The sequence below is a fragment of the Pituophis catenifer genome, unplaced genomic scaffold (genome assembly GCF_029215685.1).
Source record: "Pituophis catenifer annectens isolate HBS135680 unplaced genomic scaffold, rPitCat1.0.hap2 SCAF_7, whole genome shotgun sequence".
NCBI classification, from domain to species: Eukaryota; Metazoa; Chordata; class Lepidosauria; order Squamata; family Colubridae; genus Pituophis; species Pituophis catenifer.
The window spans coordinates 24,352,378-24,424,466 of record NW_027256887.1 but is presented as its reverse complement, the minus strand read 5'-3'; positions in this window follow the sequence as shown (position 1 = coordinate 24,424,466).

Below are 72,089 nucleotides of genomic sequence, written 5' to 3'. Positions count from 1 at the left end.
ACTATAGAACAAAGAGACTTTGAATGATAGTTGCGCAGAAGACTTATTTTATAGCATCTTTTGCACTTATTGCAGTACTATGTTTATTTGAAGCATCAGCTCTTGGCAGTACTTGGCCCACTTGGTTTGATCTTGAAAATAAAAAATGTTTTCATCTGATTAGTACTTTGTTGATAGACCACCTTGGGCTATCAATTTCTATGAGAAGATGAAAAAACATCCTCAAAGAAAATATCACTTTTGTTGCCAAGAAAACAGTGTAGATGTGACATGATCATGCATTCATCAGGAGTCAAACCTAACTCAGTGGAAATTTTATCTTATTTACCTAAAAGGTAGACTAGGTTTTTCACCCAATAATTTATTTTAAAATGGGAAGCTCATCTTGTTCTAAATATGGTAATGGAAGCAGTTTTAGGCTTTCCATAAAGAAAATAGCACATTGGGAAAGTTCATGCTGAATATATGCATTTGTAAAGTTAAATTTAAGAGTGCTTGACTAATCTTTAGAACAGGGCTCTCCAAATGTGGCAACTTTAAAACTTGTGGACTTCAACTCCCAGAATGGATATCTTGCCTTAGAAAATCTAATTCATGAATGTGACTGGCTGGATTTGGGCTCCTGCCTTTGTTTTGACAGGTTGTAAAGGGTTGCTGATAGGGACATGGTGGCTCAGTGACTAAGATGCTGAGCTTGTCGATCGAAAGGTTGGCAGTTCAGTTTTTTGAATCCCTAATGCCGCGTAATGGGGTGAGCTCCCGTTACTTGTCCCAGCTTCTGCCAACCTAGCACGTACGAAAGCACATAAAAAATGCAAGTAGAAAAATATGGACCACCTTTGGTGGGAAGGTAACAGTGTTCTGTGCACCTTTGGCATTTAGTCATGCCGGTCACATGACCACGGAGATATCTTCGGACAGTGCTGGCTCTTCAGCTTTGAAACAGAGATGAGCACCACCCCCTAGAGTCAGGAACGATTAACACATATGTGCGAGGGGAACCTTTACCTTTATCTTTAAAGGGTTGCTGGGACTATGATGGAGGATATCACCAACTTGGATTTTTACAATATTTGATGCTATTGCTTGCAGATGGGAAACAAAACTTTTTAAGTTAAGTGAATTTTTACTCTTTTTTTTCCTCCAGCTTTTCCACAGTTCTAAACACTAGCACACAATGCCTGTAGGAAAAGATAGAAATAGACTCTCTGTTACCACCTTTTTAAAACATCTAATCTAAAACCAAATAGCAAATTATTCAGTGACTGGTTCTACAAAGGTATTGTTATCACATTTTGAAAGGCTATGTTTCTTCCTATAAGGCTATAACATCCTTGCAAGGACATACATCCTCACAAGACACAATGAAGATTTATGTCCCTCTCTCTCTCCATAGTACACATACATACAAAAATACTTAATCTTAGCAATTTTTGTAGGGGAGAGGAGGAACACAATGTGCCCCCAACCCTCTTTATTTTCAAGCTCCAAAGATTGAGAGAAAACCATGCAGGAAAACAGATGAAGTTTATATGGGGGGGGGGTGTAGAATTGCTCAGAAGGGCAGGGAAAGATGTAATCCTTCACAACCTTTATTAGCACCCATTCAATGCTGTCACAACAGTTTGTAGAGCACCGCAGAGATCCCCCTGGCTACAATGGATATGGGAGCTTTAATGCACCACAAGACAATCCAACGTCTGGAGATGCCACCGTCACAGACAGTTTCAGCACTTCATGATAGGGAATTGACTAGAAGACTTTTGTATGGAGCACAGTGTTGCAATGAGACCAGTTCAGAGAGTGAGAAAGGCTATGAATGAGTTATTTGTACATGCCTGGGGGAGGGGAGGGGTGTTTAAAGGCAACACCAATGTGAAAAAGGTGTCCACTTCAGATTATCTCAACCAACAGCTTCTCTCCCTTTATGGGTTAAGACAGAGTTGCCCAACCTTTCTGGCTTGCTGGTCCACAAAGGCCCAACCTTTGTGGACGAGCAAGGGGGGAGGGAAGGAACGGGACAGGGGATGGTTCTGCACGAGAGGTTGTGGAAATGGAGCATGTGTACATATGCTTGCCCACTGCTCACACAAGAGGGAAGCTTTGGGCAGCCCAGTTTTAAACAGCTCATGGCTATTCATCAGTGGTAAGGGGAAAGGAAATGCATTATCTAGAAGACCGAGTGCCATCAGAGAAAAGAGAAATAGGGATCTGTGATGCTCAGGAATGGAAAGGTCAAATAGCAACATATCAGCACTATGGAGACAAATAAACCTCTTTGCTTATGTATAAATGCAGGCACACCTGTTCCCACATATAAATCTGTTTTGCAAGTGATTACTCTGCAATTGGTTGCAAAATGAAACAAACTGGTCCCCATAGAGGGAAATACTTTTCAGACACAACAATCTAAAATTAAATTAGCCCTTTTGTATGACAGCTCTTTATATGCAGAATTATTTTTATACTATGTGACAAAGTTACCAGCCCATCAAGCAGGCAGACTTAGTTGTTTTTCTTATTTTTAACTGTTACAAAGAGTTTCCATTGCCATTTTAGATGCAAGAATTGTGTTTACTGATTATCCCTAGCTTGGATTTCTGTACTCACAAAGAAATATGCATATAAATAGCCCTGCTGGGATACCAGATACTTTTCATTGTTGACAAGGTTTGCTCACTAAAATTAGAAGCTTTTCTGTATTTCAGTGCAATCCTTTTAGTAGTATCTCCAAAACATTCAATATAATTTCTGTTTATAACTGAAATTCTATGACTACATTAGTGTGTGCATTTCTGTGTGCATATGTGTATGTTCCTATGTGTGTGTGTGTCAGCCAAGAACAACTGATGGACTTTTGATCACATGTGATCTCAGCTTAATTTCATGCATATCCTGACTTTATTTGAAAAGCTAAATCGTTTGAGATCACTAGTAAGAATGTTCACCTTTTCCTGCCATCTTGCAACCTGAAGACCAACATGGATGTAGGAAAGAGAAGGAGGAGGATAAGAAAGGAGGCTGGGAATAAAAACAGTGGGAGATGGAGACACTTTTGACTCTAGCCATAGCCACTACTTGCTTTAGCAAGTTTACCACTTCCATGGAACAAAAGAGCAATTCCTGATCTTTGTGGCTCTAGGCTGGAGATGAGTTTGGTTCTGGCATCATTTCTTGCCCCAGCATTACATATTGTCCTTTGCCCCTCGTAAGGACTCAAGGACTTAATAGCATCTTCCGAGGAAATATGATCATTGCCTCTGTTTTCAGCATGGATGTTGTGAATAGCGTTGCTTATGTACCCAAAATGGTTCTACTCAAGCACAAGGTAATAAGCTGATAGATTCAACAGAGACTGTGAGAAATGTGTGTGCATGGTTCAGCATGGAATGTTGACTGTGTCCCTGAAAGAAGTGTGATAATGGATTAGGGGATAGAATTCTTTATTACAGTACTATGTACTGCACATTTCATTGTTAACCAAACTTTGAATGTTATTATGCAGGATGGAAAGATATCCAGCATTACATAGGTCTTCCATTGCATATAATAGAGAAAATTGTAGGCACAGGCAGTTTAAAGGGATTTTTCAAATGCCATCACACCATATTATCCAAGAAAATCTTTGTAATACCAGTGGGGTTTTACAACAGGATTTATTTGATTGAATGTATTCAGCATTTGGTTTTGCAATTTTTACACCAGGTTATGAATATGCAGTCCCATCAGGAGACTCTTTTAAAATGGTAAATGCTGATGATTTAATGGCTTGCAAATTCATTATTTGATATTGCCTGAAATCTATTTGTATATACGAAGAAATTTGGATCCCAAGAAAATGATATATCCCAAGAAAATTCCATTAAGGTCTCATAGTAAGCTCAATGTATTACAAGGGAAATAATTATTATCAAGCATGTAGACTGTACTGAAGCATGACAAATACACTTGGTGCAAGCTGAATGAATAAATAAAGTTTATTTTAATTAGAAATAGCATTTTAAGCAAGATATGTGGGGGGGAGGATAGTAAGATTTGCTTTCGTTTATACCTGTCATTAAAAAAATCAATTACATTTTTGCTTAGAGAAAGAAGAAGCCCAGCACTTTATGATATTTTTCACTGTTGACTCAAGCTACAAACATCAATTCTCTCTAACAAAGTTTTGACAGTTCATTACCAGCCTGACATTTAATATATTAGCACCCTTTACTTTCTACTAACTGATGTATGCTCGTTGCAATCTATTGCAGCTTGCTATGATGTTTAATTGTGTCATTCTCAAGATCAACGAAAGATCAGATCTTGGCAAACAACAATATTGTCCTGAGATGGATAAACCTGGTGACATAATTTTATTTGCTACAGTTTCCCTTATTTCTTTTAGCAAGTATCCAAAGACATATGATAATAACTGAAAATAGGAACGGCAAAAGAACCATAGATTATTTTCTTCTCAGATGCTAAAACATGTATAATTGATAGAGTCACTCCAAGTACAGATCCAACTCTTTTTCCAGCTGCCTTTGGACTTCTTACATCTCTCCTTCTAGTTGCTTCTTCTGGCCCTTCTTCCTTTTCTTCTGCAGTAGCTACTGCCAGCTAAATCAGGAAAAGGAATGAATTTCAAAGATAAAGTTGCAAGGAGGAGGAAGAGGAGGGGAGGAGGAGGAGATGATGATGGATGAGGAGGAAGAGGAGAAGTTGAGACCACCACATTTTGCCCAATCAGTATTCCATAAATCAGGGCTATAATCACAAGCAGCACACTAATCGCTTGAGTTACAACACTACAGATCCCACTGAAAATAGTATGCTGTCTGTGATAGAAAAGAATCACAGATATATCCCAGATGAGAAAAATACTCAAATCACAGTCGGGGTTATCACAATAATATACACATGGCTTCCTTTGAACTGTTCCTTTTTAGGCATCATTAATTCAGAGAATGCAAAATAGAAATCAAATCCTTAAAGGTAACATCCAGGCACTTATTTACATAACAAGCAATAAAAGCCAATTATTTAGAGGTTCTAAAGTGGAGCTATTCACCATTTCATAGGCTGCTTTATTGCTGCTTTTCAGATTTGTTCCTCATCAGCTGGGCCAGAATTTCAGCATTGCTTATGACAACACAGGCTCAGCCTAGAGAAACAATTTTCTTCATAAAAACTCTGACAATAGATTTTATTGTAGCTTGTCGGCAATGGCTGTTCTTTCAATAGAAAGCATGTTGTGGTAAGCGATGAGAAACACAGCCTCAAATGCTTCAGGAGCTGGAGGGTATCTTCAATGATATAAAAACAGTTTGTAAAATCTTTTAAGCTCTTCTTTGGTATCTGAAGTCATCATCTCCAAAATCTTTTCAAAATACACAAGGAAAAATCAAATCAAATCAAATAAAAAAAATCAAATATGACCTCTGTGAAACTGTGCCAGAATACATAATGAAGATATATATATTTGCACACATCTGCAATATTTGTAAGTAGGTGTCTCTGCTCGCTTGTAAACCTGTAGGCAAACCTTTTGCACAGAGAAATTTAAAGCTGTTATTTTCTTTCTGAAAGATTGAAAATAAGACTTGCTTACTCTGTTAGGCTGTAGGCTCTCTGGGGGAGTAAAATCCATCTATTGTACATGTGATGGCCGATCCCCGGAATCTCTGTTCCACATTACATTCGTATGTCCCCACTACCGAGACGTAAGATCAAGATTCATTTCTTCTATTTCCCAGAGATTCCCTGGTTCACCCGATCTGTTCAGCCTTTATTTCCTCCAGGACACAGACCCCAATATAACCCCAAAGGTGGCAAATTTTTTTGCTGCAGTCGTGGCTGAAAAAAAACGGGGGAAGAGACGGGTAACCCCTACGGCAGAGGATCACTAGTACTGACAGTACAGATTGTATCTGAGGCAGTAGATGGTGTACTGTCACATGATCTATTCATATTTGTAAAATATACTCCCCTTCTATGTGTATTTTAATTTGGTCTCTGACCGCAATAAAAGCTTACTACTACACTCTGTTAGGCTGGGTTTTTTTTGCACTGCTTAGAGCAGGAATCCACAACCCCTGATCCTTGGATCAGCACTGGTCTGCAGCATACCATAAGTGGTTCGCACAAACAAGCAAAGCCCCATCAGCAGGATGCAGGCAGCATATAAAACCATGCCCCCTCCAGTCCATGGAACCATTCCCTGCTGCACAAAAGATTGGTGGCCACTGGTTTAGAGGGTTGTGCAGGGGGGCAGGGAGTGGATAGGTTTTTCAGCTAAACTTTGCAAAAAATTAACTTTCAAAAAAGCCACGAGGAAAGAAAGAAAGAAAGAAAGAAAGAAAGAAAGAAAGAAAGAAAGAAAGAAAGAAAGAAAGAAAGAAAGAAAGAAAGAAGCTGGTAGTGTTAAAAAATTTCTTCTTCCTTGCATTAAAGTTAGGATACATGTGCATGATTACAGTTCAATTTTGCAAAATATATTTCTTTAATAATCAGAAAAAAACCAATTTGTAGTTTAAAATTAGTATTATTATTATTTAAAAAATATTAAGTTTTTTTTCTGCATTAAAGAAAGTGCATGTTTCCAGTTAAAGTTTGCAAAAATACTGGTAGTCCTAGGTCCATGATGGCGAACCTCTGACACGTCTGCCAGAGGTGGCACGTAGTACCTTCTCTGATGGCATGCGAGTAGTCACCTCAGTTCAGCTTGTCATGCATGTGTGCACACCTCCCGCCGATCAGCTGGTCTTTGGGTCTCTACTGCGCATGCACATGCATGGGGGAGAGGTGCGTGCCTGGTGAATGCGCACATGCGTGGGGGTGAGGTGTGTGCAAGGGGACCACACGCGTATGCATGGGGCAGGTTCATGTGTAGGGACTATACACGCATTGCATTTTGGTGGTTCGGGCATGTGCGCACGCACTCACACACGCACGCTTTGGGCACTCGGTCTGGAAAAGATTAGTCATCACTGTCCTAGGTACATAATGACAGCTGGGCCCAGAATTGCCCACTGCTAAGCACATTCATAAAGCACAATGTCACAGGACCATGCTGCTTGGCAATGGCAACTCTGGCAGTCCCAGTTGCTGTTGTTAAGTGAGGACCTCCCATGATTGCTACTTCCAACTTCCTGCTGGTTTCCTCATTGATTTTGCTTCTGGGAAGCCAGCAAGGAACAGTGGAATTTCGAAATCACATGTCTATGGCTCACTGCGATATCATAATTGCAAGGCAGCTTTTGAGCACCCAGATAGTGATCGCATGACTATGAGGACACTACAACAGTCAGAACTCCAATTACTGGTCATAATTACCACTCATTCAGTGCTGCTATAAATTGGAACAGTTGCTGAATGAGTGGTCATTAAACATAGACCATCTGTATGTATTTTGAACTGTTAGAAAAGCGGATTTTAACTTAAAAAGTTCTCTCTTTTTTGCACTTAAAGTAATGGTTTTAAAAACTCAGCAAAAATAAAACCTTAGTAGTTTTTATTTATTTTGAAAGTGAACAAAATAGACTTACTCCAAACAGAGCTTTTCAGTACAAAAAACTGCCCCTAAATATCCAGAGGTCATAATCATTAACTTTAGGTCTGGCAAGTGTATTTCCTGATGGAACTAGGTAACATATCATATTAGTAAGGTTTGTGATTTGGCATCATCTGCACTCAATGTGTACTTAGATTGCTCACTTTATTTATTTATTTATTTATTAAATTTATATACCGCCCTATTCCTAAGGGACTCAGGGCGGTGAACAGCGAACGATAAAAATACATGTAATACAAACGTTAATAATAAAAAACCAATTAAAATATACTAAACACTCTGGTCCTAGATAATTCAAGACATCCCAGTTTAAAATAAAATCAAAAAGCAATATAAAGGGAAAGTTAGGCCAGGCCGGCCTGCTGAAACAGGAATGTTTTGAGGGCATGGCGGAAAGTGCGCAGATCCGGAATCTTCTGTATCTCTGGGGGGAGCTTGTTCCAGATGGTGGGTGCCCTTACAGAAAAGGCTCTCCCCCTGGGGGCCGCCAGTCGACATTGTTTGGCTGACGGCACCCTGAGAAGCCCCTCTCTATGGGAGCGTACTGGGCGGTGAGAGGCTATTGGTGGCAGAAGGCGGTCTCGTAAGTACCCCGGTCCTAAGCCATGGAGCGCTCTAAAGGTGGTAACTAAGACCTTGAAGCGCACCCGGAAGACCACTTTGATTACATCACTAAAACTTTTGATTGGGAGCAGTCCAGATTTGGTTATCAAATGGGTGTCTATATAAATGTTTTAAATAAATAATTAAAAATACTAATAAGGTCCTATTATAAATTAATGCACACTATATTTTTTCTTTTGGTGCTTTCAAGTCAGTGTTGACTTATTATGACTGCCTGGACTAGTCTCTGAAGTTTTCTTGGCAAGATTATGGAAGTGGTTTGCCATTGGGTCTTCCCTAGGGCTAAGAGTGAGTGACTGGTGCAAAGTCACCCAGCTGGCTTTATGCCTAAGTGACACTAGTACTCACAGTCAACTCACAGAGTTCAATCCTAGGCAGCAATAGATATTTTTCTATCAGGGCAAAGAGAAATATTTGCTATGAACTCAGCAAGGGCATCCGGCCAGTAAACAGTCAGCTCCATTCAGTCTCCTGACTCCACCCTGAGATAAGGGATTACAGCAGGGGTGAAATTTAGCAGGTTCTGACAGGTTCTGGAGAACTGGTAGGAGAACTGGCAAATACCACCTCTGGCTGGCCCCAGAGTGGGGTGGGAATGGAGATTTTGCACTATCCTTCCCCTGTCATGCCCATCAAGCCAACCCATCAAGCCACACCATGTCTACCAAGTAACGCCCACAGGACCAGTAGTAAAAAAAAATGGATTTCACCACTGGATTACAGGGTTGTAAAAAGAAAAAAAAGTAATAAAATTGTTGATCCCTCAGTGTTAATAAAATCTATGAATGGAGTACATTGACCATTCCTATTACCAGAGAGAAAACTGTACAGCACTAATCCAGATCATTATCTTAGCACTGGATGCTTTTCTCTTTTGACTTATTATAATTCCCTGGTGTGTTTCCATGAATGAATGTAAATGCACTTGATTAGAATTGATATAAATTATATATTATGAAGCATAATTACCTGCATAATTTTTTTTCTAACTACAGAAATTAAATCACATCACTGCACTGAAGACCCTGTTGTTCCGCCAGGCCAGGCTATCAACATAATAATTTTAAATTGGGGTATTTTAAATTTTTGGGGTTTTAAACTGGCCAAATCTATTTAATTATTATTTTAAATTTTAATCATTGTTGTGTCTTGTGTTTTTAAATTGGCTGTACACCACCCTGAGTCCTTCGGGAGAAGGGCGGTATAGAAATAAAATAATAATAATAATAATAATAATAATAATAATAATAATAATAATAATAATAATTATTATTATTATTATTATTACTTGTCATAAAGGTTGCCCACAATATTCATATTCATTTGAAGTCAAGAAACAATTCTCTCCCTCCCTCCCTCCCTCCCCCTCCCTCTCTCTCTCTCTCTCTCTCTCTCTCTCTCACACACACACACACACACACACACACACACGGGTGCCCCTTTCTAGAAGTTGAAATCCCAAGATGGATTCTTATTAGTTCAGCTTCTAATTTAGTAATTGTGTAAATCACCTAATTGGGGGCAGCACATCTACTGCAGATAACCATCATGACTTTTGTCTCACAGAATCTATTCCTCTAGGTAGTTTTCATATGACTGATATAGAACATGGACAACTTTGGAAAGTGATGAATCTTCTTATTGTAAAATAACCTTTCTTATTCAAAAGAGCAGCACTTGGCCAAATCATGTATTTTGATCTTTGGCTGGAATTAAGAATCTTTGAACACTAACAAAACATATTGAACTAACATCCCCACCTTGGTTAATTCAAAATTATTATTATATTTTCCTCTTACCACTTTATAAGTATTCAGGCTATTAAGGGGAAAATGGCTGGAACTTGTAGAGCATAACAACTCCATTTTAAGTGACCTCACTAAAAGAAAAAGTCCATATAGAACAGTCTTTGTTCACTGTTCTTTGGAAACTGGACATTTATTTTTGTATTGTTTTGTGAAAGGTTCTGGAAATAAAAAGGAAACAAGGAAACAGCAGCAAATGTCTCCTATTAATCCTTTCCCTGTACTTTTTCCTATTATGTAATGTGTGAAATGCTGTGTTAAATTTCTCCAAAATCCTGAATTCTTGTTTTTCCCCCCCTTTAAGCCTGAAGATACATTCTATTTACATGAAAACCAGCCAGCTATAGGTATTACATTAGGGCACACTTAAACTTTTTATATATTAAAGCTGATTTACACTTTTGCAAAGATTGAAAAATTATTCCACTATTTCCCAAACTTTCTTTATTATTTTGTTTCAAAGTAAGCATTTGTGCTTATTTTCAGAGAAATTATAAAACTGGATGGAAAGCAAAATGGAAAGAAGGAAAGACATAGGAATGGCCCAGCATGACCTCCAAACAACTTAGATAGAATGAACATATGGTTTTAGCTTTTAAGTGCTAAATTCTATCTTCTATATTTTAAAGCATAAACATTCCAAAACACCTTGCAGTAAAAACATAATGGTGCAAATGGTCAAAGATGATAGTAATTAGGAATAGGGTATCCTTTATGGATTTGCTGAGAATGGATAAAACTGAACTGATAATTTCTGAATGTATTAATTAAAAAAGAATATATATGGGGAAAGGGAAGTATGTTACATAACTTGGGATGGTGTAAATAGAATTAACTATGTAACTGCTACAAAGATTGGAACTTCTTTAAAGATTTTCTTTTCTTTTTTTTCTTTGTTAACTTTCTCTTCTACTTTTCTATCTTTTCAATTTTTTTCTCTTATTTTCCTCTTTTTATTCTTTTTTTGTTTTATGTTTTGTAGCTTTTCACTTGTAAAAAAAAAATTTCTTCTTACACACACAAAGAGGTATTGAGACACCCAGAGATATATAGGAATAAGGTGTTGGTATCACTTTTGTCTTACGGTCAGTGCTTCTGCTGCCTCATTTCCAGTGCCTCAGAACAATATTGTCACATCTCAACCTTTGGTTTTTCACAAACAAAAAACAGATTCTCCCACTGCTCATTTTCACATTTGAGTCAGTTTAAATAGACCCTGGCTGTGTTCATTTATTAGCAGGATGGGAATATTTCACACTATGCATTTAGAATAAAATATAAAAATCAGTGAAGAATGTTCTTGTCCTTGAGCACTTAATCTACTGCCTTTCATTCTTACCTTTTTGACCTTCTGCTTTCAAAGCTAATTCCCAGTACTGCTGCATCTGGAAGGTGATGGCTTAAGGAAACTTAGTTCAGAGTAGTGCAAATCAAGATATTGATAGTATAACAACAACAAAAAATGGTTTTGGATATATATGATAATGTAACATTCATATAGACAACATACCTTTCTGAGAAGGAAGTGCAAAACCTGGACATTAGATTACAAATTCAGAATTCAGGGCTTACTTAATCTATATTTCATATTGCATACTGTCATGGCTAATAGTCTAGGAAACTAATATATGATTGATGTTGTGATTTATTTACTGGAATACTATACTTTGTGTTAATAATGGATGGAAAAATACACAAATTTCAACTGGATGAAAATGAATCAATAGTATTAATTTTAAGCATATGATTACCACTTAACTACAGCTAAGACATTAATTAATATATTGGTTATATAAAAACATACAGAAGTCTTTCCCTCCATCCATAGGAACATACAGTCTTTAAAATTGGAGATTTGCACTTGAAAAACACCACCATTACCATGGAGCAGTGGCCACTGAAGATTTAAAGAACTATAACTTTGGAATGAATGTGAATTCTTAGTTGCGAACATTGTCTCTGGGTGTACGTGTGTGCATATGTGCATACATGTTTGTGTGCCTGTGCTTGTATGTAGGTATAATTTTTGTAGACTAAATAGTATTCTACTTCATGTAATCTAAATAATATTCCCATCTTTTACTAAGGTAGTTCTCTGGATATTCAAAGCATTCTGGTGCAGAGAACAGCCAGTTTTTGGTGATTGAAATCTGAACCAAAACACACAGCTGACTGGGGGAATTTGGGAGAGAATTTTACAGTTGTTAAATTTAAAAATCATTTTTGTTTATTGATCATTTATTATTTCCTTTTTCCTACCTGCCTCCTTTTGTTTCAGCTTTCCTTTAGTTCTTTAACCTTGACATACATAATATGAATCAAATTCTTCCTAAATCAAGAATTCTTATCTACAAAAAGGAACTACAAAAAGGAAGGAAAAGAAGGCACTATTTCACTTACACTTGAGTAATTCAATTCCAGAGAAAATTTCCTGGGGAAGGGGGGGTAGTTAATGGCAAGATCTGAATAAAATAATCCAAGCAGTATAGGATGCACACTTTGTGGTAATCTTAGAAGTTAATCCATCATATCCCATGATGTATGTAGTTGTCCCATTAGGCAAGCATCTAAAGTACCCTTTGTTTAGAGTTGTCCTTTCAACATGAGAAAGTCAGAGAAAAAGCCAACAGTCAGAAGATATTAGGACTGGAGTATCACTGATGTCTTTCATATATTCTTATGTGTGAGAATAATATCTAGTCCCGTCAAATTTAATATAATAGGTTCATTCAAGTATCTCATAGTACAGGGCCTTTGAATCTGCCCATTTTAGCCCTTTGTTAAAGGAAATTAGCAAACACTTTCTTTTTTTCTTTCCCTTTCTTTCTTTCTTTCTTTCTTTCTTTCTTTCTTTCTTTCTTTCTTTCTTTCTTTCTTTCTTTCTTTCTCAGAAAGAATTTGATAACCTGTGGCTATTAGTTGTCTCAAAGCTAGAAAATAAAGTGGTTCAATAAATTTATAAGCATGGCTTATACAAAATGTTTAGAGGCTAAGAATAATATAAAATGTAATTTCAGCCCTTTCTTCAAGATGAATAAGTAGCTTTGCAAATGTAAGTTTTATTAGCTTTTCATAAGCATCTAATCTGTCATTGCAAATCTAATTTTCATACATCACTTTTGAAAAATTGCTCTGTTAAAAAATTTGCACTGAGGATCTACTATGACATTATAAATGTAAGTTAGAAATTTTATTCAATTTATAACCTTTTGTTATTTTAAAAAGGCATTTCAGCTGTTTATAAGAGATTTGAACCAGAGAATATAATAAAGGCTCATTCTCCTGTTTTAACAGAATTTGTAGTGGGTTTTCAGTAGACTGTATGCATAGAAGTATTTGTTTCATTAGGAAGCATAGTCCTGAGCAAGGTTTGTTGCCATTTAATGATAACATTCTATGATCTCTGACCAGTTCTTCCCCTCAAGTTTCTATTTAATGAGTATTCCTAATCTATATAAAAATGTAAATGTCTGCTTGTACATAACCGCACATCTCCGAAAGTTCTTCACCGATTGCTTTCAAATTTTAACACAACGTTGCATTCGACTACGGGTGTGTTTTTATACATCTATATTATATACATGTCACACCTGTGACAGGTAAAAACATGAAAAACATTGAAAAACATTGAAAGAGCCTTGTAGTACAGTGGTCTAAAGCACCCTGTTATTAAGACCAGCTGCCTGCAATTACTGCAGATTCGAATCTCGCCAAGGCTCAAGGTTGACTCAGCCTTCCATCCTTTCTAAGGTAGGTAAATTGAGGACTCAGTTGTGGGGGCAATAAGCTGACTTTGTATAAATATACAAAAGAATGAAGGCTATTGCTTAGCACATTGTAAACCGCCCTGAGTCTCCGGAGAAGGGCGACATATAAATCAAATTAAAAAAAAAAAGACATTGACAAACATTGAAAAACATTGAAAAACAGTGCCATCTGCTGGACGTAAAACCAACATGGCAGCCTCCCAGCCCTGACTATGCTCAACAGATTTCTGCTTCTTATATTTAGAGTCTCCATATCGCTTCCAAGAAACTGCGCATTTGGAAGGCAGAGACGCCCGAGGGCCATATCCTGCCACCAGGCTCGCAGGTAGGCAGCTGGCTCCCTGCCAGGAAGCCCTCGCAGCTGGTGCTTCTAGGGCTGGCCGGTGCCCACCCAAGCCTGGCTCTGACCTCCCCCTCCCCTGGCCGCCCCGTGAACTAGCCTCGCCCACTGCTGCTGCCCATCCCCCTCACCAGGCACTCTTGGGGCTCCTGCCAAAGGCTGCCTGGGTCCGCCGAGCGGGAACCCTCCATCCCTCGCCTGGCCCGAATCGCGCTTGGCCCAGCGCTACCATGGACCCCAAGGTCAGAAAGACCAGCTGCTAACCAGTGCTATGTGAATCCGGTTGGTGAGCGGGAGATGGAGGCAAGTAGAGCCTCGGGGTTGCCTTTGACCAGCGCCGCCTTTGATTCCCAGGTGGGTGCTCTGGCAGTTCACGGAGCCTACCCAAAAATTTCGGCCTCTAGCAGAAAAGGGGCTCTGGGGAGGGAGGAGCCAGGAGGGAGGATGGCCGGCCCTCCTTCGTTTCGCCTGGAAGAGCGGGGGATTTAATCATTCCCCTGCCCTTGGCAGGCGGGGGAGGAGAACTGTGCAGCAGGGGTCCAGTGGGGTGTGCGTGGCTCCTGGCTTTGCCACTTTCTTCCTTCAGACAGGAAGCCCCAAACCAGCCTCGAACCCCCACCACACCCTCCCTCCCTCCCTTCCCTTCCCTTCCCTGCTATGTGTCTCCCCATCAAGCCCCCAGAGAACATCTGTGTAGGGAGGACGGAGGGGGCCCCCGAGTTTCTGCTGTGGTATGGAGAGCTGTGAAGGCCTGGCCTCAAAAGGTAAGGGCAATGGAGGAGGATGCAGAAGAGGCCGGGCCAGAGACAGAGATAAACAGAGAGAGAGGGCGAGAGAGAGACATAGAGAAATACAGAGAGATGGGGGGGAGGGAGAGAGAGACACATACAGATATACAGAGAGAGGGAGGGAGAGAGAGAGACATAGAGATACAGAGAGAGGGGGAGAGAGAGACACAGAGATACAGACGGGGGGAGAGAGAGAGACATAGAGAGATACAGAGGGTGGGAGACAGAGAGGGAGGATTTTGTGGTTCCCATTGTTTTTTAGCAACCGGGTCTCTGCCCTAATCACCAGCTAGGTAAGCATGGCTCGGGGACTGTCATGTGACTGATGAAAGTGAATGACGTCGAGTTGGCCACGCCCACCAAATGTTCATGGAGAGTTTGGAACTTCAGCCTCGTTCTTTTAGCCCAGTGGAAGCACCAGACTGGGCCACAGCAACGCATGGCCGGGTACAGCTAGTTTATTAATAATATTATTTAGTTAAATTGATTGACTGTTAATATCTTAATACTATTATGTTAATCAACTGATCACTAACTGGTTGAAATCAATGTAGTATAAATTAATGTGGAATCAGAAGTTCTATTTCTGTCCAAATTTTCTTAAGACTATTTGATAATATGTTCTCTTTCTGTTCCCTATTTTTAAAACTGGTTCATAGACCTTTGTGCCATCACTGGATTTCCAGATAATGTTTCTTCTTTCTATGTCAAGGCTCCATCAAAGATATGATATGATATGATATGATACAGAATTGCTTCTCTGGTGTGAATGTGAAAACAGTGTAAGATTTGGAAGGGTGTAGAGACTCAACTGAATATAGTAATGGGTGAAATCATTTTAAAAACACATATAGAAATTGTGGTTATGTATCATTTTGGATTTGTTGATCTAGAAATTCAATAAAAAAGCAAATAATCAATTGCTACATTTCTAAATTAAGGTAAGAAACTACTGTATATTGACATATCCACTTTTGCCAATCTCTCCCAAATCATTAGAGATGCTTCCTTCTCAATCTTTATACTATTATGTCTGGCAGCAACAGGTGAAAATATTAGCACAGTTCCAAATATAGTTGAGATTCCAACTACAAGAGCTCAGTGTGAATCCAAGTTTGACTTTGTAACCCTTTTCTGTCTATCATTCTTTTTTTTTTTTGTGAGATTGCTAATCCGAGGTCACTTCTTTTTGCCTTTATTTCCAAGCACACATAAATGAAGCTTTTGCTTGCTTATACTTCTTATGGTAAGAAGCTGTTAACTAGTTTTTGCCTGTCTCTGTAAAGTATATTAATAAATAAATCTCTTTCCACTTTAATGATAGAACCTGTTTCACTAATTGCTTGGGTTGCATTCACTACCTCATATACAATCTCTCTCCCCATCCCTTCCCTTCCCCTTCCTCTTTCTCGCTCTCTTACACTCAGAGAAAGAATGCTTCCATCCCAACAGTGTTAAAGTTGGTTAAATGCTATGTCCTTACTTCTGAGTAAACTTGCTTATGATTGCAGCATCAGATCTATTTTGCACTCTAGCTTTACTAAAATAAGAATGCATAGCAAACATTATTGCTTACATAAATCATCTGCAAATTCTTGATCTGAAATCAGTGACTTGTACTTTATTTTCTTTCTGACTAAGAAGTCAACATTTACTGATGGAATCCAGACAGAATGTTCCAATTAAAACTAGCAGAGCTAAGAAAATATATCTATAAAGACCTTGGCTTAAAAGTAGGGAAGTTAGTGGAACCCATGTGATTTATTATCCTTATTGAGAATTACCCTCAGCTGCCATTTTTTGTTTTCATAATGTGCTGAATTGTTTTGTGGTTTGTTATTTATGTTTATATTGTTTGCCATTTAGAGTCTATGATGAGATGGGCTGCTATATAAACAAATATAATATACAGATGCCTGGGAAATGCAGTTCTTATATAGGTAGAAGGTTCCTAGTTAGGAATACTATAGCAAACAGTGACAATATCAGTGAAAAGATTTGTTTAACACAATTTCATTTCCCCATAAAGTAGACTAAAGAGGGAAATATTGCACATACTGTATGTGGGGAGATCACACTGGATGATTATAATAAAACATGTTGTGTTAGTTTTGGGCTATAGCTGAAGTTAGAAAATATTAGGATAGTGTTCTAGCATGTGGTACTGGTGAACTTTGATAATTTAGAATAGCTTTGTGCTCACTAGTAGCAAAGCACGTAACTTCAACTTGCTATGTTCAGTTACTGATTTATTGGCCTAGATGTCAGCATGATGCCATCATTATGTCAGGGATGAATATAAAAAAAGCAGATAACAAATTTGTTTGGTAAGTTGTACAAGCAGACTTTTGAGGAGGGAGTCGGAGAAAGAATGACCAGCAGTCTTATCCTCCATTTCAATGTCAAGTGTGATTCTTTAGTGAGACTATCACTGACTGCCCAATGACAGCATCTTGGAATTGGGTTGACTTCATGAAAAGTAATCTTTCATTACTTTAAAGAGTGTAAGACTGTTGGAGAAACTGAGAATGAGTGGGACTGCATAATATAACAGCAAGATAATTACTGCTGGGTTGCAGTTTTTCTGTAGGTAAAAGAATAGAAAAAATAAAGGAAGGAGATACATTGGGTTCTTTTCATTCTATAGAGAGAATTTTCCTATATAAAGTGTTTGTTTTTTCTAAATCTTGTTCCAGAATTAGGAACAAGTCAGAACCTAGATTAAACTATGAAAGAACAGACAATGATTAGAAGATTGCTAAATTAGAATTTAAATCCATCCAATACAGATTCACATGGAAGAAAAAGATAGTTGCTACTTATTTTTGCTTTTTGTGGTAAGGTCTGTAAGACAGGAGCAAAATTTGTGTATATAAAACCCTAATTCAATCTCTGGCAGCATAGCTGGCAGCATAACAATGTTCAATATTCCATAGCTAATGAGGGAGATCTATTATTTGAAACCCTAGAGAGACGCTGTCAGTCAAAATGGACAGGACTGAGCTAGATGGGCAAATGGACTGACCTGAAAGAAGACAGACTTCTCTGTTATATGGGTGATGATCCCTGAATGAATAATGTTGCTTACTTAAACTATTCCAGCTATCATTTTTATTGTTCCATTGTTCTCATCTATGGATTTCCATTCATAAAGATTTTATAGCAGTGGATGATTAACTTTAGCTAATTTTTATAAGCAGGAGGAGTCTATGTTAACAATGTTTATTTTTATTTTTTGTAATGCAGGAATTAATAATATATTTTTTATTGGTACTATAGCTGTGTTTGCATGTGCTTTATAAACTCATTCATCCTTTCATAATAAATGTGATGAGTACGCATATGTAATTCATTTTTCACATGTTGCTTCAAACCAGATGTAACAACTTCCATAACAAAATGATGCCTGTTAACATATTCACACCTTTGTAAACATAAATCTCAGTTTTTTGGCCACCTAAGCAATGCTGTTCAGACTTTGCCAATATTTGGAAGCTGTGGAGATTTGGTTGAAGGAAAACAGGTTCAGACTCAAGCCAATAAAGAATAGTGGCTATAGATTTTGTGATTCAGAGAATCTCATTTTTTTTTTCCAGCATGGGTCATGGTATCCTAGACTTATGGCTCCTCCTTAAAAAGCATATAGAAAGTATGACTTGGAGGATTTTTGCATAAATCCATAATGAGAAACCAGGATAGAGTGGAGTTTATTAGATGGATGTATGATGGTTAACTGGTGCAACCTCTGTATATTTTGTCACCATTTTGTCTTTTATTTTTATCTTGTTTTTATAACTAATCTAAATTGTCTTTATGTACTTTGTTTTTAGTATTAAGCCACCCAAAGTCACTCTAAAGTGAGATTGATGGTTTTTCAAATATGATAAAAGAAATAAAAGTTTTCATTTTTACTGTGGAATAATGGTCCTTGTGGTCAAAAGTCTGTGATAATATTGTAGGATTGTTTTTTTTTTAGAATAGAATAGAATAGAATAGAATAGAATAGAATAGAATAGAATAGAATAGAATAGAATAGAATAGAATAGAATAGAATATATTTTTTATTGGCCAAGTGTGATTGGACACACAAGAAATTTGTCTTGGTGCATATGCTCTCAGTGTACATAACAAAAAAGATACGTTCATCAAGAATCCTAAAATACAACACTTAATGATAGTCATAGGGAACAAAATAAGCAATCAGGAAACAATATCAATATAAATTGTAAGGATGCAAGAAACAAAATTACAGTCATACAGTCGTAAGTGGAAGGAGATGGGTGATAGAAACGATGAGAAGATTAATAGTAGTGCAGACTTAGTAAATAGTTTGACAGTGTTGAGGGAATTATTTGTTTAGCAGAGTGATGGTGTTTGGGAAAAAACTGTTCTTGTGTCTAGTTGTTCTGGTGTGTAGTGCTCTATAGCATCATTTTGAGGGTAGGAGTTGAAACAGTTTATGTCCAGGATGTGATGGGTCTGTAAATATTTCACAGCCCTCTTTTTGACTCGTGCAGTATACAGGTCCTCAATGGAAGGCAGGTTGGTAGCAATTGTTTTTTCTGCAGTTCTAATTATCCTCTGAATCTGTGTTTGTATTGTTGGGTTGCAGAGCCAAACCAGACAGTTATAGAGGTGCAGATGACAGACTCAATAATTCCTCTGTAGAACTGTATCAGCAGCTCCTTGGGCAGTTTGAGCTTTCTGAGTTGGCGCAGAAAGAACATTCTTTGTTGTGCTTTTTCGATGACGTTTAGGGGAGCAATTATGAAAAAAATACACACTGAAGAGTAGTGAGTCAATCCACTATTTTATGTCAATCCACAAGGTTAAGAAGTGTGATAACATACATGAAGGTGCAATGGGTGTTGATTTTTATTAGATTGGATCTAAAATTCCAAAGTCTACTGAAATTATACATGGAAAATGATAGGAGTTTGGCATTATAGACCCCATCTGTATAATATTCATCCAGCTCCATACTGATCTTGAATAGTTAAAATAGCATGTCTAAAACAAATTAAATATACATTATCTATACTATCCTTCCCCAATATGATATCCACATAATCTGGTTAAGAATTCTTAAAGCTGTCTTCTTTCTGCTGATACTGCTTAAATGAAGAACTTGTGTCTGCAAAGCTCTTATTTGCATTTTTACGAACCTTTAGGGCTTGGTTACCTCAGGATTTGCTGTGCAGTGGGGGGAGGGGACTGCTTGCTTGCATGGATAATTTAAAATCCGGTGTCCCCACAATCCCAGAAAATCAAGATAAAGAATATTGGAAAAAGAAAATTATAGTCCACAATTACTTTAAGTGGATAATTAGGATTAAATTTGTATCATGAGGTGGAAAAAAACAAGAAAAGCAATCTTTTCTAGCTTTTAGATTTAAAATATTCTAGTCCTTGCATTGCAGTGGGGTTGAAAATAAGCAGTATTTTTTAGTAGCAGCTGTTGTAGTTCCTAACATCTGTGGATATTGACAGTCAGTTTACACAGGAGAGTTCCTTCGATAGTGCTTCACATTAAGAATATTTTAAGCATTTTACAGACATGTAATGCTGAAAAACTCAGTTCAATAAAATGGCTGGAATGTTATATTGGGCTACATGTAAACTTGAACTTGCATTCAGATCTTCACTCAGTTTACGAAAGACTACTTGGAGAATCTCTATTCTGGAGCCTCATGAACTTAAAAAAATTGGAAAGTTAAATGTAATAAGAACTGTAAGATACTTTCTACATTGAAAAAATGTAATAGATATCACTGATATAACAGTAGGCACTTATAATCAGTCACAAGTTGGTGGGAAATGGTATACTTAGATAAGCTTTGTCTGCCTGTCTCTCTCTTTCTGCTATAAATATCATCAAACTTTAGTTCAGCTGCAGGAACCTATATCAAAACACTTTTTTTTTTGATAAAGTGCATGATCTTTATGGTGGATTCAGGCTGAACATCTGCATGGCAGGGATTTTCAGGTGTTACCTTTCCACTGAAAGCTAGCCAGAGTTATCAGTCACTTGGATTCTTTCCATAACACATTTACCTAAATTTATCTGTAGGCATTCTTGCAGATAAGATTTATTTATCCTCATGTAGTATCACTGGAGTAAATATTTAGCAGGAAGGAAGGAGAATATGGGCCAATGATTTTTAAATGTTAAAGAATAGGTCTCAGGGGATAATATTAGAGAAAATATTTATTCTATTTATGACAGCTGATCTCATCAATTTATTCACATTAAACATTTTGATTTTATTCCCAGTAATTAATGGATATATAAGGGAGAAGCCTCCCAATTACCACATTTAATTTTTTTCTGTGACAGATTCTGCCCTACTGGGCTTCTTAAAACATTATCTTAATAACATAAAATAATTAGGAAATTGGCATGGTACAGAGCAAAACACAAGCCACTGGTATTTTAATTGCTTGTAGCAGTGCCTCTGAGCCCAACAAATGTCTTATGGAAGTAGTTGAGAGCACCCAGAGGGCCAGTTTGCTTTTCTATCAATTGATGTTTTTCTGAATGGCAGTCCCCACATGGTAGCTATTTTGTGAACTGGCAAGACTCTGATGGCAGCCATTTTATGAGGGTACCCCCCACATGCTCTAAATATTCTAAATATGCATATGATCCAAAACAGTTCTCACCATGGGTTACAGCTCAGAGAGATGGCATAAAAATGGTTTTAAGAGCTCCTTAGCAACGTGGAAGATGAAGTACTTGCAGGAGGAACATTAAAGTGATGCATGTCCTATCTAATCCTATTATAAATTTACCTTAATACTTATCATCCTCAGTCATCATTGCAAGTCTTAATTTAATCCAAAATATACTAATTAAAGAGGTCTCAAATAACAATAAAAATGAAGTACAGTTGAGATACATGTCGATTCACAGCTATACCAATATACATTAATCCACTCCTTGAGAGTGAAAACTCAGCTTTTATAAACCCTATTTTCTAATTTATTGCCTTCTGGGGGGAGTGGTATATCTTTATTTAGGTATGCAGGGTGTTTTATTATTTCAATTAAATGTATGTTTTCTGTAATTTTTGAGGAAACAATGAAGCACTTAAAATGGGAGAAAAAAATAGGTTCATCAATATGTTTTCAATTAGTGTGTTTCCTAACAGCAAGAGGCAGCATGATACCAGCAGGAGAGTCATTTAGGAAACAGAAGAAGAAGAAATTACATTAAAACTGGGATAGTTCCTGGTCCAAATGCTCATCACCAAGTCTCTAAATTTTCCCTATTCAACATTCCTCACTATGGTCTTGGTTATCTGCCCACATTTATCAAACTTTCTCTCAGTGCTTATATTGTGGCTACATTGGGCTTCCTATAAGTTAGGGTTTAGTAACCCACAATTAACAGCTTTCTTGTGGGTCCTGATCTTATTTATTGTTACCAAAATCTCTTTGAGAGTTAAGAATTGAGGCCTTTGAACTAAGGTATTGGAGAAGACTCCTGCGAGTTCCTTGGACTGCAAGGCGATCAAACCGATCAGTCCTAGAGGCAATCAATCCTGACTGCACTTTAGAAGGCCAGATTCTGAAGATGAAACTCAAATAGTTTGGCCACCTAATGAGAAGGAAGGACTCACTGAAGAAGTGCCTTATGCTGGGAACAATTGAGGGCAAAAGAAGGTGATGACAGAGAATGAGGTGGCTGGATGGAGTCACTGAAACAGTCGGTGTGAGCTTAAATGGACTCTGGGGGATGCAGGGGTGGGTTCTACTTACCTTTACTACCGGTTTGCATCATGCCCCTGCGCGAGCTCTTCAGATCACTTCTGATGACGTCCGGGCCAGTAGGCAGAGCCTGCTGCCGGTTTTACTACCGGTTCTTGTGAACCGGTCCAAACCGTGGGCAACCCACCACTGGGGGGATGGTAGACGACAGGAAGGCCTGGAGGAACATTGTCCATGGGGTCACGATGGATCGGACACAAATTCACAACTAACAACAACAAAATCAAAATTCATGGTCATACTTTATTGTCAAAATTTGATAAGATTTTTTTTAATTGTTTAATATGTTTTAACTGATGTTTTGTGTGAGACTTGGAGACGAATCCCTCCTTGCCAACCATACAAAGATAATATTTATCCATTAAGAATAAAAAGGTTGCACTCTGCAGCCATTCAGTATTTCATAACTTTGGTATTATTCATTCCTTTCTTTAGATTTCTCATTGTTTTCTATAACTTTTTTTGAAGTCCTTTTAAATTTCAGAAATGCTGATGCAGCTTCATACTTTTTGATATACTCAGCAAATACTAGAATGATTCAAATACATTTATGATCTCATCTGTGAAAAGTTGTCATTTAGTTCTCCTTAGTCTTCTCATAATAAAGAAGCACAAAAAAGACTCCAAATGGATGGGTTTTGGTCTGATCACTGAACTAGAACTGCACATTCTAGAAAGTGAATTTAAATGGACCTAGGGGATATTGTTCATACCATAACAAAGGTACAAAAGCAGATGAAATACCAGCTGAACTATTTAACGTGAGATGATGCAGTTAAGTGTTCCTTGTGGTTTGAAAGCAAGTATAGGAGACACGTATGGATGACCAAGTAACAGGAAATAATTTAATATATATTCAGCAATGCCAAGGAATGCTAATTCTATTCAATAACTGCTGTTATCTCTCTTTGTAGTACAAAACTGCTCAAAATTTTGCAATCCAAGCTTCAGCAATACATGAAATGGGAACTTCCAGGTGTACAAGTCAGATTCAGAAGAAACAGAGCTCCAGAGATCACACTGTTAACTATCGGTGTATAATGAAAAGACAAAGCAAATCTATTTTTGCTATATTGATTATACAAAGATTTTGACTATGTAGATCACAACAGATTGTGGTTAGCCCTTAAAAACAAGGGTGTATGGGATCAGAATAGCTAAATGGTTTAAAGTGAGAAACAAGTACACCAGGCCTGATCCTCTGTATGTAGAGTTGCTGACTACATATTTCTGGATGAGAATTCTACTTCATTTGCTACCATGCTTTGTGAATTCTAGCTAAGAGTAATGATATTATTGCTTGAGAAATCAGGTTCAGAGATAAGAAGTTTCTTACAAAGCAGCAGTCATGTTGTCAGTAGATTTCACCACAAATAACCAGGAACTGGAATCAAGTTCAAAGCATTAAAGTTTTTTCTTGTCATCTAAACCAAGAATCTGAGCAAAGTCCAAGCTAAACTAACACTAGATAAGGGTCAATGGAATTCACAGGGCGCTGGACCTGGGTCTGTTGTGTCTGTTCAATGACACTAAACTGATGATGCATTTAACCCCATCCTCTAGCTCAGTCTACTCATCTCATACAGGGGTGTCAAACTCGATTTCATTGAGGGCCACATCAGGGTTGTGTTTAACCTTGGATGCCTGGGGTTGGTGATGGGACGTGGTCAGGGTGGGCGTGACCATGGTGGGCATTTGACACAGACTCAAGATGCATTTTGTCCTTTTGCATTCAAAACAGCTATTCCAGACAAAGGGAGATTTACTTTCTGGCACAAATAGTCTCAATTCCATAATGTAGAGATTAAAGACATATAGAGTCCCCAGCTGCTATGGGGCTTCTCTTTTGTATAGGAGCATAGCATAAATGAACTGAAAATTTCTCCAGATGTCTCTAAAAACTTTCTGTCCAACAGTCTATCAATCTTTGTTACTATCTCTGACACAGCCCTAGAGGAAGACTTAATATTAGTAATAATTTATAAAATTGATATACCACCCAATTCTCAATGACCCTGGGTGGCTCAAAACGATTAAAAAACATTACAATTAAATAAATCACAGGTAAAAGATTAAGATAAAAGATGACAAACTCAGTGGTACGAGGGGGTTCACTGTCTCTCATCAAAGACCTGGGTGAAGAACCAGATGTTTTTGGCTCTTCTGAACAACAGCCATCCAGATCTTTGAGGGTACCTAGTTCTAGTTGGCAGATCCTGCTAAAGACAAGGTGAAGAAGGTGCTGCCTCCTGCAGCACTCTGCCAGCCACAACAGGCCACAGAAATTGATGTATCTTCTAATGAGCTTCTATTTAAAAAATGATTTGAAAGATGTATTGGGACCTAGTCAGTTTTGACACAACTGTATTTATGTCACCAAATGATTTAGACACCATCTTGGAGGGAATAAAAGAACAAATGTTAAATGAATAAAATCTGAAAAATTAGATCAGCTTCAGGAGGCAGAATCTCAAGGTTTAGATACAATACTTACCTCAGTAGTTCAAAGCTTAGGATCTGGTTATTCTTATCTGGATTTAGAAGCTATGCAGAGTTAAGCCTGGTTAATATTTGGGTGGAAATATGGGCAGAAAAATAACCCAAACTTAGAGGGTACCTAATTCTAGTTGGCAGATGCTGCTAAAGAGAAGGTGAAGAAGGTGCTGCCTCGTGCAGCACTCTGCCAGCCAAAATGGGCCACGGGGCGGGGGAGGGCGGCTGCATGGCCCATTTTCTGCCTCCATGGCCTCCTGTAGCACTCTGATGGCCAAAACGGGAAATGTGGATCCCTGTGTGGCCCATTTTGGATGGCAGAGACTGTGGGCCGGTCCTTTGATATTTCCAGGCCGGCCCCATGGGCGAAATCTAAGCAGCCCATGGGCCAGATCCAGCCTGCAGGCCTTGACTTTGACACCCCTGCAGTATGACTTTAAATCACATTAATCATGCATTAACAGGAGAGCTGATAGTATGGATACCACCAAAAATAGATGAAGAAGGTATTTGTTTCCCCTCGCCCCATAATTACTAACTAGTAAATTATCCTTTCAATTATGCCAGATGTAGTTGAGATAGGTTTTGACTCAAGAATGACAATAGCTTTAGAATAATTCAGATGGGAGGAGAAGTGCCTCCATCCTGGAGGACAGCTTTTATATCACTGATTCCAAAGGAGACCAAGATCTTAGTCAACCAAAAAATTATAGACCAATCTCTCTTTTAAATATTGACTATAAGATATTTGCCAAAATATTAGCAAATAGATTAATGCAGGTTACGCAACAAATAATTCATAACGACCAATCAGGATTTATAAGTGAAAGACAAATGAAATATAACGTAAGACAGATTGTAAATTTACTGGAGTATTTGGAAAGAAATAACCAAGTTCCTGCAGCGCTGATTTTTTTGGATGCTGAGAAAGCATTTGACCAACTGAATTGGCAATTTTTATTAAAAGTATTAGATAAGATGGAATTCAGGGATTTTTTTTTTACGATCTATTAGGGCAATATATCAGGAACAAACAGCCCAAATAATAATTAATGGTAATTTTATGGAAATTTGTAAAATTGAAAAGGGAACAAGAAAGGGTTGTCCCCTGTCGCCATTATTGTTTGTTTTAATATTGGAAATATTACTGATTAAAATATGTGATTCAAGCAAAATTAAAGGGATTAAAATAAGACATCAAGATTATAGATTAAGAGTGTTTGCAGATACTTGGTTATTAACATTGAGCCAATCAACTAAATCGGTTATAGAGTTAATGGATATAATAATACAGTACGGGTGAGTGTCTGGATTTAAGATAAATATGCAAAAAACTAAAATAATAGTAAAAAATATGACTACAAGACAAAAAGAAGTGCTAGAAAGATTAACGGGATTTGAAATAGTTAAAAAGGTCAAATATTTGGGAGTATGTATCACAGCTTCAAATGTGAAATTATATAAAAATAATTATGAATTGTTGTGGCAAAAGGTACAAAAAGAGATTGAAAGATGGAATAAATTACAGTTGTCCCTGTTGGGAAGAATTGCAGTGGTGAAAAAGAATATCCTGCCAAAATTTTTATTCTTGTTTCAAATGATACCAATACTTAAGAAAGATGCGAACTTGAACGAATGGCAGAAAGGTATTAATAAATTTATTTGGGCAGCAAAAAGACCAAGAGTAAAGCTTAAGATAATGCAAGATGTACGTGAAAGAGGAGGTCTTAAAATGCCTAATTTGAGATTATATTATGATGCAGCTGTTTTATCAACAATTAGTGACTGGTTTAATTTAACGGAATATAGAATATTGAATATTGAGGGATATGATTTATTATATGGATGGCATGCATACCTGTTGTATGATAAAAAAGCGGATAATGTTTTTAAGACTCACATATTGAGGAGTGCTCTGTTGCGTCTGGAAAAAATATCAATATAAATTAAATCACAAGATACCTATATGGGCAATACCCAGACATGCGATAGAAAATATAAGTGTGGAACAGAAACAAGATAGGGCTACATATAAGGAACTTCTTATAATGGAAGGGAATATATTGCAACTAAAGTCTTTAAATGTATTAAGAGAAGAAAAGATAGCCCAGACTTGGTTTCAGTTTGGACAGTTACATGCGAGATGGAAAGAGGCTCAGAAAATTGGTATCATAAAAACTGATGAAAATTTGGTAAAACAAATTAGAGATCAAGGTCAATCGCATATAAAAAGGTTATATAATGCATTGATAGAAATAGATTCAGAAACTGAATTAGTTAAAGATTGTATGATAAAATGGGCACAGAATATCCAGGAACCAATAATGATGGAAACCTGGGAAAAAATTTGGGTTAGAAATGTGAAATTTACACAAGCACAAAACTTGAGAGAAAATTTTTATAAAATGCTTTATAGTTGGCATCTAGATCCTAAAAAATTAGCATGTATGTATCCGAACCAACAACCTAAGTGTTGGAGATGTGATTGTGATGATGCAACTTATTATCATATATGGTGGACGTGTAAAAAAGTTAAAGCTTTCTGGATAAAAATATGGTGGATTATTCAGAAGATTTTTAAGAAAAAGATAAGTTTCACCCCACAGTTATTTTTGCTGGTATTATCTCAGACTGTACTGTTATTGAAACTAACTTGATGTTAAATTTAATAATGGCAGCAAGACTGCTAGTGGCGCAATATTGGAAGAAAGAAGATTTACCTACTTTTTATTTTATTTTATTTTATTTTGAATTTGTATACCGCCCTTCTCCCTGAGGACTCAGGGCGGTGAACAGCCAAGTAAAAACATCAAGTACAAATATTAAAATACAATTAAAAAGATATATATAAATTTGGCCCCATTAATTAAAAACGATAGACAAAACAATTAAAAACACTTAAAAAAATTAGGCCAGCCCGGCTTGCTGGAAAAAGAAGGTTTTAAGGGCACCGAGGTCTTGGATTCTCCTTATCTCTGGGGGCAGCTGATTCCAGAGGGTAGGTGCCCCCACAGAGAAGGCCCTCCCCCTGGGGGTCACCAGTCTACATTGTTTGGCTGATGGCACCCCGAGGAGGCCCTCTCTGTGGGAGCGCACAGGTCAATGGGACGCCGTCGGTAGCAGCAGGCGGTCTCGAAGATAACTAGGTCCTATGCCATGGAGCACTTTAAAGGTGATAACCAACACCTTGAAGTGCACCCGGAAGACCACTGGGAGCCAGTCAGCCCACGCAGGTCCTGTGACTACCCGCGCGGCAGCATTCTGGACCAGTTGAAGCCTCTGGGTGCCCTTCAAGGGGAGCCCCATGTAGAGAGTGTTGCAGTAGTCCAGGCGAGAGGTGACGAGGGCATGAGTGACTGTGCACAGGGAAACCCGATCAAGGAAGGGTCGCAACTGGCGGATCAGGCAAACCTGACAAAAGTCCCCCTGGCAACAGCCGTCAGATGTTCCTCCAAGGACAGCTGCGTATCCAGGAGGACTCCCAGATTGCGAGCCCTCTCCGAGGGGGCCAAAGACTCGCCCCCAATAGTCAGTGATGGAGTCAACTGACTATATCGGGATGCCGGGAACCACAGCCACTCAGTCTTGGAAGGGTTGAGCTTGAGCCTGTTTCTCCCCATCCAGATCTGCACAGCCTCCAGGCACCAGGACATCACTTCAAGGGCATCACTGGGGTGGCCTGGGGTGGAGATGTACAGCTGGGTGTCATCAGCGTACTGGTGGTACTTCAACCCAAAGCCACGGATGATCTCACCCAGCAGCTTCACATAAATGTTGAACAGTAGGGGCGAGAGGACCGACCCTTGAGGCACTCCACATATAAGAGGCCTCAAGGTCAACCTCTGCCCCCCTGCCAACACGAACTGCGACTGGTCTGAGAGAAAGGAGGAGAACCACCGTAACATGGTGCCCCCATCCCCAACTCTTCCAACCGGTGCAGCATGATACCATGGTCGATGGTATCAAAAGCCACTGAGAGGTCTAACAGGGCCAGAACAGAGGAGCAACCCCTGTCCCGAGCCCTCCAGAGATCATCAACCAACGTGACCAATGCCATTTCTGTGCTATGCCCGGGCCTGAAACCCGACTGGAACGGATCTAGATAAGACGTTTCCTCCAGGTACTGAGGAAACTGTCGTGCGACCACACTCTCAACAACCTTTGCCACAAAGCGAAGGTTGGAGACAGGACGATAGTTGGCTAATACTGCCGGGTCCAGGGAAGGCTTCTTGAGGAGAGGCCTCACCACTGCCTCTTTCAAGGCCGTGGTGAAGTAACCCTCACTCAATGAAGCATTGATAATTCCCTGGAGCCAGCCTTGTGTAACCTCCCGGGAAGCCAGTACTAACCAGGAGGGACACGGGTCCAGTAAACATGTGGCCGTGCTAGTCTCTCCAGAATCCTGTCCACGACATCAGAGGTCACAGAGTCAAACTCTTCCCAGATAACGTTCTCAAGACTGTTCCTCGCCACCCTGCCCGAATCTACCCAGTCAGAGTCCAAATCCCCCTGGATCTGAGCGATTTTGTCATACAGATATTGTCCAAAATCCTCGGCCCTGCCTTCCAGGGGGGTCCTCCCGTGCTCTCGGGTGGAGTAGGGAGCGGGTCACCCTGAACAGGGCGGCCGGATGATTCTCTGATGATGCAATAAGTAATTAGACTTTGCCGCTTTTATCGCCACTAGGTAGGTCTTAATATGCGACCTTACCAGTGTTCGGTCAGATTCAGCGAGACTGGCCCTCCAACTGCTCTCTAGGCGTCTTTTCCGGCATTTCATCTCCCTCAGCTCCTCGGTGAACCAAGGAGCCGCGAGGGATCGACACCAGGTCAGAGGCCACAAAGACACGACTCGATCCAAGGCCCCACCAGCCGCCTGATCCCAGGCAGCTACCAAGTCCTCGGCCGAGTCGTGTGCCAGATCTTTAGGAATTGGCCCAAGCTCCATCTGGAACCTATCAGGATCCATCAGGCGCCTGGGGCGGACCCATCTAATTGGGTCCACCTCCCTGTGGCGGGGTGTAGCAGTTTGAAGTCCAGACGAAGGAGTGAGTGATCTGACCATGACAAGGGTTTCATGTCTATATCCCGTATAATAAGACCACTCAACCACTGGCCAGAGACAAAAATCAGGTCCAGCGTGTGTGTCCCCCTGTGAGTGGGGCCATGAACTAACTGGGTCAGGTCCATGGCCATCATGGAAGCCATGAACTCCTGAGCCATCTCCGACGTTTCACCAATGGACGGCAAGTTGAAATCACCCATGACCCTAAGCCTGGGTGTATCAACTGCCACCGTAATGGGGAGGGAGGTGGGGTTTAAAACTTGGTTAAAATGTTTGTAAAAACTTTTCAATAAAAAAAAAAGAATGACAATAGCATTCCACTTGCTCAGGAGAAAAAAGACAAACCAGTAAATACATAATTGTGTCTTGCTGATTTCATTGGGATATGTTCTTACTTGATTCTTAAAGAATTCAAGATCTGCAGTCAAAATTTTAAATATGCCTCCTACTCTCAAACATTGGCCTAACCTCAGTATAAAAACCCTATAGTGAGTTATTGATCCAAGTTCTCAATTTAATTCAAGGAATCTGAAACCAACTGGATTTGAATTGATTGCAACATCTGGGGTACTTTAAATGTAAGGGGGCTTAATGTCACATTCTTCAAATGAAGGAATCAAAATTCTTCTTTCTTTCTCACTCTCAAAGAAAAATTTCATAACATTTACCAATAATTATGTTAAGAGATTATATAGAAAAATGAAGTTTATATATTTGTAGATGATCTCTTTCAAATGTGTGAGTATGTGTGTGTTTGTGTGTGTGTAAGAGAGAAACCATTAATTAGACTGCAGCTGTGCAGACATGTGTGCTAAGGAATCAAAGCAGTTCATTTTAATGGAAGTATAAGTGGAAAACAAAATGAAATTATGTTGAAGCATCATCTATTTGACATTAAAGAGCATTGTTCAGCTATGCACTTTGGCACTTGTTTTATTTATGTTTGTATTGAAACCATTTAATTTCTAAATATATCACCTTGTATAATTTATTTTATTTATTTATTTAGTGTATGGCATATCATGGACAGTAATATATATTAACATTTCATCTAGATTAGTAAAACACAATAAAATATTAATATTAAAAAGATCTTTGTTCAAATATCAATGTCTAGGCCATCTAACCATTGAAGCACAACATCATTTACATTAAAAAAATCAGATATTGAACTGGTATATGCCCTCAATTTGCAGATAATCCCGATCTAATCTACAGTTTGAAATGGGACACTGCAGTTACACTGAGGGGAGGATACTGTGCCCCTTATTTTAATGCTATACTGATGTCTGTAGACAATGTTTCAATACCACAGTCCTGCTGAAGATCAGAATTATACCTTCATTCTGTCCTCCAAATTCACCTCGGCAGCTATGAACTTCTGCTGAATGGCTTCTATTGACATATAACTCTATTCTTACTGTGATTTAATTACAAACCCCTTTACAATTGTAATCATCACTTCATTCTGTATTATAAAACTAGGACTAAAATGACTTCCTTAAAACCATTGTATTAGAGTCTGTTTTACATTAGAAATATTAGCAATGCCTGGGGTAGGGATTGTAGAATTATCCTATGATTATTATTTGCAATTAGCTGGGAGTTCTTTAAAACTGAATTTATCTTTTTTTTCTAAATTTTTAGATAGGTACGCTACATATTTTAAAAAATAAATACAGTATTGGTTATAAATATGTACTGTTTGCATAGGATGATACCTTGTTAATACTTGCTATCAGTTGAATTTTATTTTAATTTAATCTTTCATGTAGTTTATTTTCTTCCATCCAATCCCAACATCCTTTTCTTTCCATGCACATTTCTATACGAGGGGTCCTTGGTGCTCTCTGAGCTTACTTGTTTTCTTGCAGACATTTCATTACCCAAATTAGATAACATCATCGGTGCTAGTCAAGCTCAGAGGACCCTGAGCTACAAATTTCAACCCTGAGCTACAAATATTCTCCTTTATATTCTAATTAAGACCCATTTGTCATGATTTCTAGCCCTCACATCATTTTGTATGAAAAAGATTCTCAGAAGAATGGTCACTTCTATAAATAGGAAGATAAGTCCTTGTCAAAATCATTTAGCTTAGAGGAATAATTCCCAACAGGATCTTTAACTTTCCATCCTCACTGTAAAATTATAAAGACCCTTTAATAGGTCAACTATCCTCTCAGAAAGGGTGGAGCCAATTAGATTACAGATAATGGCAAGAGTGGGATTGAGGTCAAATATGAAATAAAATAGAAAATTAAGGGTGAACAGTCGATATGGCAGAAAGAAGGGTTCATTATATTTTCTCCTCATTTGAATAATTTTCAGAACCTTGGCCAAGAGTATTAGACAAAGCAGATCAGGTGTTTTAGAGTTTTGCCTAGTCTTTATGACTTTCAAAGCAATGTATTTAAAATCTGGATTGTGCACAGAGAAAACAGATTAGTGCTCTTTGGAACATTCTGCATTGGAATGATAATGCAAAATCTTACTGCACAAATTAGAGCCCATTTAGTGAATAACATTTTTCGCAAATGGGAGCATGCATGCATGTCGCGCGCAACACCTCTGTGCATGTGCAGAACCTTCTGCACATGTGCAGAGCATAAAAAACGGAATGTGATGACATCCGGATGGGTGGGCAGAGCCTGCCGTAGCTGCAGCTACTGGTTTGCCCGAACAGGATAGAACCGGCTGAATGCCACCACTGGTTATAATGGAATCATGGGTTCTAGATCATCAGTGGATGTTACAGGATTTACTCTGCCCTTGTTTCTTCTAGATTCAAAAAGATATATGACTGAAACAACTTCCTACTGTTGTCTCAACAGAGGAGGACTTGATCAGAAGGACTCATCTAGAGCTCTCCAAGATGTTGTCTCTTGCTGTTCTCTTCATAGATGCTTTCTTCTTGGATTTCCTTTTATTTTTACATTTCTCTGCCTCGAGGAATGTCACTGAAAGTCTCAAAGTGTTAAAAGGATGCTATATTCAACCATATGATTTTCTTTGTTAAAATTATTTTTAGATCACCATTCATTCCTGTAGATTCTATGGATCTGTATTTAGTCAACTTAGTGACTAAGTCAAAGACACATTAATTAAAATAAAATAAAATAAAACCTCTTAAACTACTCAAGACAACCAAATTTAAACATATGTAAATATACAATAGTTTGAGCTGATACCCCAAAGTTTATACTAATAGCCTCAGTCATACATTAGTTAGGCATTAGTTGTGTCACTGTAGCAGGTATGGTAATATTTACTTGCTTATTTATTGAAAACTAGTTTACACAAAGAGAAAAATAGCTAAACAATAAATATATAATGTTTTAAGAACTAATTCAAAAATACATGAAATAAAAAGTTAAAGGCATAGTTAAGAAAAAATCCAGAAATTGTTCATAATTTTCTTATACTGTAAGAGTTGACAACATACTGTAATTAACATCATGAGTAAATTCTGCCTAAACTTTATAAAAATTTGCTTCTTGCTTCTGGAAGTTCATTATTCTAAGTTACCAGAATTGTTTTAACAAATCAACTGTTACATTTTTGAGACCTTTCCAGTGTTTTAATGGTAATTAATTTATTGCCAGAAGTAAATAGACTATCAATTTCTTAACTTTAATTGGAGAAATGGACAGAATAAATAGATACAACAAACTTACCTCTGGAAAGCATGTCTTTCTTTTTTGAAATTTTAATGTTACAAAAAAAAATGCATCAGAAGGATACTATAGGTAATATAAAGTTGTACAGATTTGCTACAATACAACTCTACATTTCTCATATTAGGCATTCTTGGAATATATTTCATCAATAACTAAAGAGTCCTAATCCTTATCTACAATATGAGGAGAGATATTTTTAATCATGCTTAATTAAACCAGGCTTAATTATATAACCAGGTTTTGAGGGACATCAAGAATACCAATAGCTTTATCCCTATTTATACCAATAGGGATAAAACTAACTTCAGGGGGAAGAATTTTCCACCATAGCAGACAAGACATGTCTCTTGGGATCCATGAAATAAAGATCTCTAGCTACGGGGTCTATTTGATCAGTCCACCCTCAATACAGGACTGACTGATGAGCCCTGATGGGATTTAGAGGGAGCTGGAGATTAAAACTGATAATCTGCTGTATAGTCTTACTGAGGGTCTAGTTGTCGGTTGAAATAGGAGGTGATTGAGGTTTTAGATAGGGTTGCATTTCAGTGACTTTCCTTGGCCCCTTCAACATCATCAGGCCCCATGATATTCAGAAGAACTGCAAGAGATCAAGCAGATTAAACAATGTCTAGGGCACCAATAGCAGCAGATGAAGAACGAACTCTACTAAACACAGATAAGAGCTGCTGTTGGAGCCTACCTTGTAGCAATTCACATGGTGAAATGGAAATACATTCTGCATGAATTGCATCTGCAGATAATCACTCAATGACCCTCTTTAATGTAACCTGATTCCTTATAAGGAGACTCAGAAGTCTACTTGCAGGAATACATTGAAGAATGTGCTCATTTTCTGGCAGATTCATTCTCTCTTGGTTGTTGGCATGGATATTTGTCCAGTGGAGGTAACCCAGTTATTTGGGAACTGTTTGATTCTATTGCTCCTGAGGAAGTGGACAGGATCCTAGGGAATATGAACTTGAGCACCTGTGTTTTAGATCTTGTTTCCCAGTTGGTAAAATCCTTCCAGGAGCTGACATTGGATGTGTATTGGCAGTGGTTAATGTATATTTGAGGGAGGGGGCAGTGCCCCAATCTTTTTTTTAATATTTAATATTTAATATATATATATATATATATATTATTTATAAGTATAAACTAAACAGAACAATGAAACGTATAAAACATAAAAACATATAAACATCCATTTCAATACATGTCCAGTTTGTCGCAACTATAATATACATTTCTCTTTGTATTTTGACTCTTCCTTATTTGGTCATTCCCTTTTATCTATCTAATATTGATCTTTGTTAACCTATGTCTGTTCTTTGTTTCCATCATATTATATTTGGTCATTTTATTTACTTCCTATTGTTTCATCTCTTTCCTATCTTTCAACCAACTATACCACTTTTCCCATACTAAGTAAAAGTCATGTTCTTCCCTATTTTGTAATTCCTTTGTGAGTCTATCTAATTCCGCACATTCCATAATTTTATTGATTACTTTATCTGGTGTTGGTATATCACTACTCTTCCAGTGTTGCGCGTATAGTATTCGTGCTGCTGTTATCATATGTATAATTAAATAGGTTATTTCTTTTTCATAGTATCCATTCACTATGCCTAATAAGAAGCTTTCTGGTCTTAGTTCTATCTTTTGGTGTGTTATTTCCTCTATTTGTATTTTGATCCTTTGCCAATATTGTTTCGCCATTGGGCAGGTCCACCACATATGGTAATAGGTGCCTTTGTGGTGGTTGCATTTCCAACATGTTGATGGCGTGCCGGGGAACATTCTTGCCAATCTGGCTGGTGGCAAGTGCCACCTATAAAACATTTTATAGAGATTTTCTTTATAGGATACAGACATTGTCATTTTATAATTTATTTTCCATAGTTTTTCCCATTTGTCTAATTGAATACTATAATCGAAATTTTTTGCCCAGGTTATCATATTTTCTTTCACTACCTCTTCTTCTAATTTATATCCTCGTAAGTAATTGTAAATTTTTTTGATCAGTTTGTCCTGTGTCCCTTGCAAAATTTTATCTAATTCTGTTTGACCTTTTTGAAATTCAAATTGAGCCAAATCTTTATTGTATCTTGATTTTATTTGTATATACGGCCACCAGTCAATGTCTGTACCCATCTCTTTTAGTTCTTGCCTCGTTCTTAGTTCTCCCTGATTGTTTAATAGATCTTTATAAGTTTTCGTTTTGTTATAGTCCATGGCATTTGGATAGATGTGGGCTTCCATCGTTGACAACCACTCCGGGATTTTGTAATAATGTGCCTTTTTAATACTCTGCCATGTTTGGTATAATGTGTGTCTGATTGTATGTCTCTGAAAATATTCATGCCTTTTGTCTGTGCCCTCCCATAAGAAGGCCCCAATCTTTTAATGTCTTAAGAAGACATCACTGTATTCCACCTTGATGGACAATTTGGGGGGGAAGGTGGTTGAGAAGGTTATTGCACTGCAACTCCAGATGAAACAGATTATTTAGACTATTTTCAGTCAGGATTAAGACTTGATGTAAGTAGTGTGCTCTGTTTGATATATTAATGGTTTTTAATACCATTGGTCATGGTGTCCTTCTGGAACAGTTTCAGGTATTGGTAGCGGGGAATACAGTGTTGTCCTTGTTTACCTCTTTATCTGGAGCCATTTTCAATTGGTGTTGATTGAGAGTGAGAGGTCTGACCCTCAACCCCAGTTTTGTGGGATCCTGCATTGTTATGATATTTTGAGGATCAGACTCAATGATGAATTCAGAAGCAATTTCTTCAGTTAAAGGAGAGTTTATTCATAATAGGCATTCTACTTATTCTGTCAGATTTACAGTGAGAAGCAAACGTGAGGTGAATGCACTCTCTATTTATATCAAAGGGGAGGAGTCAAGGAAGGGGGTGATTACACATGAATACATTAAAGGAGGAGGAATAAATTAACTCTTAATATCCTGTACATATATACATATCTCTTGTTATAGAATAAGGCATTTACTTATGACAAATCCCCCTCTAAATGCCGATTCGACATATGACAATGATTGCATTCGGATTCAGAACTATATAGTACTTGTAATTTTGATGTCAAATATTTGTGTTGTTTAGAAGGTAAAGGTTTAGTTAATATATCAGCTATTTGTTCTGAGGTTTCGCAGTGGATTGCTTTAATGAATCCATCCTGAGATAATTGTCTCACGTGTTTAAATTTGATATCTATATGTCTGGACCTTTGACCAATGGCATCAGATCTTGATATTTCTATAGCTGCCTTATTATCTTCATGTATGACAAATGGTAGTATTGGATTTTTCCAAATATCAGATAATAAATCATTAAACCACACTAAATTATTTGAGGCTTTAGATAAACAGACGTATTCTGCCTCTGTTGTGGAAGTCGCTACTAAACCTTGCTTCCCAGTGTACCAGAATATTGGGCAATCATTTAAAAATAATACATAACCTGAGGTGCTCTTTCTACATTTGATATCACCTGCCCAGTCTGCATCAGCGTAACTGGTGATAATAGGTTCTTTAATATTATTGGGTTCTAAGAGTAGGCAGAAATCTATGCTGTGTTTTAGATATCTTAGTATTCATTTAACTGCTTCCCAATGATACATAAGTGGCTTACTTACATGTCTAGATAATAAATTAAGTGGCAGAGCTATATCAGGCCTGGTCCAATTAGATATATACAAGAGAGAACCAATAATTGATCTATACAATGTATTGTTCTCGAACTCAGGTGAAGATTCATCCATATTCCTTAAAAAATCAGTCTGCATAGGAGTATCGCAAGGCTTGGCATCTCTTAAATTGCATTTTTCCAGAAGTTCTATAATTTTATCTCTCTGGGATAGTTTGAATCCCTTTCTTGTCTTATTGATTTGAACTCCAAGGTATTTGTTTACCCTTCCTAGCGACTTTAAAGAGAAATGTTCACTTAGCTTGGATACAAATAAGTCTTTCTTTTCTTTATGTTTGCCTATATACAAAATATCATCCACATAGATTAACACAAATTCTAATGATTCACCTTCCTTTCTAACAAAAAAACAATTGTCTGCAGTTGTGGCTTTGAAATTCATATTTTTAAGCACGCTGACTAGACATTCATACCAACGCTTGCCAGATTGTTTTAATCCGTACAAGCTTTTGTTAAGTAACCAGGTCTCATTTCTATTTGTACATTGGCTATGAGGTGCCTTTACATATATCTCTTTGTCGAGCTTTGCATGTAAGTATGCAGTCTGCACATCATATTGAAAGACATCAAGATTGAGTATAGCCGCTATGACTAAAGCTGTCTTAACACTTTCAGTTCTTACAGTGGGAGAGTATGTGTCAGTGTAATCCTCAGGATATTTTTGAGCATAACCTTGTGCGACTAATCTAGCTTTATATAGTTTATTACCCTCTTCTAAATCTTTGATTTTGAATATCCACCTGGTGCCTATAATTGTCTTGTTCTTAGGGGCAGGGACTGGTGTAAATACACCTAATTCACACAAGCTGTTCATTTCTTTTGTTATGGCTAATTCCCATTTTTCTCTCTCATCCATGGAAAGTTTTAACACTTCCTCGTATGTGTTGGGTGTTGGTGTTTTGTCATTCACACACATTATATAATCCTTTTACTTATTAGGTAATTGTTTTCTGTTACACCTTATTGTTCTTATTGGAATGCTCTCATTATCGTGTAGATACCTTGCTTCCTTTTTGGTTAATGAATCTGTTTTTATCCTGGTATGGTTACCTGTCCATGTTTTGTTTTTGTCATCATGTGAGTTATGTTCATGTTTCTCTCTTTCTATTCTGTCTTGTTGTTTAATGTTGGGTTTTGTATTTTGGATTATCTCGTTAAGATGTATTTTAGACCAGTTGGCCTGTTCATGAAACACTGCTGTTCTTGAGACTATGAATTTGTTATTACTGTCAATGAATCTATATCCTTTTGTGCCTGTTTCGTATCCCATGAATCTGAGCCTTCTGGATACATTATCTCCCTTACGTCTTAATTGTTTTGGTATGTGTACGTCTGCTGTAACTCCAAATATGTGCATGTGTGATATTTTTGGTTTCCTATTGTACATTACTTCGTATGGTGTTTTATTTAGGATGCTAGACCAGGTCCTATTTTGGGTATAGTTTGAATATAGTAATGCTTCTGACCAGAATTGTTTTCCTAAACCAGCATCTTCTAATGTACATCTAATCATGGTTTGCAGTGTCAAGTTCTTTCGTTCTGCTGTACCATTCTGAAAAGAAGAAAATGGGCTAGTCGTGAAGTGTAGCATTCCTTTGTCTTTTAACCATTGTGAGAATTCTTTTGACATGAATTCGGATCCCCTATCTGTCATGATTTGTTTTATTTTGATATTGTGTTGTGTTTCTACACGTTTGTAAAATTCTTTGAATTTTTGGAAAGTTTCATCTTTGTGTTTTAAAGTATAAACAAATCCATAACGGCTATAGTCGTCTACAATAGTTAGGAAATATCTTTTTTTGTAAGTGATGGATGGTGTTAATGGACCAACCAGATCCATATGTACCAGATCAAAAATTTGGTTAGAGGTCCTTGTTGCCCTCTTTGGTTTTGGGTTTGTTCTGAGTTTTGAGGATTTACATACTGAGCATTCCAAATAGTTTTTACAATCCTTTATTTTGACGCCATCAGCATGTTCAATCATTTTTTGTATTACAGGGAAACTTGCATGTCCCAATTTTCTATGCAACATGTGTGCGCATTCATCATGAATTGGTTTGCCTATATTGGGCCTTTTGTTATTGTGTGTATCACTAGTGGGTGTGTCTTTGTGGTTACAGTGTGTATTGGGTCCTTCATTGTCATTGTTGTTACTATGTTCACTGTCTATGTTAATGTCGTCATCAGTGTTTGTATTGATGTTATGCAACCATTTATCTTCTGTTACAAGGAAGGGTAGGCCCCCTTCGATAATTACACTATTCAATTTAGTCCCATCCTTTTCTAGTATTGCTTTTCCCCCAGAGAAGATTATATTTATGTTGAAATCTTGGCTTAATTTCACTGCACTAAGTATGTTATGTGATATTTCTGGTATCAACAATACCCCCTCTACTTTACCTAAACCAGGTATATTTACATCTCCTTTCCCTATGACTTGAACATTTTCTTGATTGGCTACTCTTATCATAAATTTATCATTTGTGAATGAAGACAGTATTTTCTTGTTATTTGTTGTGTGATTAGTCGCCCCTGAATCTATGAGCCAAGTATTGTTTTTTGATTTTTGTGTGATGACATCGTTATGTTTATCTAATCCATTTAATGATCCTGATTTTCTGTCCCTTGAATTATCCCTATCCTTTCTGCGTTCTCTGTAGTTTGGGGAGTCTCTATATCTGTATCTATCAATAGATGATTGCCTGTCTTGATATCTACCCCTATAATCACTGTTTTGTCTTTCCCTATGAAACATGGGGCAATCTCCCTTAGAGTGTTTTCTGGATCCACAATTGTAACATTCAATTGTTTTTTGGTGATTCTCTTGGAAGGCTACTCCTTTTGCCTGTCTGTGTTCTGTGTATGCATTGTATCTACTTTTCCTCAAATTATCTTCAGCTATTAACTTATTTGACAGACTTTCTATGGATAAGTATCCTAGATTGATTGAGTCTAAATGTGATATGTAGTTATCCCATGATGAATCTAATGAGTTAAGGATAACGCTTTTCATTGTCTGTTCTGATATTATTTCTCCTCTTAGATGTAATTCTGCTCTGGTTTTGTTTAAGGATATTAAATGTTCACTTATGGTGGTTCCAGATCTTAATTTGGCTGAAAAGAAATCTTTAGACATTCTAGTGGTTGTTGCTACACTTTCACTATGAAATAATTTAAACATGCATTGAATTATTTCAGAAACAGTAAGATTATGCTTAATACTGTAGTACATGGCAGGTGATATGCTAGAAATTATTAAATAGAATGCTCTGTGATGCAGGCAGTCCATTTTTAGAGTCCAAGGTCTTTTGGGAGGATTGGTTATAAAAAATAATAAATTTTCTTTCATAAAGACAATCTGAATTTGTTGACACCATTCCTGTAAATTGATGCCATCAATTCTAAGTTTTGGGAAATCACTAGGTAGATTCCCAATATTACTATTTCCACTACTTACAACTGTGGGTAGTCCATGGTCCTGTAGATGTTGAAAATTGCAGAATGGTGTGGGTATTCTGCTGATGAGCTTGAAAGGTTCTTCTTTTTCATAAAGTTCATTGTAGTTCTCTGTGTTCATCTGCGCATGCGCGTTGGTCATTTCTCTGCTGAAGCCGCTGGGAGAGGTTCTCTTTGCTGTAGCTCCCTCGTAGTGCTCTCCTTCTGATGATTCGGTCTCCGGCTCGATCTTGGGTGTTCTGCTGGCAGCTGTGGTTCGTCTCTTTTCTTTGGAGCTTTCTTGCTTGGGGTATTTTGTTCTTTGGATCGTTTGTGGTGTGGGGGAAATTTCAATTTCTTGTTCGGTGGATGATTCTTCTGTATCTGTTTCTGACTCTTCAGAAGAATAAATATAATTTTTGCTATTTTTTGTGTTTTTTTGTGCCAGAGTTTTTGAATGGTGCATTCTGATTGGTTCAGCTGTGTTCATTTCTGTGGCCAGTTGAAGAGAAGATGGCTGCCTTTCAAAATTTTGAGCGGGACCTCTGGTCTTGCTTCTGGTTATTTTTTCTTTCGTTGTAGGTTCGCTCACCATTTTTGTATTTTCGGGTTTGGCTTTTTCAATTTCTTTTTCTCTCGCTGCTCTGTTTTCTTCCAAGAAGTCTCGGAGTTCCGCGATGAGTTTGTGGTCATCTTTTTTACTTTTTATTAGCCTCAGTATCTCCGATCTGAGGTCTTTGTCTTTTATTTCGTTTTCTTCTTGGTTGTCGGTTTCATCTGCTGTTTCTTCGATGTCTGTGGTGTTATCTTCAGATTCTTTGATTGTTGTATTTATTGGTTCGTCGATCATTTCTTGATCTGTTTTTGTTTCTTTATCATTTGCCCTGGTATTGGGTCTTTCTTTTTTATTCTTGAGGTTTTCTTTCTTAGGCATGTTGGATTTTATTGAGTCAGTTCAACCATCCTCTGCTACCAGTTTGTTATGATATTTTGAGGATCAGACTCAATGATGAATTCAGAAGCAATTTCTTCAGTTAAAGGAGAGTTTATTCATAATAGGCATTCTACTTATTCTGTCAGATTTACAGTGAGAAGCAAACGTGAGGTGAATGCACTCTCTATTTATATCAAAGGGGAGGAGTCAAGGAAGGGGGTGATTACACATGAATACATTAAAGGAGGAGGAATAAATTAACTCTTAATATCCTGTACATATATACATATCTCTTGTTATAGAATAAGGCATTTACTTATGACATGCATGGACCAAAAAAAAGGAACTTCTCTGTGCTGGCTGCCTTCCTATGGAATATCATTCCCCACAGATAAGATTTGTCCCCATTTTAATATTTTTCCAAAAGGCCCTGAATATATAATTCTGCCTGTATATCTGGGGACCCCAGTTTGATATTTTGGTTTGCTTGCATTTGACACTGTAATGAGGGTGAGTAAGATTTAGATTGTGGATTTTTAATGTTACAAACCACCCAGAGTCACCATGTATGAGTTTAGCAGTCATATACATTTATTTAATAAATAAATATTCCAATCCCAATCAACATTTGAGGCTGTGCTTTTTTTATTCTGCACATTACCAATATTTGCAACTGATAATCCATTTAAACAATGGCAGAGGGATATTTCTAAGTTCATATGGCAAGGGAAAAAGCAAGAATTAGATATAAATTATTGCAAGATGCTAAGAAAAGAGGGAGTTTGTGTTTACCAGATTTGAAATTGTATTTCAATGCATGCTGTCTGGCTTGGTTAAAAGAGTGGGTGAACCTCCAGAACAAGAGGTTACTTGAGTTAGAAGGCCATGAATTAAGGTTTGGATGACACAGTTATTTATGGTATGATAAATTTAAATTTAATGTTGATTTTAATAATCACTTTGCTAGACGTGCCATACTACGAGTTTGGAATAAATATAAAACAAGGTTCTTTATGAAGTTGCCTCTCTGGTTATCCCTCCAGAAAGCTTTTTTTTAAAGAAAAGACTAGATACAGAAGCTGATGGTCTTGGCAGAAATGGCTAAATTGATCGTTTTGATTAAATAAAAGAATATAAGTACTTTTGTTGCCACATGGAGATCCCTTCTGAACTTTGTGCTTGAGGTGGAAAAAAAAATGAAACTTTGATTTTGGGTTTTACCAATTAGAATGATACGTGTTTATACAAATGGCTAGTTTATATTATTATGGAAGAGCAAAAAGTTGGGGTTTGATGTTAATGCTTTATTTTACTGCAACAGAGGGAGTCAGAAATTAACACTTTTTTTTTCTTTTCCCCAATCCCCCCTCACTTCTCTTTACCCTCTATCCCCACTCCACTGCCTTCCTATTTACTTTTGTATTTTATTCTGTAACCTAATAAAACGTTTAAACATTGGGGGGGGGGGAGATTCAGGTTGGAGTTTGGTTCCAAAACAAATATTGCACATCAAAAACAGGCTCTAATTGATGAATGGGGATAGTAATGGGAAGAATTCAACAGGCCATATAAATGGATGGAGCTTATAGCCTATAGGCAGAATTGAGCTAATAATCCTGTTAGAAGAAGAAACAAAGAGAAGACTAATTTCATAGACACAGACATATGAAAGGAAGTCATTGTGAGGGATAGTGCCTACAGAGCGGGAAGTGGTGTAATGGATTACAGTGAAATATTCAGAGGTATTTCACGAGAAGAGTACTCCACTCCTCTACTCACAATAGAATCCCTTATGCCTCCAGACTTGAAATTCTGGGCTTGGACAATCTGGAACTGTGCTGCCTGCGGTCTGATCTAAGCATAGTACACAAAATTGTCTGGTACAATGTCTTGCCTATCAATGATTTCTTCAGCTTCTATCACAATAATACACAAGCAAACAATCGATACAAACTCAAGGTAAAGCACTTTAAACTCGATTGCAGAAAATACGACTTCAGCAACAGAATGGTCAACACCTGGAATGCTCTACCCGACTCCATTGTTACAGCCTCAAACCCCACAGCTTCAATCTCAAACTGTCTACCGTGGACCTTACCCAATTCTTAAGAGGTCTGTAAAGGGGGCATTCATAAGTGCATCAGCGTGCCTACTGTCCCAGTCTTACTGTCCCCATTTATCTGTATTTACGTCCTTTGTTCATGTTTATGTTCATACCTATACTTGTTATCTTGTACTTTTGACAAACAAATAAAATAAATAAGAAATATTAAAGAAAAAAGACAAAACAAACAATGACAATGAAGTAGTTTTCTTGGAAGGAGAATGCACATTCCAAGGGAGGCAAGACAAGAGGTAGCATACCCCGGATCTGGATGGGAGGCAGAAGAAAAGAGTTAGGATAGCCACTCATTAGAATCTCTCAGGGTATTTCCATTAGGTAGAAATTAATAAGTGCTTAGTCTGGCAAAATTCTGTCTATTGAATAAGCAAATAAAGAACTGAACTTTGGCTAGATTGTTCTATGTTATTCTTGGGTTGGGCTTGACAGTCATTAGTTGAACTATACTATCAAACATTTAATGATACAAAAAAATCAACAATAAACAACCAGGTTTTTTTTAAAAAAAACCATATAATTTAGATTTTAATCTAAATAGAAGTACAGAAAATATAAATTTATTAAAAGAGTTAATGCTCTTTTGCACCTTTTTTCATTATACATCCCATATTACTTGAGGCAGTTGTACTTACCTTGTGCCTTGGTATAATTCTTTTGTGGTTTACTGTGAAAATGTAGCCATATCTCTACTTTCATAGTCCCATAAATATGTTCAAATACCAAAGGCACTTTTCATTTTAAGTGAAATGAATACTGTATCCCACTGGAAGCCATTAGATATCCTCTGCTGTGCACAAAAGTGAAAAATCTATTGTATTTTTGAAATGTAAAGCACTTTTCTCAATAGAGGAATTTATCTTGTAGGGTATTCTTCAAATGATTGGCATTATAAAGTTTAAGAAAACTTACCTTTCTTCTGTTTCCTAGGAATATGAAATGGTTAGAATTAGTATCTTGATGATATAGTGAAGATTATTCTCCCAGATTGTGTAGAAGTTAAAGTGTTGGAATGGCACTGGGGTGATTCAAATTCAGCTTCCTGAGCACCGGATCCCCAATGAAGGTTATTGAGAGGTTATTGTGGGGAAAAACAGGAAGAAGGAACACTATGAATGTTACCTTGGGCTCCAGAATAAAATGCATTCATTATAAATCTGATGGCTGAATGAATCAATAATATAATGTTAATAATTTGCAATTATTTTTGCTTTAAAAAAGCAATAACATTCTTGCTTGGCTTGGCTTGGCTTGGCTTGTACCAGTACGATTCAATTTGCAATTTAAATGGATAAGGAGAATATCATTTGGTTTTTCTTTTAACATATGCTCTGTTGTAGAGCCAAGTTAATCATGGGTGTGCCATAATTGAACAACCTTTGACTAACCATGGAAGTAGAACTCCATCTTTAGCTTGTCTCAACTCAGACCCTTCTAGGTTTATCTCAGAATGCACATTACATAGTCATTAAAATAAGATGTCTTTAAGGCAAGAGTAGCATAGGAATCCTTCCATTTCTATATAATGCTTCCCCAAAACAAACTAACAAGCACATTTTGAGATTAGATGTGCAGACTTTAGGCATCTATCAACAATGGTTTGAGAGGTGTCAATTTGAAACTACTGAAATCAAGAAGGCCAATTTTCAAATAATGCATTTAAACCAAGACAGATGGCAACATCTAGACAACTTTTCCTGATCTGAATTTTTTTTTTACCAAAGATGGACCTTATTAATATTTCAAGGTTACAGCATCAGGAATATAAACATTACATGCTAGTCAAGGAGGGAATTTAAAAAACTGTATTCTAGAGAAAGGCAATGACAAATCATTTCCATATTGTTCTCACAAAAACTACCTATTTGTGTCCACGTGGTTACTAGGAATTGAGTTTAACTCAAGTGAAACTTTATTGCACTTATAACTGAGTGGCTATCTAAGATGTTGACACTGGCTAACAAAGCACTGTAAATGGTATAGAATAGAGAACCTTGTGGACATAGCAGTGACTGGAGTCCAAATGCAGAGGTATCATTTGGGCAAGCCAAGAAGGGATATTTTCCTGCCCTTCCAAAAAAAAATGGTTTCATTGCTAATCATGACTATATTTAATGTCATTTCAGATTTAGTATTCCAGAGTTGAGATAAGGCAGAAACTGGCTTTTACCACTGCCATGTCAAACCTTTCTTCTGCATTTGTTTCTGTACCATTTTCACTGAATTTGACTGATAAAATTTGCTTTTAATTTTTTCAAAGGAGATATTTTAGAGGTCATTCCATGATTGGGAACTTATTTTAATGACTATGTAAATGTCTTGACTCTCATAGACTTAGCTTTCTAGTAAATCTGTAGTCTTCTGGGCTGCTCATATTTCAATTAAACCTTTATGGAGAACATCATGAAGGAACTTGAATAAACTTGAAACTTTTCCAGTTCAAAAAGATTGAGCAGAGGCTTATGTGAGATTTGACAAAGAGATGTGTGCCATGGAGACAATCCGATTATTTTTGGCAAAGCCTTCAGATTTTCTTGTATCTTCTAACTTGGTCCCTTGGAAAAGTTTGAAGCCTTCTGCAAAGATGCTGTGTTTGTGCAGAAGTCTGTACCAGGTTTTACAAGTGCTGCTGGAAATATTGTGGGCTTACAGCCTCTTCAGTTTTCTTCAGTAATTACATGTCAAAACTAGTGGAGAATGCTAAGGAGAGTGTAACCCACAACTTTTCTCAGTGTTTTTTTTCCCCAAAAAAATGCATCTGTGTAGTGCTGTGGTGTGAAGGTCTACAAAGCAGTTGGGGTCACGTTGAGGTTATCTTGGTTGTGAGATGGTCATGTTGATTCAGTAAGGACATTTAAGGAAGTCCTCCATTAAAATATTTGAAGATAAACTCTTTGATGAACTGAATTGTCTTGTTGGGTTGCCCAAGAGGATACAGAATAATTGAGGAATAAAAAATTGCAAGAAGTCTAGCATTACATTCCAATAATACCAAAGGTCAGAAGCACCATGATACAAAATTCTAAAAACACTTGGAAGAAAACCAGCAATGGAATAAAAAAATATGTAAGTTTCCCTTTGCAGATATTTTTTCCCTTAGAAAATTAGAGGATTGATTTTGCTCCAGTGTTAATACAAGCCCATGTCTATCTAGCAACCTTCTCAAAGTGCAATTCTTAACAAGTTCTCATGTTAAATTCCCAAAATTTAATAGTAGTAGAGACCAATAGAGACAAACAATAGAAACGATTACACTTTTGCCCAGGGCAGCATTTATAAGTCACTTCACCACAGGAAGCACCAAATAAATGGAAGCTTGTCAAGTCAGAGAGAAAGAGAGAGTGAGTTTCTGTGCTGTATCTTATGAGAAAAGAAGCCATTTTCTGCTGAAAAGGTCAAGGAAATGATCAAGGGAAGAAGCAGATATTGACTAAGTACCTCATATTTGATGTAAATGTTACAAACAGGTATGAGACAGAGACACATGTGTCCAATCAGCTTTTGACAATGTTTCTGGACATATTTATTGTCCATCATATGAATAATTAAACAGCTCTTCATATTAAGACTTAGTATTGTAATGATGCTCCAGCTCACCTCTGAGGAACAAGAATAGAATAGATGAAGGGAAAGAAACCTATCGTGAAACCTAAATGACCTCTTGGAGATATGTGAAATTTTTAGATGCCAGAGGCATCCTTATTAATAAAGACTGTTGGTCACAACATTTTCTGAAGATGAATAGTTCTAGAATCTCATTAAACATCAGCAAATGCTATATATCAAAACAAGAGGTGATGCTATGACTGGGGGAAAAAAAACTAACAGCATAACTCTGTAACAACATTATCTGACATAAATGGATGTTCGAAGGGAGCCCTTGCTGGAATCACGAAGGCAAGGGGGAGAAAGAGAAAGAAAGAGAGAGAGTGAGAAATCACTGGCAACAGAGACCCAACAGAATTGCTATTTAGAACTTTTGGTTTTTACAACTAGCATGATTTCAACTAGCATGGTCAAAGACCGGAAGTATCTGCAGAATCAGAGATTTGTATCAAAATAAGAATAAAGTGTGACACATGCTCCACCCCTTTCTGATATGCATGCAGCAAAGTGATATATTTATTTATTTATCAAATTAGAGAACCCTATCTCATTTACAGAGCAATTCTGGGTGGTGTATAATTAAAAACATAAAGCCGTAGGTAATGGCAGATGTTTTTCTCCTAGGGCGCAAAGAAAAATCTATTGCAAACTCTGTGTAGGCATCAAGAAGGGCATATGGCCAGTAAATGCTCAACTCCATCCTGTCACTCTGACTGTACCCCGAATAGGGACTAAAAGGAAGTATCTTGGTAAAGAAAGTAGTTAAAGCAGGGATACAACAGTTAAGGTTAAAAAGGCTGGCCGGGAGGGCACATTTAAGATATTAACCAACTCCTAAAGCTGTGGGCTCTTCTGCAAAACTCACGAGAGTCAACAGATCCAGATTTTCAAACTCTTCTGAAAGGGCAGGAGAGGGATGGCCCTCCTCAACTCTGGAGGGAGGATATTCCAAAGGACAGAACAACTTGCATCAAAATGATTTGGGTCTAGTTTCATCATAAGACCTCCTTGATTCCTTTCTGGATATCTCCAACACAAATCAAAGTAATATTAATCAGTTAAAAAAAAACTACTGATATTTGCATATAGTACATTCTATGTAATTCTCTAGCCATACCACAGGGATATTATTAGGATTTCAAATTTTCAAAGCTAAAAATAAACTGTGAAAAGTAAAAAAAAAAAAAAAGTTGTCTTCTTGTTACTGAATTAACTCTTTAAAAACTGTCTGCAATGAAATTTTCAAACATTAGTCATATAGGAATTCAATTCACTAAAGATATATAGAAATGAAAAATATAGTACCTTAACTGCTGATTAATTCCCTGTTACAAATTTAGTAGTAATCACATTGGGATTAAAATATTTTAGATTCAATTAAGGTTTTATGGTCTGAAACAGAGACATTCAGAAGTCTGTTGAAACCTCAGTACAAAAGAAGAAATTATACCAATCTTTTACATTTTTGGAATATCTGCCTAGGAACAGCGTTTCTTAAATTTTTTTCCTGAGACCCCTTCCTATTTTTAAATTTTAAAAGGGATTGTAAAAGAGCTTTTGTTTGTATGGGTTATATTTATGAATATTAAAATTAAAATGGATGCATTTGCTGATGCTACTGCTTCTCAAGATTGTTTGATGGGATTTTAATATTATATTATTATTAAACCTAGGCTATCAATTGATAATTTTCAATAATTTCGATTTTGCAAAGCCTGAGAGGGTCATGGGGGAATCTGAAAAATCTTGGAAGCTTGCTTTAAGAAACAGCGTCTAGGAAAGTACTTACCAGAGATTCACAATTTAATGAATTGATGTTATGGATTACATCTGATAACTCTACTGGATCCAAAATGATATTGGGACAGATATAAATATAAAATTGGCAGGGCCTGGACGGGGGAGAAGACTCCAAGTCAAGTCCACCAGTGCACAGAATAATATCATTAACACAATATTAATCATAATATACATTATATAAAATATATTTTTCTCACCTTCTGAATTTTAGAAGAGATACAACACATAGGAACTTGGACCATGAACCTCCATTGCTCATGGATTCCTGTTTTGCTTTTGTTTTTTTGTATGTAACTTTTCAAATTAGCAGAGGTTGTATAAGAAAGGACCTGACAGGTTCTAGTACATTATATTACTTTTTTAGGAATACTACTTCCATTTTCTATATTTCGATAGTTACAGTGTAGAGAATTGCATCAACTAAGAAATTTGCTTATAAATTACGTAATCAGAAAACAGGATAGTTTAGTTATGATATGACCTCAGTTTAATTCATATATAGATGGGACATCTCCTTATAATCATAATTCAGTTTTCAATTAATGATTCTTTTCTAAAATAAAAATAAATTTTATTTGCCAGAGACTGAGAAAAAATGGCAGTGCTTCTCTCTCACACACACATACACTCTGTCTGTCTGTCTGTCTGTCTGTCTGTCTGTCTGTCTTTTAAATTATTAGTAATTCTTTTATTGCAGATTTGTTCTATCAATTGTTTCTGTGTTCTGTTGGTATTTTTTATGTACAAATAATAATAATAATTTATAATTATTATAAAATAATAATAATTATAAAATAATAATAATGTCAACTTGCAAAGCTTTCAAGTTGCCATAAGCAGGAGGGAGGGAGAACTGAGCTGATAGATTTCCCTTACTGAAACTACATTCTGTACATGCTTTCTTTCTGCAATGAGAAGAAGGGTGTTGGATTTCACAGCCAGCCAAAGTGGTTAATTGGAGAATGTGATTTATGACATGGCCAGGGAGGAGGGGAGAGACAGGGTCATAGGGGAATGTAAATCTATGTGGGATTAGTTCTAACTGCATCTGAATATTGCCGAAATGGTGCTTCTAATAAATGACTGTATTTCTTTTGAAGTTTGGCTCATGGCTCATGAATTAATTAGGGCATCTTTCGGAAACTTCACAAATAATACCTAGGACGCTGGCAGCAATGCATATCAACCATTAGCACCAGTCAATGGTATTTGTGATGCATTTTTTAATGTTCAGTTGACTGAGTTTCATGTTTAATGAATAAAGTAAATAATAATAATAATAATAATAATAATAATAATAATAATAATAATAATAATAATAATAATAGCAGCAGCAACAGCTCTCCCTTCTTGGAGAACCACCAAGTGGCAGCATTAGCAATCTAAAACTACAATTTCAGCTAGGTCCTAGCCACTATCTATTCCTACGTTATCTATGTTAAACAAATGTATTTTACTCAGTCCATGCCAAAACTGGCAACTGTGTTTGCTTGATTCCTAAATTTATTCTATAGATTTGCAATAAGAATACAAAAAGTATTTTTATTTTATTTATATGAGAATAAAATACCTGCATTACTGCAGATAGCTAAAATAAATGTTGGCAGGACAAAATACTTAGTAAACTTTTTCTTAAAGATATCATTAAGTATGGTTTTTATTTGTGTTTCAGGATATACAGATTTGCACAATCACTTTATATTATATTTTCTGTCTTTGCTTTGGACAATTTTGTTTGTTCCTCACCCTTCTATATTACTATCACCATAGGTATGAGCAAGTTCTAATCCTATACCCATATAGCTGAGTAGAGGATAGTAGTGTCTCTCTAATTTTGCAAAAGTGCTCCAAACAGGGGCCTACTGATTTACCTCCCACCCTTTAATCAAGTAATTTAAAATTATAGTTCTTGTTGGACAGCTTATGCTCCCTCCAAAAGAGTTGGCTTTCAACATGAGGGTCTTCATAGACTCAACAGTTCCTATTTGATCAGCAGTTAGTAACCATGGCCAGAAGTTTTTCAGGCAGCTTATCTGGGGTAAAAGTAGTGATCCTAACTATTTATTTATTTATTTATTTATTTATTTATTTATTTATTTGTTTGTTTGTTTGTTTGTTTGTTTGTTTGTTTGTTTGTTTGTTTGTTTGTTTGTTTGTTTATTTATTTATTTTATTTGAATTTGTTTACCGCCCTTCTACTGGTGGACTCAGGGCGGTGCACAGCCAAGTAAAAAACATCCAATATTGCCTTTGTAACCCAAGGATGACCAGCAAAAGCTTTGTTTGAAGTTAATCATCACAGTTAAAGCTTTTTGTATCCAGCTGTTTGCATAGGAAGGAAAAAGTAGATATATGTGGGTTTGGATCCTGTTGTGACTCTGTTGACCCACCCACCCTAGGCCCTTGTAAAGTTGGGAAGCCATCATATTTCCCCAATCCAGAAAGTATATCTGATATACATATAGTATATAAAATTGAGCTATGTGCCATATGTCTGAGCACATGACAAAGATATTAAGTAAATACAATACACCATCAGGAAGCAATTTTCCATCAACACATTCAAGGCTCTTTCTCATCTGCTTTCATGTGATTTAACTGAGAAGACTGCTAAGAACATGAAGTGCTCAGAGTCAAGTAATGGCATAATTTATGCAACAAATACTTTGGTGATTAATTAAAAGCCACCATTTTCTTGAAGCATATGTCGATCACTTTGCTTTGCTGATTGTTTCATCGTTACTAATTGAGTGAATTAATGCCCCTTTGCAATCAGACAATTTAATGGTTCCTCTTTCTTACAATAGTGATTTATTACTTTCCATGGTTTAAGTGTCATGGTTGCCTGACTCGTATTCCAGTGATTGCATTTAATCTTTTGCAGGTAAAGCTGACCTCATTTCATATTTCAGTCTCTTAATTGTGATGAAGTCTTCTGTTCTTCAAATGCCATCTGCACTCCAGACACACTGAAGAATAAAACACGGCAATTAAAAGAAGTCATGGCAGCTGCGTGTTTCTATTAAAAGATAATACAGACAAAAAAAAAAATCTCTCTTGCTAAGGAAGTAGGGTTGCCAGGTCTGCTTCCAAAAAATAGCGGACAAGCGGGGGGCGGGGGGGGGGGGTTAAGTAGTAAAAAAAAAAAATTACAATTAAATTATATATTTTCTTACAAACATTTTAACACATATTAAAATAATCACTTCAAAACTTTACTTAAAATTCAAAACATCAAATATATTATAATAGTATGTAAAATATTAAATTACATTTTACTTTACTGTTGTGTGTATTTTTTATTTGACTGCGCAGCTTTGATCAATTCTTTGTGTTTAAGGAATAATTCTTTAATTTCAGTACAATGTTGAGAAATATTAAAAAATATACAAAGTTCACTTCGAACTGATACAAGCAGTCGGTTACGTTCATCAGTCCACAAATTTCACATGACACTGAAAATTCTTTCAATGTTTACATTTGATACCGGAATTGATGCACAATACTGGAACAGTTTCAGTAGACTCGGAGCTGGCTCTTTCTTGAAAAAGTACGTCCACTTATCAAGGGATGAATCGCCCTGCAGATGAACATAAACTTCTTCTAAGGCAGAAATTTCATCAAAGAGAGTGTTGACTGGAAATTCTTCTCGCCATGGTGATAATAACCAGATGTTCATCATTTCTTCTAAAGTTGGAGGATTATTGCGATCAATTAGATTGAAACAACTTAGCGTCTCATATACTGAATCGGTGAAATTATACCACTTTTCTAGGTACGCAATGGCTCTTTGATACATGTTGATGGCTTCTTTCTTGAACTTTTGCACGGCATTCTCAGGCAAATGTTTTTTACATAAGGCAAATAAAACTTTCATTCCAAAAAAATGCTCATCGTATTTTTTTTGCAAAGAATCACACAGCTTACACATGATAATGTGAAGATCACATGCAAGAATTTTCTTGCTTTCCAGCTTCAGTAGGGTGTCTTGCATTATTGACATGAAGAAGTGCATGAAATATAAATACAATTCTGAAATTGTTGGTTCATTGTCCTTTGCGAGTTCATTTTCCTGATCCGAAATAAAGTTCCAGATAACCTTATGGCACTCATCAGATCCAAGAGAAATAAAATACAATTTTAGAGGTATCCAGTTTAAAAGAAGTCTTTCGACCGCTTTAAACAAACTTAACCAACGTGTTGGAACATAGCACAAAACTTCATGGAATTCTGACTCGCAAAACTCAAAAAATGATTTCAACTCTTCTCGTTTCTTCGCAGAATTCGAAAATTCGGCAAAAACCTTCAGTACTACATTTTCGATATCAAAAGATAACTGCTTTAATGCATTTTTTGCGCTGTTGTGTAAAATGTGATTATTGCAATGAGCATTTGATCTTTGTCTCATTCTAACTTATGAAAAAAAAAGACAAAATGTGATTCTCCTATCCTTATTCTCTTAAGACTGTACAGCTTTAGATTACGTACCATTTCATCATAAAGCTTTTGAATAAAAAAAATATCCACTATTTTGAAAAAAAATAGTGAACATAATGTGAAAAAAGTGGACACCTGGCAACCCTATAAAAGGAAGCTGACTATAGCTACTACTGCTTTCTCCAACCTGGTGCCCTAATGTGTAGTTTTTAAAATTCCAATAATTTCTCAATGAATATAGATGTCCATATTTCTTTAACTATGATGTGTAGAGATTATAGCTATATTCAAGTCTCAAATAACTGGAAGGCTACACTGTGGGTAAAGATGTTTTAGAACTGAATTTCATTTGTTTTGCTTTGCTTTCCATTTCTGTTCATCCACCTAACCCAAGTTTGTCTAGTCTCATTCACACTGATGAATAAGAAGGTGGTAAACTGTGACTAGGAGGAACTGTGCACATCTTCAGGTTCTGCAGCAGTTGTTTCCCTTCGTGGGCTGAGAGGCTCTATTCCCAGTAACTCATGCTCCTGTGATCTCTCTTTTGGGTTATTGCAGCCACACTCTACTTGAGGCTGCTCTTGTAAAGCATTTGGAAATTTAATTGGCACAAAATGCAACTGCAGTATCAAGTGTCAGATTCTTGACACATGTAATGACTGTGTGAGCTGCATTGGTTGCCAGTGTGGGTTTCTGGGTGCAGTTCAAGGTGTTCAATGTCATCTTTAGAGCCCTTCATAGCGTGAGACTAGGTTACCTGAGTAACTGTCTCTTATCAGTTCTTTCTGCTGTTCACTTTGCTTTGGCAGGTTGGGCATACTATGAGTCGCATCAGCCAAGGAATATTGGATGACAAAGACTAGGAGAAATGTATTCTCTGCATAGTTCCTTCCCTCTGGAATGTTGTCCCTTCATAGGATAATCCTGACACTCTTTCCCTTTTATAAGGCTGTGAAAATCTGGCTATGGGGCTGAGCCCTTGAATGGCTGTAGGACCCCATTTCCTGGATATACTAACATCTATGATAACATTTATTCTGAGGTGCTACATATATTTAATTTTGTACTATAATGTAACTGTTTTTAATTGTCATGATGTTCACTACCTAGAGTTATTTGAGATGGGCAGTAATAGAAATTGAATAAATAATTAAATAGTTTTATCTATATATACTACCTGTTATCTACTTCAATATTGACACCACATTTGGAATTTCTGTTCATAAAATACATGCATTATCATTGAGCTGTAGCACTTTTTAAAAAAGTAGATTCTTGACCTGATAGTTTTGTAGTTTTATGCTTTTTCTGGATCTAAAGTTATGTTGTACTAAATTTTGCCTTTCCAAGGTATCATGAGATATTCTTTTTTAGTCTAACTTGTAAATATATCTAACCATTCAATGGCCACATGTGGGTGGACCAAAGAGGAATGGTGTCACCACTAGAAAGATTTTAGGTTAACTATTTGACTTTAAAACCCATCCACTCTTTTTCATGTAAACTGACTCTTTTATCCATTCCCCCATTACTTTATTTAATTTGAAATTGCCTAATTTAATATTAACCTTTTAACCAAAATTAGTGGCAGCAAAGAAGGGGAAAAAATTCTTTGAGAAGTTGCATGGATCTCTAGGTCATGCAAGGAAAATTTAATTAACAGTAAAGATTAGATCACCTGTTTGTTGGAATGAAAGAATGTTATTTTTTTATACATTTTTATAATGAATGAAACATAAAAACTGTAACAAAATATTTGTATACTTATGAAAGGATCAAGCAGCAAACAAATATAGTACATACTTGTTGTCCTTAAAGAAGCAACTTTGATTGAAAAAAACCTGATTTTTTTTTTACTTGCTGAAATTTAAATTTCAATGTACTCATTTATTTAAAAATTACAGACAAGACCCATGACTATTCATTATGCATTACCGCCAAACTTGCAAAATCAACAATAAACATTTATGTATTTATTTATCGGTTGGTTGGCTTTTTATTACTTGTAATCTACTTGAAATCAACTTTACAGTCTGCAAATCCCACTTGACTAATTTCCCATCAAATTTTCAATATCTTTGTGGCATCATAAATGGATTTTTCTACTCTGCACAATTTGTCTACCGGGCAAACTGTTCCTTCTAGTTATTTCACTGTGTTTTGGGAGAGAGTGACCTTATCACAAACAGCAAAAGGAGGACTCTTTTTTTATTCTCTCTTTAAAATTAGAGTTCCTCTATGAACCCTTTTGTGAATTTTCAATTGCATTAATTAGAATAAAGAGGAACTATGTTATTAAAAGACTAGGATAAGATATTCATACTAATGAGATCTGCAGTATTTTATTACTTCCTCCTCAGGAAGATGTAATTTATTCAGAATAAATACCCAAACGAGGAAGGTCATGTCTGACAAGTGCCTTGCCAATTTCACCGGGAGGGTGTTAAAGCAAAGAAAGAAGGTGACAAAAGCCTAGAATTGAATATACTGCCAAGGACGAGTGCCAAAAATGCATGAAGCAAAGGAAGAAGCATGAGGGCAGAAGACCCATGTATAATAGAGGACAGAATGACTGGAAAAGAATTACAACAACAAAGCTACTACGAAATGCTATTCAAAATTTTCTATGTTTCTGCACTGAAATACAGAGCATGGGCAAAAATAGGGAGAGTTTCAAATCCTAACATAGATGGACAAATATGTTACAGGCATAAAAGTTTGGTGAGCCAATACTTGTGATTGAAACACTATCTTGGAAGGCTACAATTTATTCAAAAGGAACAGACTCACCAGAAAAGGAGAGATACTGTGCTTTACATAACAAAATAATGTGATTCCAAATATACAGTATATATATTTGTAAATCAGGTCAAAAATATCCTTTAGAATCAGTATCTGTTATCCTGGTCTTAAACTTTACCAGCAAGGGTAAATTGGTTGAAGTGAAGGTGATTGAACTCTTTATAATTGTATCATCCTGGGGTTCATGATATCAAGTGGGGAAAAAAATAGAGAACTTCAGTAGCATCACAAAACTCAGAAAAGAAGATTTTTCCAACTCAGATTGAAGGAATCTGACGGATCCAAAGGAATAAAATTCTACAAGAGTTAGGGCTCATATGATTCCATATGAGCCTTTGGTGGCGCAGCTGACTAAGTGCTGTTAAAGTAGCACCAGCTGCCTGCAATTACTGCAAGTTCAAATCTCACCAGGCTCAAGGTTGACTCAGCCTTCCATTCTTTCGAGGTAGGTAAAATGAGGACCCGGATTGTGGGAGCAATAAGCTGACTTTGTATAAAAAAGACCACCGCTTAGGTGGGGCCGAAAGACCTACTAAGCAGGTATATACAAAAGTATGAAGGCTATTGTTTAACACATTGTAGGCCGCCCTGAGTTTCCAGAGAAGGGCGGCATATAAATCAAACCAATAAATAAATAAATAAATTTATTAATGGAGAGTCTTATAAACAATGGATTCATATTAAAACTATGGCAGAGCCAGGGATGGATTCTAAATTTTTTTACTACCGGTTCTGTGGGTGTGGCTTATTTTATGGGCATGGCTTGATGGGGGTAATGTGACTGGGTAGGTGTGGCCAACTTTTTTTTTTCAACTTTTAAAAGCATTTTTTCTACAACCTTAAGAGGTTGCAGGAAAAAATGCTTTTAGAAGCTTCTGACGATCAGGCAACTCAGCTGGGATCGCTAGAGGCTTTAAAGGCATTTTTTTCTCTACAACCTTTTCAGCTGAAGAGTTTGCAGAAAAAAATGCTTTTAGAAGCCTCTGACAATCAGGCAACTCAGCTGGGATCACCAGAGGCTTTTAAAGGTATTTTTTTCCTACAACCTCTTCGTCCGAAGAGGTTGTAGAAAAAATGCTTTTAAAAGCCTCTGATGATCCCAGCTGAGTCGTGCGATCATTAGAGGCTTTTTTTTTAACTTTTAAAAGCATTTTTTCGGCCGAAGAGGTTGTAGAAAAAATGCTTCTAAAAGTAAAAAAAAAAAAAAAAAAAAGCAGCCTCTGATGAGGTAGGCGGGGTAAGCGAGCGGCGACCGGGCCGGGGACTGCTTCAGGGGCATGGCCAGCCAATGTTATTACCGGTTCTCTGAACTACTACAAATTTTTACTACCGGTTCTTGCGAACTGGTGCGAGCCGGGAGCAACCCACCACTGGGCAGAGCCATATATGTTTATAAATCAATACTTTTTTTCACCCATAATATGTTTTCTAAAATAAGATATTGAAAGTGTTTTACCTAAACAATGGTTCAGATTTGGAAGACTAGGTACGCAGCTTTGAAAAAAATGTACTTCCCCTTAAACTCCTCTAATAGCACATGTCAAATAAGATGATTATTATAGTATGGATAAAATAAATTCTTTGAGGGAACATAATCTTTATAGATGAAAACATTTTTATAGTAATAGGGAACCTTTCAATAAAATCCAGATTGAATAACAATAAGTGATAAGATATAATGGCTATTCTATAAGGAGTTGTGGTGGCACAGTGGTTAGAATGCAGTGTTGCAGGCTGATTCTATCCTGATCCACTCAAGGTTGACTCAGCCTTCTATCCTTCCAAGGTCAATAAAATAAAGACTCAGATTGTTGGGGACAATATGCTGATTCTATAAAGTGCTGTAGAAAGTGCTGTAAAGCGCTATGGGGCAGTATATAAATCTAAATTCTATTGCTATTGTTATTCTGGTATTAACTCATAGGCGATAGAAATATTAGGTATTTAGCAAGATGGCCCAATACCAATTTTGAGAATGTAATACTTTATTATTTAGAGCAATCAAAAGGAAAATTTCAAATATGTGTAGGTTATTATTGCAATCAGAAATAGGGGAACCACCATATGGCTTAAAGGAAGCTTAGGGTTATACCCTTTTGGCATAGACGTTTTGAGGAGATAAGTAACATCACTAATCAAAGAACTGAACGCTCCCCCTAAGGCAGGCCTATTACATTTATTTATAGGACCAAAACCTAAAAATAAGGAACTTATTATTTATTAATAGTTAGGTTCCAGAATAATAAGTGTACAACATTGGAAAAATGTAGATAACATAACAAACCGAGGTGGCTAATAAGGTCTTTTCAATTGATACATTAGAAAAAATTACGAAGTTAAACTAATAAGATATCAGAGTCAGGATCAGTGGTGGGATTCAATTTTTTTAACAACAGGTTCTGTGGGCGTGGCTTAGTTGGGGGCGTGGCTAGCTGGTCATGTGACCAGGTGGGCATGGCTAGCTGGTCATGTGACAGGGTGGGCGTGGCTAGCTGGTCATGTGACAGGGTGGGCGTGACTAGCTGTCATGTGACAGGGTGGGCATGGCTATGTGCATAAGGACTACTCAGATGGCTGAAAAAAGTCATTTCTGACTGGTCCTCGCACTTTTGACTGGTCCTCACAATTATGACCATGCTCACATTTCTGCCCATTGCAGCATTCTTAACAACCGTGTCAGTCATTTCACAACTAGTTCTCTTCACCACAGTGAGAAGATAGGGCGCAAAACGTAAAATGTGAGGACAGTCATAAGTGCAAGGATTGGTCAAAAGTGAGGACCTGTCAAAAATAACTTTTTCAGCACTCTGAGTAGTCCATATGCACAAAGGGACTACCCAGAGGGCTGAAAAAAGTGATTTCTGACAGGTCCTTGCACTTTTGACTGGTCCTCGCACTTATGTCCGTCCTCACATTTATGCCCGTTGCAGCATTCTTAACAACTGTGTCACTCATTTCACAACTACCTCTCTTCACCACAGTGAAAAGATAGGGCGCAAAATGTAAAATGTGAGGACAGTTATAAGTGCAAGGACCGGTCAAAAGTGTGAGGACTGGTCAAAAATAACTTTTTCAGCCCTCTGAGTAGTCCCTATGCACATAGGGACTACCCAGAGGGCTGAAAAAAGTGGTTTCTGACCGGTCCTCGCACTTTTGACCTGTCATCATTTATGCCCATTGTAGCATTCTTAATTAAATTAATTAAATAAAAATGACCTGCTGGAGCAGTCGGAGGCAGTCCGAGGGGGTGTTCGGGCCGGCTGCAAGGCAAAGTGATACAACTGGGGTAGGTAGGCCGCCCAGGTAGGGGCCCAGGTGGGAGGCGGGCGCAGGCCTACAGGGCTGGCTGCAAGGTGAAGCAATGGGATGGGGTAGGTCAGGGGTTTGCAACCTTAAACATTCAACCTAAGCACCCAGTCATTTCTTAATTACCTGGGAATATGCACCTTCCCATATAGTCAATGGGACTTGCTTCAAATAAATATCTGTTGTGAATAGTTCTGTTGTAGAACTGACACATGTGAGATTGCAATATCACACTGGACTGATAGTGGAATCTTTCTTTAGACTAGTGCCTATATAATATTTTAAATTCAGGAGATTGATTTAAGAGCTACAGAGTCAGCTGTGCATTGTCCAGGTAGTCTGTTGGGTACTTCCCTAATACCCAACATAAATAATCTAAAATGGCTACTCCATCTAATGATTGTTAGTACTGTTACTATATATGTTTACTTGGCTGTGGTCCTGTGCTCATTTTAAGCCCACATTGAGCCCAGAAGGGGAAAAAACTGGAATGTACATGATTTCAGAAAATAAGCATTCCTTGTTGCTTGTAAAGAAACTTCCTGACAGTGTGAACCAATATAGGTGCAGAAATATTTCAGTCATAATTTCACATATAAAATAGCCATTTGTGTAATACAACCTGCATATTGTTCAGAACAGTCATTAGTATTATGGCTGATGTTTGACAGCAAGCCTAAAAGGCAAAGATCATAAGAGTGTTTCTTTCTCTTTATGTATACAAAACATCACATACCAGGAATAGCATATTAAGATGGACTTATGCAACCTGATGCACAAATAAACACTCACATACTTATGCTCTGGACTATAGTCATTGAATGCATGTAAATCCCTGAAAAATATGTGGTAGCCCTGGGCAAAAGAAAGGCAGTAAAATCACTCTAGGTGTAGGGACAGAGTAAAATATTAATACATGATAAATAATGGAACAATTAAAAGTAATAGCACTGAGGTTTTTTTTCTCTCTCTCTCCCTTCCTTCCTCTTTCTTTCTCTTCTATCTCTCTCTCCTTCCCTTTCTTTCTGTCTATCTCTTTCTGTCTCTCTTACTCACTCACTCACTCACACACACACACACACACACACACACACACACACACACACACGCACACCTGGTCTTGGCACAAAGTATCTGTTGTTACAAAAGTTCTCATTTCTCTCTCTAATACACCTCATACTAATTGATACCCTAACTCTCAATGTAAAGCCTATGCATGTTTACTTGGCAGTAAGGCTACTCTCTTTCAATGAGAATTACTCCTGATACACATGATTGCAGGCAGACAGCTAGCTCCGTTGTTTAATAGGCTGTAAGTAAAATTTCTACATTAACAAAATTTATACCTAAACAACAGAATATAGGAGCAAAAAATCATAGCAATAATCTGAGCTATGCTTTTCTTCTTTAAATGGAAGTACTACCCATTTTAACCAAACATTAAGACTCCCCCCCTCTTTTGCTTGAAACTTTCAGGGTGGGAGGGAAAAACCAAATAAAAACAGGAAGGAGGCAAGGACAGAAAATGGAAACAGGAAGCATTTTTCAGCCGCTTTCTGGGACTGAAAAGTTGAGGGGACCCAAGGAAGCAGCATCCAGCCGGGATTAAGAAGACCCCCGCTCCCACCCCCCACCATACCACGCTGCCTTCTTTTTATCTCCCTGCCCCCGCTCTTCTCTCTCCCGGGAAGAAGAGGATTAACCTTAAAAAAAAAAAGAAAGCTCTGCTGCTGAGCAAGGAAAGCAGTAGCTGGAAAGGATATTGCTACGGAGTTAAAACAATGAAAAAATTGCCCTTCTCCTGTTCCTACCCTCCCTCTTTTTCTCCCCACCAATTTCTTTTGGCACCGGAGCCAAAGTGGTTTCTTTCACTGCCTGCAAGCTGCTGGCTGCCTCTAATCTGCAGTTTAGTCGTGAGCAAGTTTACTCGTGAGCATGGTTCTCTTTTGTTTGTGAAGTCCCCCTCTTTTTTCCCCCGCCCAGCTGGAGAAAGACAGGAGAGGGCTGCCGCTGCCCCTATCAGTCCCAGTGCAGCGGCTGCATGCAACGCCACTGACCGGCAGGGAGAGGGGAGCAAAGCAAAGCTTGCCGAGCTCCCCCCACCCCCTGCCCCACCTGCCACCCCAAATTGCGCCCCACTGCGAGACGCGCATTTTACCAGAGAGTGGCAGCTCTGGGTCATCTCTCAGCCATTGAGTGCAGGGAGTGCGAGGCAATTAACTTCTCACACTCAGGAGAAGTTTTCCTTTACTTTGCAAGGTTTTACCCTGCACACAATGGCTGAGAGACGACCTGGAGCTGACAGTCTGTGCTCTGCCAGGCGAGCAGCAGAGCAAGTAAGACAGTGATCTGCCGGCTTCCTGTAATCTGCAATTTACTCGTGAGCACTATGCTCATGAGTAAACTGCAGATTAGAGGCAGCCAGCAGCTTGCAGGCAGCTCCTCCTGCATCGAGGAGGCTTAGCAACAGCGGGACGGGAGGCGCAGAAAGTGGCTGCCAGTGATGCCCTCAGGTGAAGATGTTGTGGGCGGGGAGGCTCCACCCCCTGTTAGGAGCCTCAGTTTACTCATGAGCACCATTGGCCTTTCTCCCTGCCTCTCCCAGTCAATGTTGCTCACGAGTAAACTGCAGCTAGGACCTCCTGCGTGCTTCCCTCACAGGCCAGGCCGGCTGGGGGAAATGCACGGGAAGAGCTCCGGTGCCGCGATCTCCCACACGCTCCCCTCCCTCCCTGCGCACATTGGTCCACCACCTGCTGCTGGTATCCTCCCTCCACCAGCTCTCCCTCCCCCGGCCACCTGGGCCCTTCGGCCTTACCTTTGCCAGCAGCGGTGAGAAGAAGTATGGGGGTAGATTCTGCAAGTAGTGGCTGGGCGGGGCAGGCGAACATCAGGCGGGTGGGGTGAGTGAGTGGGAACCGGTTCGGGGGCGTGGCCAGTGGTTTGGTGTGTCACTAAGGCAAGCTTTAGTTCTCAACTAAATTGGCCTCGCTCGCAACACAGCGAGTGAGGCCAATAAATAGTGGTGGGGCGGGGCAGGGCGGGGCGGGGTGAGGGGTGGGCGAGCCAGCAATTTAACAAACGGTTCGGTGTGATGTGAGGCCAATAAATTACAAAAAAACACCGAACCGTTTGTTAAATTGCTGGCTCGCTTGCCCTGCCCCACCATTATTTATTGGCAATAAATAGTGGTGTGGAGGGGCGGGGCAAGGGCCGGGGCGAGCCAGCAATTTAACAAATGGTTCGGCCAACCCCCTAGAACTGGCAGAATCCCACCACTGGTCAGGATCCACAATTTTATCAAATCTGGATGGATTTTATGGCTAATCACAATAGTAGTAGTCTATAATCTTTACATATAAAGCAATTTTTCATATTTATAATATCTACCTTTTTGTTTACATTGCAATACTTTCCCCCGTCCCCTATATGTATCTTTCATTTATGTAACTGTAGTTTCCTGATTTTCTTTGGTTAAAATTAACAATTAATAATAATAATATAGCTCACATTTTATATCTGACTTCTTCATTATAGAAATGAAGTAGCGTTATCATTTACATAGGTAATATACTGTATAATTTTTATAAAGAAAGAAAGAAAGAAAGAAAGAAAGAAAGAAAGAAAGAAAGAAAGAAAGAAAGAAAGAAAGAAAGAAGAAAGCTTTGCTACCCAAAATAGCACTACTCTTGTAAGAAGGAATATGTAGCTTTTGATAGACAAATAGAAAGTTAAATTTTTTTTTGGCTAATTTAAAGTATTGTAACTATTGGCTGGATTTATAATTGGCTGAATGACTACACATAGACAGTACCCATTAAAGGCTGCACATCAGCTTGGAGATTAATGTCATGCAGAGTGCCACAGACTTCTCCTAGATCTGTTCTGGTCAACATTTTTATTAATGATCAGGAGATACAGGAATGACGAACAGATTTTGCAGAGGGCATAAATCTAGGTGCAGTGGCTAGTGCATGAGAATGAGAAGGTTCATAAAGATCTAGAAAAACTACAACAGTGGGCTAAAACAGAAAGAATAATATTTAAGAGGAAGAAATATAAAGTCCTTCATCTGGCATGGGGAAATGAATGACATTAATAGAGGAGATACAGCTTGCCAGTTGTGAGAAGGATATTGGTGTTTTTGGTAGACTACAAGTTGAATGCAAATCTTACAAGTTGAACACAAACTAACAAAATGATGAGGATGAAGATAATGTGCCATCAAATTTTCAATTCTTAGCAACCACAAAGATTTTTTCCATGAAGATTTGGAGAATTTTGATTTTCAGATCTTCCAATGATGCATCTATCACTACTATAGCAATCCATCCACCTTGCTAATATATGCCTACATATACTAATCAAATTCCTTTTTCTTTTCAAACTCCACCCAGATTATCCTCCTGTCCAGTTTAAAGCAACAGCAGTAAGAATTTAGCTCCTCTCCTCTCCTGTACTGATCCAGAGAAAAGAACTCAAAAGGTTTGCCCAAATTGCAAGAAACATTTAGTTTTATTTATCTTATTTTATTTTATGGATTTATAAGTTGTCTAACTCAAAGTGACACTGGGCAACATACAACAAAACAGGAAAAAAAATGCATGGATCAAATATAACCATATCATGTTGAATAAAGAGCAGCACAATATATAAAATCAAAAATGGTGACCAAATGGGATAGTTAGACAACCAAAAGAGGCTCCACTCAATTAGATCCATACTTTTGGAGAAAGAGGTTGTAATGGCATTTCTAAAGGCAACCAGAGTTGGGATCTGTCATATATCCAAAAGGCAGGGAAGATCATTTTAGAGAACAGGAGATAATCTAAGGTCTATTAAGAGCAGCTATGATGGAATGTGACACTCAAATCACTTTCTCTGCTCTAAGCACTGGAATTCTGGATTTTGTCCAGAAAAATATCCAAAAGACGTGTGTTTATCTCTTGCACAGATCATCTGAAACTAGATGTTCCGTACATGCCATGGTTTCTGCAGAGAGTATTTGCACATCCCCATTCATCCCCCACTTTAATTTTAAAGTGTTACACTTCATGTGCTATTTGTGAAAACTAACTTTCAACTGCATCCCACAAATCTCTTAGCTGGGGGACAAGGAGATTTTGTAACAAATGTTAGTTTATTAGTGTCACATTGTTTTAAAGGAATTAGTCAATCCTGAGAGAGAAACACACTTTTATTGCCAGATGCTATGCACTAGAGAACATAGGGACAAGATGTTTAGCTAGATGTTGGGTAGCTACTGAGTTCATTAAAGAACAAAATTACTTTATGAGAATCATTCCTAAGAGTGAAAGAAAGACACACAGAGAGAAGCAGGGAAGGAGAATAAATGATTGCTTTTGTTTGGAAGGAGCTCTAAATGTTGTAATTAGAATTGTCTTGAACACTCATGTGTATTGGATCCTGTAAACAGTTCACAAAAAAGACTAGCAAGAATATCTTCTAGTATATTTTTAACACTGCCTGTGGACTAAGTATTTGGAAATTACCTACTTTATCAGGCAGTAAAGGTAGCTGTGAAGTTTCTTCTATTTTCTGAACCGGGGAGGAGACTATAAGAAGAAAATGAGAAAAAATTTAATGAGACTCAAGAGAATAGAAACGGACATGATATCAAGAAAATGGAGAGGCAGACTATACTAATCAGCATACACTTTAAATACACTAATGGAAGCTTGGCATAAGCATCCCTCTTCAGTTTCTGACAACGTGGTCACTAGTCTTTTGCCTTTCTTTCAGTGTACGGACAGAGAGCCCAGTGATTCATTTGTGGAATGCAGGAATTTGAAAAGCAATTGTTCTGAATATTTACAGCTACCCCAGTGACTAGGGTAATGACTATACTGTCAAAGAAGTGTTTGAGATTATGCCAAATCTTCTCTGCTCTCTTATTAATCAGCAGGAAGCTGGAAGCTGTATATTTAAAAGAGACTATTCAATTCTCCAGAAAGACTGCTTTGGAGCAGCGGTGTGCAGGAGACACTAATGGAGCAAGAAAAAGACCTTGAAGAAAGACCCTCTTGTTCTTCTGTTTGCTGCTTACACTGCTACACCCTTTCATACAAGCTAAGGCTCTAGAGAAGTGTTTCTCAACCGTGGCAACTTGAACATGTGTGGATTTCATTTCCCAGATTTCTGAATCGGTCTCCATGGGGTCTTTAGATCCCATTTGTGATTCCAAAAATGGGATCCGGTAACGCTGATGTTTTCAAACCAGCTTCTTCATTTGGGGTAGTGAGAGGATTTTTAAGTGATGAAAGAGTAGCTTAAGGCATCCTCTGATTTTTTTTTAATTCTGATCCACCAAAACATCAGGCTATTCTCCCCGCCCCCCATTTTCCATGAATTTTAGAGGTCAAAAGTTTGCTAGGTTCTAAGGGGTGTCAAACTCATGTCACGGCGGCATCACATGATGTATCAGGACTTTTTTCTCCTTTGCTAAACTGGGCATGGGCATGGGCATGGCCAGCACGTAATACATCCGGCCCATGGGCTGGAAGTTTGACAGCCCTGCTTTAAGGCGTCAATCTTGCTCCTTAAAACTATCCCAAATCCCACATATTGCAAAAAAGGGATAACATTTTCAGCCATGCCCTCACAGGCCACATACCCAGCAATTTTCAGTCACAACACAATGACATTTTGTGCTCCCAAGGCTAATACAAATTGCATACCTCTGTTTTCGTTTTTCCTCATCCTTGAGATTGCAGTGTTTAACATTTGCAGCAATATTAAATGCATTGAAGAAGATATTCCCACCTGGCTAGAGTTGGAGGAAGTGATACTGTGACAGGCAGTTCATTGTGCAAAATACAGCAAGGTATACAGACAGAAACACATGTGAACAGCTTGTGTAAGGAAATTTTTTTTTGAAGGAGGTCCATATGGTTGCTGATGCCCTGGAGGATTGGAGTAACAGGAAAGTCCATGGTGTGTTTCTGTGTGTGTATGCATGAAAAATAGCATGGTGGCAAAGGCTAATAGGAATAAGTTTGAATTATAAGTCAAAAAATAATGTCTTAGATATTTATATGACCTGGTCCAATCTCCTTTTATTTCATATATTTTCTCCAAAAAGCCTGTACCAGTTAAGTCCATTTCATTCTCCCACAATCCTAAAAAAAGAACATAGGAACCACAGGAATATAAGAACATCATTATACCTAGTGCAGTATTGTTATATTTATGGTAGGTAAGCTTTTTGCAGAAGTGTGTTAACCCTTTTGGACTCCAGGATTCATAGAAGGGCATAGTAATGATGCAATGAGATTACTGGTGTATGATGTAAAGTTTTTGTCCATTTTGTGGAAGAGTTCTGAAGAGTTTGTAAGAAACAATCTAGTTTTATTCACTACCCCAATGCAGGATGATGATGATGTTGTCAAAAACTATCTATAGTTTTTTTTGTTTTTTTTTTAATTTGATTTATATGCCGCCCTTCTCCAAAGACTCAGGGCGGCTTACAATGTGCTCAGCAATAGCCTTCATCCTTTTTGTATATTTATACAAAGTCAGCTTATTGCCCCCACAACTGGGTCCTCAATTTACCTACCTTAGAAAGGATGGAAGGCTGAGTCAACCATGAGCCTTGGCGAGATTCGAACCCTGCAGTAATTGCAGGCAGCTGGTCTTAATAACCAGCTTAATAACAGGGTGCCTTAAACCCCTGTACTACCAAGGCTCTTTTTTGAGCTGAAGAAAGTGGTACCAGTAGCCATATAAGAGGGCATGGTTGATTATTCTTCATTTGCGAGCAGTCCTCCAACCATCCTTGAAGATGAAGGGGCTTCTTCAAACAAAAAAAATGTGTTCCGCTATCAGGTTATGACATTTAAAAAAATATATGGTTTATAATTAAAGTGGGATTCAAGTCAGTCCTTCTTCTCTAAGAGTTTAGAGTTTAAATTAACTCTAAATTTGTCAATTTGTTTATTAACAAATAAAAGGTGCTAAGAATACCATCCTATCAAAGTAGTTTGGGAGGTACAGTATGTTGTCAATAATAGGTGCATCAAAGTGAATTCTTCATGAAACATAAAATAAATTTATATAGTTTTGTATTTTCATTTTAAAAACCCTTAAAAATAAAAGTACAGTAATCCAGATTTCATTTTTATGAAGTTGAATTCCTTGTTCCTAATTTTTTGGTTTGTATCTGCCATTTTGTAACACTGAGTCTGGCTCAGAATTAATTAAATTTCAGGTCAAAGGAACTATAAGCAAAAAGTTTTTAATGTTGGTAAAACAACTATAACAACTATAATCCATCAATAAGCTATTAGTAACTGAGTCCAGCTGGCAAAGAATATAAAATGTCATACTAATCTTTGGCCACTGATTTAAGAAATAATAGCACGATTATTTTATAAACAAATAAAATAGCTATTACAGACCATCACTATTTCTTTAACCCAAATAGTACTTGTTTTACTGAAAAAAGCAGTAACGCATAAAACACTTTTAAAATCCATTTTAATATGAGTACAAAATTACATAAGCACCTTTGTTTCACCTGCTCCCATGCCATGCTATCATTTGGATATATTCTAGCACCATTTTTTGTTCCTCTGCCTGAATTCCTATTATATCTGATAAATAGGTGAAATTTTCCAAAAGAAATATCAGGTCACCAGTTGCTCCAAATCAGAAAGACCATTTTAAAAAATGTTAACAATATTTCTAAGTTAGTCTACTTGACATCTTCATGAAACAATCATGTTTTAATTATATGTGAACCATTTTTCATCCCTAAATATTTTACATCAGTTGCCTACTTCTCAGAAAGATTTCAGACTTGTCACTTTCTACATTGATGTTGAATATTCTGATACACGATTGCCATTCCTTCGCTCTCATCCCCTGCTGACTCTGCAGGGCAGTATTTCTCTCTTGGAGCTTATCCCATAGTTATCTGGGTTGAAAAGGTTATAGTCTAATAAAACTCCATGGCAGCTCTCCAAAGGTAATGAATTTTTAATATGAGTATTGTTAAAGCATACTATTCCCATCTAGACTGTAGAAAGTTAGTAAACACTAGTGATTCATCTTTCCTTTCAATAAGTTGTGACGGAAAAGGCTTGGCTTCTCAGCTGGGTACATATTTTTGTGGCAGAGAATAGCTAGCATGTTCAGAAAGTGGACATTTTTGCAGATGATGGCAGTTAATGGAAAATGCATCTCCATTCATGATATTGCTAATTATCACTTTAAAGGATTTTGTGATTTGTAGACATGTTCCTTCTTAATTCTGCTTCATTGTTATTATAATTTGAGGGGGGAAATACAAATCTATCTATACTTTATATTTGTCAATAGTCATTGATTCACTACTATGATATAAACAGTACAAAATATTATTGTAAAATATCACAAAGTCTCTACCTTATTGTTGCATTCTTTATTGGTAGAAAATATTGCCTTTTCCAAAATAGTTAGATCACACATTTCCAATAAATTATTGCATTAAAAATATTTTTCTTTTTTTGTTTCTTAGTTTGTATTTTTACTTTTTAATATAATTTTATTAAAAGGCTTAAAAAGGAAAATAAAAATTAATACAAACTACTATAAAAGAAGGAAAAATGATATTATTATTTTTGGTGTTCTTATCACTTTGGAGCATCCATTTTTACGTACTAGACATATTCTACTGCAAGTACTAGAACACCTATCCACTCTTTCATGTATCCCAAAATTCCCATTCATGACTGGAGGATTCCAGGTTGAGGAAGATACTTATTGTCTATAATTTTTTGCTATCAAAAGGCAGCTGAATGGATTCACTCCATCTTCATTAGAGGTTTTAAAAGAACATTCTTTCTAGACCAGATGCCTTCTGAATGTGTAGGATTATCTAAGGAGCTGCCACAAAGAAGAGTGGGTCAAGCTATTCTCCAAAGCACTTGAAGGCAGGACAAGAAGCAATGGATGGAAACTAATCAAAGAGAATTCTAAACCAGCATAGCCATTCTGAGAATTGTCATCCAAAACAGTGAAACAACACCAGGTTAGAGATGGATAGCTTATAAGGGCTTCATTTAACAAAATGGGACCAGAAACAAACTCTCCAAATATGAAACTTTTGCACATTTTTGTCCATATTTAATTAATTTGTAATAGCTCTAGATGTGAATTATTTCATAATTGTTCTCTTTTTTCCATGCTTTCTCAAATGTAATAAATTGAAGAGAAACAGCAGCTTTTTCCACACTATCAATTTATTTATTTTTTCTTCTGATTTATGTAGTATTTATTCTAAGCTACTTGTGACTCTGAACTTTGAAAATGTAGTATTCTGTGTGTATCTCCCTCCTTTGTACTATTAGGTACATTCTGAGTTATGCTACGTAACGTTCTCTTTAGGTATAAAATCTATACAGGTGAGCAGGATTAGATTATCTGGGTCTGCTTTGAACTCATGGGCTCATCATACAATTTCAAATGTGAAGACCTGTATTTGCTGTTCCAAAAGATAAAAAATTACTCAGTTTTAAGCTCATGCATCTTCAACTGTAAATACACTGATTTTTTATGTGAATAGATAAAACATCTGTAACTGAGGTCCCTAGTCATACAGTAAAGCTTATACAATTGCCCATGGCATGGTTTTAAAACAGTCTTTAGCATCCTCAGAATATCTTGAAAACTAGACTGCTTGATTTTGTTACTGAAGTATTTAGCCAATTGCAGGTAATCTCTGAGTTACAACAGTTCACTTAGGGACTGTTCAAAGTTCCAGCATAACCCCTCCAAGTACTTACGACACAGTCCCAAAATTATGAATGTTGCAGCACCACAGCAGTCATTCACACTGTCGAGCCCAAACCTCCATTCGACAATAATGGGATGGGGAGGAGGTGGAGGACATGCACACGTACCCAGAGACGCAGGACTGCGCCCAACAGACCAGACAATCAGAGACGCGGGACTGCACTCAACAGAGACCCACAAGCAAAGCGGTGGCAGTGGCACCAGGAATAAGTGGCCGTGAGGACGAAGTGTTGGTTTAGGATAAGGGCGAGGGGGGGACTCGAGTATCAACCATGATGCCGACATAACTGGGAAGCCCTGGAAGAGGGGATCGCGCATGACTGTGCTTCACAGCTGATTGCTATCCATCGCCCAATAATGAGGAAAGGGTGGGGCGATGGTATAAAGGGCACTACGAAGCAGATGTTTGTAGCGCCAACTTTAAACTAATATAGAGCTCAGCATTGTCCTGGAGCTCTCGCTAGCATTAAACCAACTTTACGGAATACTCTGCATGTGTCCTGTTGTGTTTTCCTGCTACCTGCGGATCACCTGGGAGAAGAAGCTGAGACACACTTGCAAACAACCACAGAGGCTCTGCAACATTTGCCCTGCCTATTCCCCCCCTCCCCAACCCAGTGTCTACAGATAATACACTTGTGGATACTCACCTTGTCAAGATCTAGTGAACTTTTGGTTTCTTGGCCTGTTCAGTGCTTCAAGCCTTCAGTGCATTTGCAGAGAAAGGAGGCCTAAAATACTGCAAGATCACACACACAAGATCAGTAGCACGAGATCTTGTGCTACTTATCTCACCTGATCTCACAGTACCTTAGACATCTGTTCTCTGCAGATGGAGGACTGGACAAAATCTGCAGCAAAAGGCTTTGCAAATGGAAGGAAGGCCTGAGGCACTGAAGCCTTCCCTCCATTTGCAAAGAATTTGCCGTATTTGCAAAAACCCTTTCCCACCGACAATGGAGGCCAGGAAGGGCACATGTGTCCCTCTGGGTCTCTGTTCTCATCAGCAAAGGCCTCCTCAAGTCCATTGCCAATGAGAACGGAACCCAGGAGAGGAGCATGTGTCCTTCTGGGTCTCCGTTTCATCATCAAAGGCCTCTTAGTCCATTGTCAATGATAACCAAGCCCAGGAGGGGCACATGCATCCCTCTGGCCCTCCACTTTTGTCTGCAAAGGCCTTTCCTCAAGTCTGTTGCTGATGAGAATGGAACCTGGGAGGGGAATGTGCATCTCTCTGGGTCT